Genomic DNA, 71,751 nt, shown 5'->3' with positions numbered 1-71,751 from the left:
TTTTTTTTTGCAAGAGGTTGCCAATTGGAGATAGCTTCTGGGTTAGGAATGGGGGTCTTATCCAGTTCCTCTCTCCATGCTGAGACCCCATCTGTCTTAGGCAGATGTCTCACCTGTGCAGTCTCTGTGCAGGCTGGCCCAGTCTCTGTGAGTTCATATGTGTGACCTTTTGCATCTGGAAGGTACTGTTTCCTTGGTGTCTGTCTTTTATTCCCACTGGCTCTTGCCTCCTCTTTTCCTGCAGAGTTCTCTGAGCCCTAGGAAGAGGAGTCTGATGAAGACATCCTATTTAGGACTGAATACTCAAAGGTCTCTCACTGTCTGCACATTGTCTAGCAGTGTGTATTAGTCCCATCTACTGCAGGAAGAAGTTTTTCTGGTGATGGCTGAGTGAGTCTAGATCTACAGGTGTCAGCATTCCTTCTAGGCTCCACCCAACAGTTACCTAGCAACAGCCAGGTAGGCCTGGCTTGCTATAAAAGGGACTGCATGGCCTCCCTTCTCTTTCTGACTCTCTGACTCTTTCTTCTCTCTGACTCTTTTTTCCCTCTCTCCCCTTCCCCCTCCTCCCTCTCCACATGTTCCTGTCCGGCCTTCTCTCCTTCTCTCTCTGTCTCTCTCTCTCTCTCTCTCTCTCTCTCTCTCTCTCTCTCTCTCTCTGTCCTTCTCTGTCCCCCTCTCTTTCTCTATCTCTACCCCCTTCTCAACTCCCCTTTCCATGCCCCCAAATAAGTGCTATTCTATACCATACCTCTCCTATGGCTGGTACCTCAGGGGAGGGATGCCTCAACACAGGCCCCCTGAGGTACCCCCTCCAAGGCACCATACCACACTCTATAAAACACATCCTTGGTTTTATAAAACACATCATTTGGTACTGTGACTCAGATTTACAAACTCACAAGTTGATATTCCAGGCTGCCACATGTACTTTCCAGCCATCAGATCACTAGACCTCTCCATCCAGACACAAATTTGTAAGCTTCCCACCACTGGTCAGTGTGAATGGCCCCCTGGTCCCAAGGAAGAGCTGTTCAGTTCACAGCCACCCTTGGTGACCTTGGGGATAGAGGTGTCCACTGTCTACATGACTGGCCCTTCTCCCTGACTCTTCTTAGGACTTCTACCCTTGGGTGAGCTCTCTTTTTTTTTTTTTTTTTAAATAATCTCTCTCTCTCTTTCAGTCTGTCTCTCTCTGTCTCTCTGTGTCTCTCTCTCTTTCTCTGTGTCTCTTTCTCTGTCTCTCTCTCTCCTTGAAACAATTTCTTTCTCCCTCCCTCTCCCTCTCCCCTCCTCCTCCTTTTCTCTCTGTCTCTGTCTCTGTCTCTGTCTCTGTCTCTGTCTCTGTCTCTGTCTCTGTCTGTCTGTCTCTCTCTCTCTCTCTGTCTCTCTGACAATCCTAGGCCTAGGTAAACCATTCTCCCTTGGGCACTCGCCCCGCAGCTCAGCCCCTAGGTCACCTCATGACGACTTGATAATCTAGCCCGGCTGCTCGTTTTGTTCTGAGTTATTAATTTACCCTTCAGTAATTGGCAAGAGGTAATATTAATAACTTCTACTCTCACTCAAAGGGAATGTCTTCACAGCCACTTCCAGGCTCCCTACTGGGACACCTCCTGGTCTTAAAGGCTTCCAAATTCACACACTAAATTTGGCCCCAACATCCACTAGACAATAACTCTAAATGTCTGTTTAACGGGGAAAAAAAAAACAAAACAAAAAACAAAAAAAAAACTTTACAATTCTTGCCAGAATTCCAGAAAAAAACGGAAGGTTCTCTACGTGCAGGCTTTCCCCCACCTTCACTCCCAACTGCTTTATTCCTTGATCCAACTACCTCGCCCTCTGCTGTCCGCCCTGCTCCTCTGAATCTTGACAGTGCCCTCCAGATACTGTTTCAGACTTAACTCACTCTGCGGCCGCTGTCGCTGACAGCTGTTTGCTCCAGCGGGCAGTCTTAAGTTTCTACTTCCTGGGAAATTTTTATTTCTGATTTCTTTCCATTCTGGTCTGTACCAGTTCTAAGCCAGCTGTAGCAGGAGAAGAAATCCCTGAGCTCTTCTCAGACCTGCTGCGCTGCTCCAACACACAGTGGCGGCAGAAGCTGCCTGCAGTGACAGGGAAGAATTTCCTCTCATAATGCCCTGTCCACCAGACAAAACGTGTCCATTTGTTTCTGCTGATACATAGCCACACTTCTATAGATAAATCCCTTTCCATTCTAAGTTATAACAAACGTGGCTTTCCACCACAGAGACAGAGACAGAGACAGAGACAGAGACAGAGACAGAGACAGAGACAGAGACAGAGACAGAGACAGGGACAGGGACAGGGACAGGGACAGGGACAGGGACAGGGACAGAGACAGAGAGAAAGCTTCAGTGCCATCTTAGCTAAGGGCAGTCACATGGCTGGCTGTAGCTTCAGTGCCATTTTGGTTAAAGGCAATCTCACGACTACCCACCATCTTTGTTATGGGCAGTGCCTGCATCACACCATCTTTAGGAGAATAGCTTGAGTTAAGGTCTCCAGAGACACTTTTCAATTAAGATAAAGTTTTCATATGGTTTCTATCCTGCCTCGAGAAATAATAATTTAATTTAATACTACTTTAAAGATTTACAACAGTGAAAAGGTTAAAGATCACTGCCTTAAAGATATATTCAGCCTTGGTCTTGCTACTGTCATTAAATTATAATGTAACCTCTTCACTTGCTATACACAATCTAGAGCAAATAATTAAAAACAGACACAGACTGTCTAACTCAGATATGCTTAATAGATACTAGCTCTCAATCCTGTCAGATATCTGTTAAATATAACATTAAATGTTTACGCTTATTATGACAGAGACTCCCAAATCCTAACAATGACCACCACCCCCACCAAGGTCTCCGAGAAGACATGGGCATAGTGACAAAGGACTCTACCTGGATTGTGGCATGATAACCACCAAGAAAGATTGCCCGCTGCCAGAGCTCAGCCTAAACTGTAGACAGAGAACACCCAGAGAATGAAACGTCTCATATTGCCTCACAAGCTGAGTCACTTCTCCCATGTTCCTCCTCCACAGGAAAAAGCCTCTCACCTGATGGCCAGACTACTTCTGCTCAAGTTGCGATGGAGACCCAGGGACCTGGGAACACTGTTTAAGTAGTGGACTAGAGACCAACCTCTGTCATTTTAATTAATACACAACATCTATATTATAATTTATTCTTCCCAGATTTACATCAATGTCTGATTACATTGACAGCTAAGCTAACTGCAACTTGACAGCTAAAAAATAGACAACTAGCTCCTTACCCCAAGGTAAGCCACCACCATATTAGCTCATTAGTCAATTTATTAACTAGCTAAGACTACCAGATCTTTTATCAAAAAGGCAGAGAAGCGTCACAATAAAGGATACACAAGTTCAGATGTAACCTTTCACAGATGTAACCTTCTACAACTTCCTTATCTAAACTCAATTTCCAGTGACTAAATACTTCATATTTCTTCCACTTGCTATACCACTATTACACTGAGACTTCAAAAGTTAAAAACCCTAACAGCTATCAATAGAGTTTATATAAATTAGCCTAACCCTAATAAAACATTCCACTATACAATCCACTTGTATAATCACAAGTTCACATTTTAAGTTTCCTTTGGGTGTCTTCTAACTATAAACTTAAAGTGTTTCTCATACTAAATCTACACTATCAGCTACCACAGTTACAAATTAAAGTTTCTGCCTCGGACAGACCCAGTCGGGGGTCCCACACCCAGGGAGAACCAGGGAACCAGTAACAGGAGGGCAGGGGACAAACAGACACAAACACAAGAGGGTGCTGGATCTGAGTGTAACTCATGTGTGCAAGCATCAGACTTCTAAACAGAAAAAAAAGGAAGTTAATCATTGTACAATAGCCAATACAACAGATCAGTCTGGCCACACATGGTCTGTTTAAACATCAGACAGGAGCTGGGCAGTGGTGGTGCACACCTTTAGTCCCAGCACTTGGGAGGCAGAGGCAGGCGAATTTCTGAGTTCAAGACCAGCCTGGTCTACAGAGTGAGTTCCAAGACATCCAGGGATGCACAGAGAGAGCCTGTCTTGAAAAAAACAAAAACAAACAAAAAAACATCAGACAGGAAATAACTTTTCATGAGACCCGTCAGGAGTCAGAGGATGGTTTTACACAGATGATATCAATATTGTCTGAGGTCAGTGTATTCTTAGACTTTGGTGTCTAACAACCCCCACAGGCCTTGAGAGGCACCATCCTAGTGCTCTGCAACCTACTGCCTAACAAACCAACATCCAGCCTTTGAATATTGTCCCTTAATGCTTTCTTATTATAGCCTTGAAAGAAGGTACCAGGGTGGTTATGTCCCAGCCACCCTCTCTAGCCAAATCAAAGTTTGATAGAGAACTCTGGCTCCAATAACCTCTACCCATCTACTGCCTTGTCCATTATACACGCTGTATATGACAATGAAACAGCTGTTGTCTTATACACCTGTAATGGATATTCCTAATGAACTCACCTGACCTCTGTCTGTCCTTTCTAATTGTTTTCCTTTTAGCTGCGTCGTTAAAAACCTTCTCCTTTTCTAAACTCCCCAACATTATTTCTTGTTACTATAATTCATTAAACACATCACCTAATATAAAATTCTTTCTCCAAAAAAATTCTCCATATAGCCCTAAATACTGGGGGCAACTTTCCTATATAATTAATCTAATTCTTTATTCCAAAGGTCAAATTAAAAACACCTCGCTGTGAAGTTACTAAAGCCTCTTATGTGGCCAAATCTGGAGTATCGAGTCTTGTAAACCCTTCATCATACCCTGTTCTCCAAACTCAATATTTCCAAAGAAATATTAGTAATACAAAAGACATGGCACAGAACCCTCCCCCAGTAGTAGCAAGAACAAATCTGGAACACATCCTTTTCAGGGGCTGCCAGGGCTCTCCAGGAGACAGGCTTCCTTGAAGCACCTGCCTCAGGAGTCAGCATCCAAGATTTTATTCTTGTCACACAGACTTCACTGGAGGTGCAGTGGCAAGTTTCCTTTGTCTTTTAACCATAGACTTAAGGTGTCTCTCATGCTAAACTGATCAACCACCAAATTCACAAAGTCATCAAAATATTTGAGTTTCCTTTGATTATTTTTTAAATGTAAACTTAACAATGCTTCTCATTTTACTAAACTAATATACAGTCAGTCTTCTAGACAGAAGGAAAAGCCCCTCTTACTCCTTCTGTTCCACAAAAGATTTTTGTCTTCCCTGAGCTCAACTCAAAGACTGTTCATACGGTTAACAAATTTATTTATTTTGGAAACTTATAAGCTCAAGGAAACACACTCAGATCTACCTCTCATGGACCAAATAGACTCCCTCCAGATAAATATACCTGCCAATTAATAATCTAAGTTCCTACCTGTCTTAGTCAGGGTTTCTATTCCTGCACAAACATCATAACCAAGAAGCAAGTTGTGGAGAAAGGATTTTTTTCAGCTTACACTTCCACATTGCTGTTCATCACCAAAGGAAGTCAGGATTGAAACTCAAGCAGGTCAGGAATCAGGAGTTAATGCAGAGGCCATGGAGGGATGCTTACTGGCTTGCTTCCCCTAGCTTGCTCAGCTTGCTTTTTTATAGAACCCAAGACTACCAGCTCAGGAATGGTACCACCCACAATGGGCCCGCCCACCCTTGATCACTAATTGAGAAAATGCCTTACAGCTGGATCTCTTGGAGGCACTCCCTTGAAGGAGGCTCCTTTCTCTATGATAACTCCAGCTTGTGTCAAGTTGACACACAAAACCAGCCAGTACACTACCTGTTACCTACTCCAGAGAGTGGGATTCCTCCCCTGTTCCCTGGTTTTGGGACTCCTCTCACCCCAACCACCAAGACCTAATGGTTTCAAATGTACACCTAACAAAAAGTTTTTCTCCCAAACCTACTTTATTCTCTACCTCTAATATATATGTGTGTTTCAGCATCTTGCCAAATCCAAGCATTTACTCAAAATCTACATCCAGGACAGCTCCAGGGAGGCAACCCACAGATGCTCCAGTCTCACAGACACAGATGCCTCTACTGGACCTGCTCCTTCCTATGCACAGACCCTGGTCAGCAAGGAAACAGCCAACTCTCCTAAGACTGGACCAACATCCCCATCCCTATTTCCTTAGGTTTCCTAGAGACATGTCACCTCAAAGTTAGCAGGAAGTAGCTAAAAACCACGATGACACTATCTATTCCTGCTTCACCATCACTTCTTTCTAGTGTCTCATTTTTTAATTAAACCAAAATGGAAGAATGCCAGCATTCCTTCTAGGCTCCACCCAACAGTTTTATAGCAACAGCCAGGTAGGCCTGGCTTGTTATAAAAGGGACTGTTGGGCCTCCCTTTGCTCTCTGACCCTTTCTTCTTCTGTCCTCTTCCCCCTCTCACTCCAAATGCTCCAGCCACAGCCTCTTCAGCCTCTCTTCTTCTTCTTCTTCTTCTTCTTCTTCTTCTTCTTCTTCTTCTTCTTCTTCTTCTTCTCTTCTATTTTTCTTCTCCTTCTCCTCTTCCTCCTCTTCTTCCTCCTCTTCTTCCTCCTCCTCCTCCTCTTCCTCCTCCTCCTTCTTCTTCTTCTCTGTCCCTTCTCTTTCTCTGCCTCTACTCTCTTCTCAACTCTCCTTCTATGACCCCCAAATAAACTCTATTCTATACTATACCAATCATATGGGAAGGAGGGGGGGATGCCTCAACATGGGCCTGCAGAGGTAGCCCCTCCTACCACACCATACCACACTGTATAAAATATATCCTTGATTTTATAATACACATCAACAGGTATAGCAAATTGCCATTAGGAGTCACTGTATCGCTGTGTTTCATTAATAGAACAAAAGGACTTGGTTTTCCCCTAGGTCCAGGTCTATCTAGTCTCAACTCTTACCAGAGACCCCAATATGTCCATAAAACAGGTTTTTGTATTTATCGTGGATGTATGACATTAGTCTCAGCATCCAAAGTCGATTCAGTCCACCCAAAATTTAGAGGTCTGCTGCTTCTCCGGGGAACATAGCATCACACATTTAAAACAAGTGGTTTACTATTGTGTATATAACTCCAATTCTAAAGGCAACACACTAAGCAATATTAACAATCTGTTTATGGTTTGGAAGAACCACAGAAGTCATATCTGCAATCCACACCATCTTCTTGTCTACCTAAACAGAATAGTAGTCAGCTATTGTGTAAAAGGAAAGTGATACATGGTTAGTTGGCCACTCATTCATTTAGAATGTATTTACTGAATGCCTACCGTGAGACAAGAATCACTTGAGTGATGTGAATACAGAACAATACAGACAACAGCAAACAATAAAACACTCTGACCTTATGCATCTTACGTGCTAGTGCAATACAGGGGGGATATCAATAACAGTGAATTATATAATATAAAGATGTAGTGGTATAAGGAAAAAATGTAATAAGGTGAGAAAGACGTGGAGAGCTATAATTTCTAATAGAGCAAGACTTGTTCATTCTTTCACAACCTTCTGCATGTAAACAATGCATCCATATCATATGCCCCATAACTCCGCCATCCACTCCTCCTGAGAATCTACACACCTCCTTTCTACTTCCCGCAGATCACCTGCCACTTCCTCTAGGAACCCGCAGACTCTCTCTCCCACACACCCCACGCCTTTCCAACATGGGCCTGTCCTGCTTCAGTGCTGCCTGCCAGGATGCTGACTGTTTTTTGTTGACTTGATCCTATGCTGGTAACCATAGTTACCATGAATTCAAGAGTACAATAGCCCCGTGTGCACCCCGTGTGCACCCCGTGTGCAGGGTTTCACGTGGCTCCTCCCCATCCTCCTTCTGCCCCTCCTCCCTGAGGTTCCATGAGCTTCGGAGGAGTGATTGACAGATGCCCCGTTTAAGCACTAAGCACTTAGCGTGAGGCACCTGGCAACCAAGCTGGGGAGACATGGGAAAGCTTGTGATGCAGCGTAATGTGACCTGACCTAACTCATGCAAGTTGTCTGTCAGAGGACACAGCACCGAAGTGACTGATGACGACTTAAACGGTAACAGAAGAGTCAAGAAAGCATCCAAATCCAGACGATGTGGATATTTGGAAAAGAGTCAGGTCCCATAGGACTGAAAATTTAAAACCAGGGATTAGGGAGATGGCTCAGTCAATAAAGTGTTTATTTCACAGCATGAGAACCTGAGTCTAGACCCCCAGACCGTCATAAAAGTCAAACACAAGTGCACCCACCTGTAATCCCAGCACTGGGGAGGCAGAGACAGGAGGAGCCCTAAACTTTACTGACCAGCTTACCTAGCCAAAGAGTTAAGTCCCAGATTCAGTGAGAGACCCTGTCTCAAAAATTAAAGTGAAAATCGGCTGACGATAGCACTCAGTGTCAACATCTGGCCTACAGAAAGCGGGCACACAGCACAAACACACATGAACATGCGTGCACATACACACACGCATACACACACAATCATTTACAACAGATAATGTTAGACCTATTAACATGTCAAAGAACTTTTTGTGTTAAAAAGTAACTCTAGAAGAAGTAACTTATTTCTCATAACAGTCTACAAAAATAACCTACCTAATAGGTCTACAACAGCATAGCCTGATATATATTTTAAAAGTTTAAGAAATATGTATAAATAAATGTAATTTAAGGGATTGCACTGTACTAAGTAGGAAGTACTACTTTGAATAATGGACCATTGCTGCCCTCTAGTGGCACAGGAAAACATGAGCTTAGAAACCAGCACGTCAGCCATTTGGCCTCAAAGAAATGCATTTTCAAATGTGGGTTTTCTTTTCTTTTGCTTTATCACAACTTTTTCTTAAGATGTATTATTTTTTGTTTTATGTGTTTATGAGTGTTTTACCTGCATGTATGTCTGTGTACCATATGCATGTCTGAGGCCCTCAGGAGTCAGAAGATGTCATTTGGATCCCCTGAAACTGGAGTTGCAGATTGTTGTAAGATACCATAAAGGTGCTGAGAACCAAACCCAGGTCTTCTGCAAGAACAGAAAGTGCTCTTAACAGCTGATCCATCTCTCTAGCACTCCAGCACAACTTTTGATGGCTGATATTATGAACAATTCTATAATACAGAAATCAGGCATTGCCCTAAAGTTATCTGTAAAACCCATTGATTAATGTATTACAATTACTATAGCTATGAAAGCGAGTAGTGAAGTCTGAATGTATGGTGTGTATGACTCAGTAGTGAAGCAAACGCTTCCCACATGCAAAACCCTGGGTTCAAGTCCCAGCAATATTTAAAAAAAAAAAAAAATGGAAGGAAGGAAGAAAGGAAGGAAGGGAGGGAGGGAGGGAGGGAGGGAGGAAGGAAGGAAGGAAGGAAGGAAGGAAGGAAGGAAGGAAGGAAGGGAGGGAGGCAAACAGATAGACAGACAGACAGACAGGAAATTATTACTAGCAGTGATGTCAACAGCATAAATCTTCCCTGTGTTCATACGCAGGCATACACACAGACTCACAGTTGCACACACTGTACTCATGTATTACCCCCCCCCCCTCCAGATCAGGATATAGCCTTCAGCTACTTCTCCAGCACTGTGTGGCCACCATGCTCCCTGCTGTAATAAAAGTGGATTAACCTCTGAAACTGTAAGCAAGCCCTCAATTAAATGTCTTCTTTGATATGAGCTGCCTTGGTCTCAGTGTCTCTTCACAGCAATAGAACAGTGACTAAGACAGAAGTGGGGGTAGACTTGTGATGGTTATTCTGGTTGTGAACTTAGCTACATATAGAATTAACTAAAACGCAAGTGGCTAGTCACACCTGTGAAGAATTTTTCTTAATTAAATCCTTTGAAGTGGGAAGATCCACTTCTAATCTGGATCTTTGAGGTATGAAGATGCCCCTTAAATACACTTCTTTAAAGGTGGGAAGGTTCATCTTTAATTTGGCCACACATTCTGACTGCCTATGTAAAGACAAGGAAGGAAGCTCTCTCTTTTTGTCTGCTTACTCTCTTCTTGCTATAAGTTCATTCTTTCGTTAGCAATACAGGCTACTTCTTCAGGATTTCAGCTGAAACGTCCAGCCACATGTACTGAACAACTACAGGATTCTTGGACCTTCTATTCATAGCAGCCATTGTTAGATTAGCTGAGCCACAGTATACACACACACACACACACACACACACACACACACATATATATATATATATATACATATATACATATATACATATATACATATATATACATACACACATATATACATATATATATATACACACATATATATGCACACATACACACATATATATGAGAGATTCATTCTATCAGTTCTATTACGCTGAGTCCTAATAGTCACTGAACTTTGTACACAAACTATAATTTATTTAACTAACTCAGAGTACGGATATGGTTACTTCCCTTTCCAAAATCTAAGACTAAATATCAGTATTTTCGATGAGCTGATGGTCTATTCCTTCAGTGGATTCCTTAATGTCTCCTGGAGAGCCAGAGGACCTGACATATTCAACAGCAGATGGCTTTCATTGTTACACTAGGAAAGATGATCTTTCCCACAGTTCCTGGTACAATACTCCCATCATGCTTTTCAGTCTATGCCCCTAGGCAGACTACACCCTCTTAGGCTTCCCAGCATCTGGCTTCCTGGTTTGGACCCATGTGTGCAGCCATTTCTTAGAGCATTCTTGAATCTACACTGAGATTCAGAAACCTCAACTCCAGACTTGGCCACAAACCAATACAAGATCAGCTTTTCCACACCACCTAGAGTCTGGCAACTTTTTTTTTCTTTTTATATTCTTCCAAATTATTTGAATATTCTACAAAAAAAAAAAAAAAGAGAGAGAAAACCAAGAATCTTTAGTCTAAACCATTCTGTGCTATATAGTTTTACGGCAACTTGACATGAGCTAGAGCTATCTGAGAGGCGGGAACCTCAATTGAGAATGGTTCCATAAGAATAAGGCATTTTCTTAATAAGTGATGGATGGGGGTTGGGAGGAAGCCCATTGTGGGCGGTGCCATCCCCTGGGCTGGTGGTCTTGGGTTCTATAAGAAAGCAGGCTGAACAAACCATGAGGAATAAGCCAGTAAGCAGCACTCCTCCATGGCTCTGCATCAGCTTCTGCCTCCAGATTCCTGACCTGCTTGAGCTCCCATCCTAGCATCTTTCAATGATAAATGGTGCTGCAGAAGTATACGCGAAATAAGCCCTTTGCTCCCCAAGTTGCTTTTGGTGATGTAGCCCTACCCATGACACCATCCTTCCCCTTTCTCCTGTAAAAGTTGTCTCTACATCCCAAAGGCACCATTCAGGAGCCCAAGCGATTTCTGAGAAATATAGGTGCATTTCCTTCTGTCAGCCAGCCGGAAAGAGAACGCCCTCCCTCCCTCTTAGGCAACCTTCGATCTTTACAGACTGTAAGCAAAGGAGCTCCTGAAGCCACTTATGTAAAGCCCTGTGGGCTTCCCCAAGAGCTGTGGTTGCCTACTCACCTGATGTGTATTCCCTGATGTACTTCATAGTGACTCAATTTACCCACCCATGCAGAAAGATGGAAGACCATGTCCAGATGGCAAGTCTTCTGACAGTCATATCCTGAGTCCACATTTAGGTATGGATCTCAATATTCTACAAACCCAAGCACACACATACACTGAAGATATAAACTGCACTCATCTGACAGCATTGTCTGGGGAGTGGCCATGACATTTTTAAAAAGTGCACAAAATCTGTCTACATGACTAAAAGTTGGGGGGATTAAAAATATGGGCAGCATCTCTCAATGAAGATATGAACAGATTAAAATTATACTATGAAGCTGTGAAGGGAATAGATACATTTGTTATTAAAAAATGTTTGGAAATCATGTATTATAACCAAAGAAACTGTTTGTTTCTAAGTAGAGAGGCCATCCACCAGAACCAGAGGGGAGGATACAGTAGAGGGAGTGAGAGACACCAAGTTTTTCATCTTTTTTTAATATTCTTCTAAATTATTTGAATGTTCTACAGGGGGGGAAATGCTATCACTTTTACTTCTTATGTGTTGAGACCCATGCTGAAGCCTCACTTTGGGTGGCCAAAAATGTTGAGGACCACTCTGCCCCACACTGGGGATCAGAATGTCCCGGACTGCTCTGCTGCTCCGGTCTGAGGGTCAGGGTCTAGCAAGAGAGAGAATGGGGGGAAGAAGGGGAAGAGATGCGAAGAATAGAGACAAACCAGAGGGTCTGTAGTCAAGTCTCATTTACTGTCTCCCACAGACTATATTCTCCTCCTATTGACCTCTCTTACAAGGAAATCCTGGGTATTTATAAGCACAAGCAGGAGAACACAGGTGAAGACATTCCACCACATGCACCATGCAGCTGGGGTCACTAAACAGCAAAACAAGCTATGTGGGATAAACAATATGTTTGTCAGAGTGTGCTCAGCTGTTGTAGGCTGTTGAAAAACAAGTCTCTATCAGGGTATATGGTTCGAGATGACTGCAAAGTTGATAGCTGCTTTCTGCTTAAAGTCGGCTCCCAACACTTATGGAATATATCTTATAATCATTAAACTATGTAAGGTCGCAAGTAATTCGGTTTTTAATACAGTCCAACAGTGTATAAACTAATTACAAGACCACTCTATGGAAAGAAGAAGAAGAAGAAGAAGAGGAGGAGGAGGAGGAGGAGGAGGAGGAGGAGGAGGAGAAGGAGAAGGAGAAGGAGAAGGAGAAGGAGAAGGAGAAGGAGAAGGAGAAGGAGAAGGAGAAGGAGAAGGAGAAGGAGAAGGAGAAGGAGAAGGAGAAGGAGAAGGAGAAGGAGAAGGAGAAGGAGAAGGAGGAGAAGAAGAAGAAGAAGAAGAAGAAGAAGAAGAAGGAGAAGAAGAAGAAGAAGAAGAAGAAGAAGAAGAAGAAGAAGAAGAAGAAGAAGAAGAAGAAGAAGAAGAAGAAGAAGAAGAAGAAGAAGAAGAAGAAGTTGTTTTGTGATTTGGTTTGGTTTGGTTTGGTTTGGTTTTTGTTTTTTGTAGACATGAGGGAGAGAATAGCCAGAGGCATCTGGAACCGTGCAGAGCAGAGAAAGACAGTAGTAAACAGAATATGGCCAGCAGACTAGCCCTGTCCATGAGAGAAGCAGGAGCAGAACAGAAAGAGGGGCGGAGGGGAGAGCATAAGATGAAGACAAAGAGAATGTGGGCAACAGAGGGAGCATAGCCCAAAATAGCAGGGTTATCAAGAAATAAGGAGCTAGCTGGGAGAAGAGAAGCTCACAGCTAGAGAAATTTAGGATAGGCGAGGTGAAAAAAGCTAAGAAGAATCAGGATGTTAGGATGGATTCTGAAGTGTGCCGTTGACACTTGTAATACTGAGGCCTGGAGGTCAGCATGTGCTTTGTTTTTTTGTTTTGTTTTGTTTTATTTTGTTTTGTTTTGTTTTTTAACCACCTATATAAAGTTTAATGATAGAAAACACACATTAGTTAACCATACACCTATTCAGAGTCCATGTTTCTTAGAAACACCAAGAAATTTTTTTTCTTAGCTTTGAAACAATAAACTTGTACAAATACACATAACCATCAGGACTAGGATACATTACTATTTCAAGTTTTAACATTTTTAAACATGTAAAATATGAACAGCTATATCTTCTATGCAAAAATATATGACTTGATGATGTGTTTTGGGGGCAGTGGCCACGAGACAATGCAATTCCATCACATCTGTTACACAGCCATAAACACATAAAAATATCAGCAGGCAATAACATTCTTTCAAAAGAATATACGGTACAAATCATGCCCAGCCCAGCGACTGGCAGGTTTAAAGTGGTCCTAACTTCAAAATATCTATTAAAAAAAAAAAAAAAAAAACAATTTTGGTACAGAAGTAGTAGCAGCCTGTGTTTTTGTGTGCTGATAGGAACCACAGAAGTCACTTATCCCTTCTGCCAGTGATAAGGGAAATGGATCCTTTTGGTAGAAGGGAAACAGCTTTACAATTTCCTGAGGGATGCTGGCTCTAGCCTAACTGTCAGAATTTAGGGAAACAAAGTTTTCTTTGGAGCTGACGAAAAGAAGGTAATTTAATATATAAATAATTTGTTAAATAGTCATACTTTTCAATATTATATAGAACAAGAGAGAAACTAAAGATGGAGCTAGTGAGATAGAAAAAGTGAATATCATCAAACCTAAAATTATGACCAGATATTAGAGGGCTAAGGTAAGTAAAGTGGTCAAGCCTGGTGTAACAGCATATACCTAGTGTCCCAGCACTCAGGAGACAGAGGCAAGAGGATTCCAAGTTCCAGGTCAGCCTGCATTTGGTAAAGAGATGCTGCCGCCATTAAAAAAATATATATATACAAGTTTTTTTTTTTTTTTAATGGTTTTTCGAGACAGGGTTTCTCTGTGTAGCTCTGGCTGTCCTGGAACTCACTCTGTAGACCAGGCTGGCCTCGAACTCAGAAATCCACCTGCCTCTGCCTCCCAGGTGCTGGGATTAAAGGCATGCGCCACCACTGCCCGGCACAAGTTAAATTTTTACTTTGGTAAAAAATGGATTTTTTTGGTAAAAAAAAAAAAAAAAAAATGCCCTGGGAGGAACCTGTCACTATCTGAGAACAGGAAGGGCCCATGAGAAGCAGCTGGTTTTTACGCTGACATTCTTACAAGTTGGACAGGACCTATCATGCAAGGAAACTCAAACATCAGGGAGGAAAGGCAGGGGTTGCGGGGGAGAGACCCTCCAGAAGACATCATAGAACAGTCACAGTCCCAAAGATTTACTGCTCCCAGATCTAAGGGAGAACAGAGGCTGCTGTAGACATAAAATCCAATATTTTATGAAGTAGTATAAATACTGAGAAGCAGCACTGTGAAATACTGTGAGGTCCAGCAAGGCATTCCACAAGTCCATACTCTGTAAACTGATCACATGACTGCTCCATGGTATGGTCAAGGGGAAGGTTTTATTGTAGATGAGAGAGAGAGAGAGAGAGAGAGAGAGAGAGAGAGAGAGAGAGAGAGAGAGAGAGAGAGAGCTTAACCAGAGGCATCTGGAAGAATCCAGAGTAGAAAGAGAAACAGACTAAACATGAACAATAGATTGGACCTGGGTAAGGCTATCTGTGAGAGAGGGGAGAGCAGCAAGGGACAGAGCAATGGCCTTGACCCCTTTAGGGGTCAGCCGACCCTTTCACATGGGTCACATATCAGGTATTTATGTTACATTTATAAAGTGGCAAAAAAAAAAATAGTTTTATGGTTGGGGGTGTCACCACAACATGAGGAACTGTGTTAAAGGGTCACAGCGTTAGGAAAATTGAGAGCCTCTGGGATAGAGACTAGAGAAAACATAGAGAAGCTGGAGAAGAGTTGGGGGTTAAAAATACCATGGTTATAAGAAGAAGGAGTCGTGGGGGCTGCAGAGATGGCTCAAGCGGTTAACAGCACTGGCTGCTCTTCCAGAGGTCCTGAGTTCAATTCCTAGCAACCACGTGGTGGCTCACAACCATCTGTAATGAGATCGATGCTTTCTTCTGGTGTGGCTAAAGACAGCTACAGTGTACTCATATACATTAAATAAATAAATAAATAAATAAATAAATAAATAAATAAATAAATAAATCTTTAAGGAGAAGTAGTCTTGTGAGGAGGGCAGCCCCCGAGCTGGAGGGAGTTTGGAGAGGAGAGGGGGGTGAGAGAGGCGAAATGGACAATGAAAAGTGTAAGGGGCCCGGAGGTCTGCAGGTGCTCTGATATGCTAATAGGCACCACAGGGGGCGCTAGAGGTGAGAGAATGACTCAACTCCTTTTGGTGGATGGGCTCCGTTTTCACAAGTTTCACAGAATGCTGGCTTCTATGTAACCACCAGAAATCCTCCTATAGGCCAGGCTGAGTTCATGTCTGGATATTTGGACTGCCTTTTAGAGTTTGGGGAATTGGAGTTTCCTTTGGACCTAACACACATAACCATGATTTTTGAGCAAGGAACCTTCTTAGTGGGGAAAAAAAAAAATTCAAACCCAGAGTAAATGTCTATTCCAATGACAAGAAAACTCTGCCCTTCCTAGGACAAAAAGGATCCGAATGCAACCAGGAGCCACCGGACGAGTGCCTGGTTCCTCCAAGGAAGAGAACCAGACGGACCAATGTTTTCTGCTATTGAGAGCTAAGCCCTCAGCAGATAGTGTGGCCTGACCAGCTTTGGAACATTGTAGTCTCCGCTACAGTATCTGTGTAAAACATTCATTTCTACCATTCTTCCAGGGTAACTGAGCAAGGGCGAGACCAGCTGGGGGAAAGAAAGATTAACAATACCTGTTGAGATTCAAACCTGGGACAAACAGCTGGGGTACATGTTTAATGTATCAAAATGGATCTGGCCTACAGAATCTTCCAGTTTCCCTCTGTCCCTACCTGGCATAGCCCACCCTCTACTTTGAACCTTCCAGCCCAGGAGCTGGGTGGGCTTCCCCTCCTCACTCCCCCAACCCCAGGCCTTTTCCTTTATAATCCAGACATTTTGGTCTCTTCTTCCTTCTCTTTTCTCCCTCTTCCCATTCTCCTGCTCCTCCTGCTCCTCCTGCTCCTCCTGCTCTACCTGCTCCTCCTGCTCCTCCTGCTCCTCCTGCTCCTCCTGCTCCTCCTGCTGCTCCTGCTGCTCCTGCTCCTCCTGCTGCTCCTGCTCCTCCTCCTGCTCCTTCCCCTTTCCCTCCTCTCCCCTTTCTCCCCCTCCTCTTCATTTTCTCTCTGTGCTGTACTTTCTCTCTTTCTCTTCCCTCTCCCTGCTGTCTTCCTCCCCATGGTGACCTCCCTGGCCTCCATCCTTAGGATTGTAAGGCTCGGGAAGCCCCCAAAGGGGACCCCACTCGAGTCACAGGATGGCGCGCACCCAAAGGACACACGGAAGACCAACTTGATGCAAGAACACGAGGTAGTTTAATGGCGGAACGTTCCGGGCCGACACGTGTCTCAATGTGGGAGACAGGAGCATCGACCTCGTGGCTCCAGGGTTTAGGGTTTATATAAGCTCGGGGTGGGGAAAGGGAGAAACTTTCGCGCGGGTGCATACGATTGGTTGTTTTCCAATTTCTGAACATCTGGCCAAACCGGTCCATGGGGGCGGGGAGCAGTTCCTTATCAGGATCTTCATTCCTGGGATGCATTCCTGGGATGCCTCGGTAGCCCATTGTCCTGTAACTCTGCATTCTTTGTTTACGGATTAACTGGCCTCTGGTTGGCAAACCAGAGGGGCAACTTTAGCTACTCAGGCTAGGGAAAAAGAATCTATAATTCATGGGACCCATAAAATTTTCTTTTAGGATCAGTGAACTCACCTGAGAGTGGCTTGCCAGTAAACCCGCCTTTATATACATTAATCTGGATTGAATTGGTTCATTTCACCAGCAGAGAAATAGCTTATTAACAGCCACACAGCATGCCACCTTACAAAAGCTCCAACTAAATGTCACTCTTTAGTAAGTGAGCGCTGATAGGAAAGAGAAAACAAATCCCAGCTTTGATGGGTTTACAGACACTCATCCACCTTCCTTTCCTTGGTAGCTACATTTTAAGTTTTAATTTTAATTACTGTGCCTAAGAGATCCATAAAATAAAAATGCCTCTAACCTGCAAGTCTCTCCCTAAAGGACAGATACTTCCTGAGATGCAGGAGATTGCTGTTCATATACGATCACAAGCCACGTTTCCACTTCTCTAACAAGCTTGGTTGATTCGACTGCACCGTACACGTGTGTGAACACACATCAGCAGGAGTTTCCTCGGCAGGAAGTAGATCAGGATGTATGCTTTGTTAGCATTTTGTCTAAGCTCTGCCCCACAGTTACCTGGCAACAGCCAGGTGTGCCTGACTCACTATAAAGGAGCTGCTTGCCCCCTCCTCTCTTTTATTTTTTTTTTAAAGAGATTTATTTATTTATATGACTACACTGTAGCTGACAGACACCATTGGATCCCATTATAGAGGGTTGTGAGCCACCATGTGGTTGCTGGGAATTGAACTCAGGACCTCTCTGGAAGAACAGTCAGTGTTCTTAACCACTGAGCCATCTCTCCAGCCTTTCTCTCTCTCTCTCTCTCTCTCTCTCTCTCTCTCTCTCTCTCTCTCTCTCTCTCACTCTTGTCTTCTTGCTCCCTCTCTATCCTCTCACCCCTTCCCCCCAAACTCCCCATCACCCCTCTCTCTCCACTTTCTCATGACTGGCCTCTAGTTTCCTCCTCCTCCTCCTCCTTTCTTCTTCTTCTTCTTCTTCTTCTTCTTCTTCTTCTTCTTCTTCTCTCTCTCTCTCTCTCTTTCTCTCTGCCTCTAATACCCTCTTAACTCCCCCTGCCCCGTGCCCTGAATAAACTCTATTGTATACTATACTGTCATGTGTCTGGTCCCTCATGGGGAAGGGATGCCTCAGCATGGGCCCTCAGAGGCACCCCTTTCCCCCATTTCTGACTACACCTCCACCAAACATATTCCCTCTTCTCTTTATCTTTTTATAAGCACATCATGCTTGCCCCAGATTAGATGATTTGATGAAGGTGGGAAGTATGTATCCATTTGAGAGTTTGCTTTTATAAGCACCTGGTCAACATAGCTCATAGCCATTTTCTGGGAACCTCTAAATGGACCTAGTGAGAATCCATCATCCTCGCCAGGATATAATTAAACCTTGCAAATTTGGCTCAAAATTGTGGTAATGGTCTTATTCTCACCCAGTGGAGTTAACACAAACATTTCTACTAACCTTAGCCTCTGTGGGGCACCCACCACTAGCTTTTAAAACTGCCAACCACATTCTTATAAGCATAACTTATTGGGAAAATCCAGTCTTGGGTTATTCAATCTTGTAAATCAGTTCTAACACTCCTACTGTTGGGTCCAAACTGAATTCTCAACTCCCTCCCTGCCAAAGGCAGTGAGTGATGTCTCAAGATGACAAGGATCAGCTCAGGCTGGACTATAGAAGGATTGCTGGTGGATAGATAAAAGATCACAGCAACCTGTGAAAAGGGTTACCAGCCATCAAGAAGTCACTTCCCTTGTCTCTTCTCCAGTAGGGCAAATGGGGCACCTGGTCACATCTCAAAGCCCCGTAGTAACCTCCAGGTGAACCTCTGGTCCACATTAATCTGTGCCTATTATGCTTACCAAAGCCCTCACCTAGCCTTCTCCCTGACTACGCTGGCCCCCAGGCTGTTCCAATTTACAGCTCACTGCCCTGCATAGGTATCCCTCTTCTCTCCGCCCCTCCCCCAACTCTTTTATAACAGCAAGGTCATTGTCACATCCACCCCACTGCCCCACCTCATCTCAGTTCTCTCTGCTCCCAAGAGAAAGCTCTGGCAGTCTCCAATCTGTTCCTCTGTCCCCGAGGGGGAAGCCAGCTCTGGACTCTCCCAGTGCCTCTGGCTACTCCCTTTTCCTTTTCTACAATGAACCCATTCCTTCACACACACACAGTCGTTTGATGGTTTCACTGTGCACTGGCTTACACCTACCATCCCGGGCCTTTGACTCATTTAGTCCATACTTCACCAAAGAAAAAGCTGGCATCTGCCTCTCATTTACTCTAGGAATCATCAGGTGCAGCTTTAAGAAAGCATTCTAGTATTATATACCTCACGTTGTGAACAGACCGCTGATTCGCAGTCCACAGGGGGGTATGTGAAAAGCTCCTCCCCAGCTCTCTCTCACCCAGCAACTTCCAAATGAACTAACTGCTCACACATACTTGCTAGGTGCTATAATTCCTTTGATGTGTGATTTATTTGCTCCTAGGGAAAGGAATGTTTCCTTGTTAAAGGTTGTGATCCTGAATCTACTTGGCTGGAGGCAGAGGTGTAGCAGGATGCAGTCTTTGAGAAGGAGCCGCTATCTAGCATGGTATCAACTTCCGGTGAGGTTACTGTGTGCCCTTTAGAAAACTGCAAGCTGATCCCCTTCAAGCAAGAGGTGGGGCAGAGGGGTGCCTGCTATGGCAACAAGAAAGATGTGAGAAAATGTTGCAGTCCCAAACGCCCTAATTCAGGTAAACACCCCGTCTCGAAGGCCATCCTAACCTCCCTTTACTTCTGGGGGAGTTATAACATAGGACGAGAGCAAATCTGCCGACAGGATGAGTTCAAACAGCTGGTGTTATGCTTTATAATATAATGCGGCAGCGGTAGTGGGGCGGGGTGGAGGAATGGGACAACTTGGAAGGCTGGTTAAAGTGTTGACATAACAGTCAGGTAGGCATGACCAGCTAGAAAAGGGACTGTTTGGCCTCTCCCTTCCTCTTCCGCTTTTCTCTGACTCTTCTCTGACCCCCTTCTCCTGCTCTCCTTCCCCCTCCCCCTCTCCTCTTCCCCCTTTCTCTGCCTCTACTCCCTTCTCAACTCCCCTTCCCATACCCCCAAATAAACTCTATGGCTGGTACTTCAGTGGGGAGGGATGCCTTAGCATGGGCTCGCTGAGGTACCCACGTCCACTGCACCATACTAGGCTCTACAAAACATTGGCTTTTCAAAACATTACACAAGGTGTCCCCCTGAGAAATCACACCATATGACAGGCCTAGTATAAAGGTTTATTTTGGGGAAAGGAGGCGGGGGTGGGGAGTGGAGGGTGAGGCTGGAAAGGGTTAGAGGCAGAGAAAATGGCAGGACGATAGAACCAGAGGAGAGTCTTCGAAGAGGCCAGCCAGGAACACATGGTGACAGAGGAAAAACAGAGACTGAAGAAGGGGAAGAGAGAGCTGGGGTAGCTCCTCTTATATGTCTTGCTCATGCTCTGTGGCAAGTGATGATGTAAGCTGTTGCTAGGTCACTGTTGGGCAGAACCTAATGGAATTGTCTGGAAGCCAACAGCTGGAAAGGGAGAAATGTGACGCAATGCTAGGCCAAGTGTTACAGCATGGAGTGTTGCTTCCTAGAGAGAGAAAGAGACAAGGACACATAAGTGCACTAGTGAGGAGTCATAGGCGTGTGTGTGTGTGTGTGTGTGTGTGTGTGTGTGTGTAGACATGTACTATGTAGTCATTCCTGACAAGAGGAACATTTGGTTCTCACTGGTCACTGGTCATTCACAGAGATGATTCACTGCACAGGATCTCCCACTGACACAGCTACAGCACTTTTTGAACTTTTGAGTTATACCATCTAGGCTCCCTACAGGGAATTGACAGAGCAGAACAATGCAGAGGTTCTTCTGTTGCAAGACCACATCGGTTTTAACTAGAATTTGAACGTCTTGATGGAGAATCCTATAGAAAATTACCAAACTCTATTCTAGCAATCCAAGATCAAAATGCCCCAGCTAACTTAGCATCTGTTAAACTGCCTGCATGTTCAAAACTCCCCATAAACATGCTTATCTTGGTTTCTGTTAAGCTGCTAGCTTGCACAAAACCTACCCCTGCCACTGCAGAGTAAGATACCAGGATGTTTTGGTTTCTCTGGTTTGTTTTATTTTTAAAGCCCCTTGGTCTAAATGCTCAGGGCTATACCTGGGTCCCCAAATACCTGAGTGTAGTCCCAGTTGGCTAGAATAAAGACTTTCAGTTGGCCACTATGTCTGAGTGGTCATCTCTGGCAGGCTACCCATAACAAGACAATATGAGAAGATGGAATTTATATAGTAGATTCAGAAGATCTAGCACCCAAGGAAGCAAAGCTTCACTAAGGCACACTGTCAAACAAAAACCTGGTATTGTCCTCTGGCCAATCTGAGCTTTTCATGCTACTGAACAAATTGCTCAAAAGGGTATTTGTGGCACTGGCCAGAGTAACTCAATCCTAACTACCCTGGGAAAAATGTAGCTGCTTCTACTCAGAAGAAAGGAGACTGCATCTTCTTAAATAATCTATCAGGTCTATGGTATAACCAACCTATTATTTGCTCTCTTCTACTACAGGGGATTCTGGTAATTTTCCTGAACCTGGCCATATCTTTTGTTGTTGTTTTGTTTGTTTTTGTTTTTAACTGGATGGTGGTGGCACACATTTAAACCCAGCACTCAGAGGCAGAGAGAGGTGGATCCCTGAGTTCAAGGCCAGCCTGGTCTACAGAGAGAGATCTAGGACAGGGAGAAACCCTGCCTTGGAGGTAAAAAAAAATTTATTCAGCTTTGACTGTGCCATCTATGTCTTGCTGCAAGCCTACTTGATATTTCAGATACCAGAGACATAGCCTTGAACAAAATAGAAACAAAAAATCCTCCTCTCATAAGAAAATTGAATGAGAAGTACCAAAATTAATCAAACTAGGAAAAAAGGAAAACTAGGAAGACATAGGAACTATCTGGAAAGGTGAGAGATAACAATGGTAAGAGACCTTACTAAATGTAACACTGATACTATATCCTGTGTCAGATAGTGTTTTAGGGTTTTATTGCTGTGAACAGTCACCATATCCAAGGTAACTCTTATAAGAACAGCATTTAACTGGGGCTGCTTACATGCGACACGCTACCTCGCCGATAAGGAGCACGTCACATTCAAGATTCTTCTGACAGCGTCTTTTATTGTTACAGCTCTTTTAGTTAGAAGGATGCAAGATGGAGAACAAAGGAAGGACCCCAAGCCCCAGAATGTACTGACTTATATACTATCAAAGAGACATGATCTGTCCTCATTGGCTTACAGACCGGGGTCTCATTTACATACCCACTGATAGTACTATCAGAGGGAAAATTCGCGCCTACGCGTGCGCACAGCTGCAGACACCAAGGCCAAGAAGAACCAGGAACAGGAAGCCATCGCCATCTTCTAATGGCGAGCGTATAGCTACTTCAGCAAACGCAGCATGGCTCCTAACACTTACAGGTTCAGAGGTTTAGTCCATTATCATTAAGGTGAGAATATAGCAGCATCCAGGCAGGCATGGTGCAGGAGGAGCTGAGAGTTCTACATCTTCATCTGAAGGCTGCTAGAAGACTGGCTTCTAGAAAGCTAGGATGAGGGTCTTAAAGCCCACACCCACAAGGCCACACCTTCTAAGTGTCACTCCCTTGGCCAAGCATATACAAACCATCAAAGATAGCTACAGAACCTTCTCTTACTGTGGACCCATGAAAACTAGCAGCTTTGGGGTTAATAAACACACTAAGGTAGCAATTTGTATAAATAACAAGTTGTCTCCAAAGTCCTGCACAGTGTTGTACTTTTCTTTTTAGAATGGGTAGCATGCAAAACAGCCCTGTCCTAACTGCCCAGGAAGCAACTGGTCAGCACTGTAACATATTGTAAAGCATTGTGTCACGTCTCCCCACCCAGCTGTTTTCTCTCATCTGGTCTGGCAACCTTCCTTTCTGTCTTAGTGTTAGAACTTTAATCTCTAGAGGTGAAGGGAGGTTAGGATGGCCTTAGAGAATGGGATTGTTCATATCCTCTGCAGTGGAGGGATAGTTCAGCATACTCTGTACCACTGAATCCCTAGAAATCCCACTAAATAGACGGCCCCAGAATTTTTGTCTGATCTCTTTCTCACCCTCCAGCATTGTTTACCTGGAGCAATCAGTTTGATATCATCGATGCCATGGACTGGTGGGAAGTCTTAAGAGAAAGGTGTTCACAGATTGCTACTAACTGCATGATGACAAGGGGCTGGAGAATGAATATCCTCCTGAGGTAATGAAAGTAAAGGTGTAATTGATAACCTTGTTAGCTGCAAGCTGCCTCTGGGGGCATCTATACTAAGAGACAAAGAGGGAAAGCATTTCCCAGTGTGACATCTGCACATTTGATGCATTAATTAATGTACTGAAGCAATAAAACCACATCTGCAATTGGAGTCACCACTGAACAGCTTATGACTAATATTTTCAAACATCTGCTTTCTGTACAGGCCAAATGGTGAACTAAGTGAGGATGGGGCAGGACCCTAACCCTGCATCTTTCAAACCTTTAATGGTGTGGTGATTTGAATTGGTATGGCCCACATAGACTCATGCATTTCAATGCTTGGCTCATAGGGAGTGACACAATCAGGAGGTGTAGCATTGTTGGAGTAAGTGTGGCCTTGTTAGAGGAAGTATGCCACTGTGGAGGCTGGCTTTGAAGTTATGCCCAGGGTGGTACAGTCTCCTTCTGCTACCTGAGGATTGAGATGTAGAACTCTCAGCTCCTTCTCCAGTGCCATGTCTACCTGGACGCTGCCATGTGTCCCACCATAATGATAACCTCTAAACCTCTGAATCTGAAGCCAGCCCCAATTAAATGTTTTTCTTTATAAGAATTGCCTTGGCCGTGGTCTCTCCACAGTAATGGAACCCCTAAAACAGATTATATTGCTCATCTCCATAATCCCTCCAGAAATGGGGTGCTGCTTTCTCTTTACTTGTCTTCAGCATATACGGTCTTATATTTGGGAAGGCTGTAAATCTGAAATAAGAACGTAAGTATGCCGATGCTCCTTTTGAAGATGCTTGGAAAAGATCTGTCCCAGGCCTGTCTCCAAGCTCCTGGTAGCTTGCTAACCTGTGTCATACCTTGGTTTGTGACAACATAATTCCAATCTTCACATGATGTTCTGAGTATATATTTATGTCTCTTTCTCCTATGTTGTGACAGGAGTTGTAATGGTTGATTGCCAATTTGACTAGAAGGAAAACTATCTGAATTAGTAAAGCATGCTTTGGTGGTGAATATATACATGCTAACACCATAAGTGTAATGGGTGTCCTGTGACACTACAATAGTTAGAGCCATCACTAGGCCACAGGAAATTTTCATCTCCATTGTAACCTGATAGGAGCAGAGTGAAGTGTGTTCTCTAGACTCTCCCAAGGTGGGTGGCTTATATAATAAGTCCATTCTAAAATGCTTGTCTCCTGAGTATGCCCTAAGCTCACCACCCAACTCACTAAGTTCCCACTGGTGGGTCACTACCACACCATCCCCGTGCTTCAAAACCCCAAAGGCCTTTGTGGGGCACATCAGGCAAACCCACACTTTGCTGCTGTACCTTTCTTTCTTGAACTCAGGTTAAGTCACCGCAAGAAGAAAAATACCACACAAACTTAGCTTAGAAACAATGGTAACTCAATCACTGAGCACAACAACTAAAACCTAATCTTGTAAAGCCTTACTAAATCTGATTCCTCCTCTGGCATCCTCCTTGTGGATCTGCCATGAAACCAGGAAATTCTAGAAGTTACATCTTGCCTATGTGCTATCCCTGTTCCAAAAGCCCCTCTGTCCTCCTTCTCCTTTTCCTCCTTCCAACCTGGAAGTCCTGCCTCCTACTCGCCCAGTGATTGGCTCCTTTATTCATTAGGGGATGGTTCACAAGAAGTCCTGAGTACAAGAGTCATTCCGGGTCCACAGCCCTTCCCAGGAGAGTGGTATTAGCGTTAGAATACAAACAGTACCAGACCCATCCACAACAGTTCACTCCCCCCAACCCCATCCCACCCCCGCCCTTTGTTTTTTTAAAGCAGAGGGCCTCACCCACTCTGAAGTTTTTTGGTTTTTTTGTTGTTTTAGATATTTTGTATGTGTAGGGGGGGCCAAGAATGAATGAATGAATGAACAAAGGAACATTGGGTATGTTGGTACCCTCAGAGGTCAGATCTCCTGGAGCAGGAGTCAGAAGCAGGTGTGAGCTGCCCAACTGGGAACCAAACTCTTATCGACTGAACTATCACTCCAGCCCCCTAAGTTTTTGTTTTGTTTGTTAGAGACAGGGTCTCTCACTGTATAACCTTGGCTGGCTTCCAACTCAGAGGGATCCTCCTGCCTCTTAAAGGTAAGCACTGCTACTCTTAGCCTGTTTTGTCTTGGTTTTGCAATTTAAAATATTTTATTATGTGTCTGTGTGTGTCAGTATCTGCACCATGTGAGTGCAGGCTCCCCAGGAGACCAGAGACCACCATGCCTCCTGGAACCAAAGTATAGGCCAGTGTGAGCTGCCAGACATGGGTGCTAGGAACCAAACCCAGGCCACCTAGAGGAGCAGTACAAGCTCTTAACCAGTGCACCATCCATCACTGGAACCCCAGAAGTGGGTGGCTGTGTGAGATGAAGAAACCACACATGAAACACGCCTCGGCCAATACAAAGAACAAGAATACCTCCTGTTTTTTAAGTTATTGTCATATTAATGTAAGGCTGAAACAAAACATCACAACATCATCTGACAATTTAAAACTCCACAGAGAACTCCATGCTTTTGCTACTGAAAGACAAGCATCTGGATGTTACCACCTGAAACTGAAGTCTGTGGTCTCAAGCCTTCTGTCATTTACTTTCTACCCCTTCCTGAGAAAGGTCAGATCACTCCCCAAATGCGACCACCACAGGCGGAGGGCTCCAAGCTCTAAAGATCAAGCAACTGGAACCCACAAATCAGCATAATTAGTACTCAGTGCTGGGCTTAAATGTTTGCAGAACAGCAAACACCAAATGTTTTAATATCTAATAGAGGATTGTTGTTTCTACGAGGGAATGGTTCGCCATCCAAAATCACCTAGGCTCAAGCAGTCTGTGCTCAGGAGCAGTCTCAGGAGGAGGGTGCTCCATTCTTAATGCTCCCTCTGGTATGAAAGGCTTTAGAAACAAGCATGACAATTTCAGCATTTCACAGTAGCCATCACTTTGAACTGCATGTTACATTAACCTACAAAATATAAGAATTTTGTCACATATCAATGGGACACGAAAAGCTATACAAGGACCAAACACCACACAACTTTTGGATATTCCCATTATCCAGGTGTTAAGAGATGGTGATGACAAATCAGAAACTTTGCATCCAGTGTTTGCCGCCAACTTTATATTTTACCGTCTTCTGGTGCCACCAAATCCTAAAGTAAGAAAAACAAAGTTTGCATTAGCTTTTCAAAATATATGAAAATTGTTGTAAAATTTTATAAGTTTATTTTTATGTGTTTCTTTTGTCTGCAAACAAGAAAGAAAGCTATGAGGGAAGGCTACAATGGACCACGATGTGGGACAAGACGGTGTGGGACCCAACAAGGCAGATCCTCTCAGTCATCAAGTCCATAACCTCACACACAATTGCTGTCAGGAAACCAAAGAAGTGCCCCAGTGTAAGCTAACTAACAAGCAAGCCATAGCCCACCATGCAAATAATAACCATGAATATGCAAAGTCTAAGCCAAAATCTGCAGAAAGGACAGTGAGCATACACCATGTCCTGCTGACTCACAACTCAAAGTCACTGGTAAACGGAAGAAATGGGTAGTGTGGACCTTTAATGGTTTAACGTGTTACTTGAATACCACCCAGCCATCACTCTACATACTCCATAGCAAACAGGCTGTCAACAGTTATAGCATCGCTGAGCTTACCTGTCAGTGCAGAGGGTATGTGCCTAGTCCACATCCATAGACTCAGCCAACTAAAGTCTGAATATATTTGTTAAAAATGCACCTGTAGTGTACACATACCTGTCTTCTTTGTCATCTCCTAAACATTGGTGTAACTACTACAGAGATAATGTGTGCACTGTCTGAGGACCAGAGGTTGTTCAAAGGTGATATAGAACACATGGGAGAGTACACTGTACTAGTGATATGCAAATACTATGCCATCTTTATGTAGAGACTTGAGCATCCATAAGTTTTGGCACATGTGGGAATGCTGGAAGCAATACCATCCCGCTCAGAGGGATGCCTGCATCTGGCAGTGTAGCTGACAGGCCCTAGGGGTGCTTAGGTTCAAGTTTAGTAGGTAAAAGTGATTATTTCATGTTTATGAAAACCAGCACTAAGAACTCTACTTTTATACTTTTAAGCAGTTTCTATATATTTCCATGAATTTCATGAATCATTCATTGCTTCATGTCTTCCTTCTGAAGACAGACAAACAATCTGGGAAGATATGCAAATGCCTTGTTTCCCACCACCTCTAACAGTGGATTTTTTTTGTTTTGTTTTTTATATTTTATCTTTGCTTTCTATAAAACACCCTCTCCACTCGTAAGAGTACGTATTATAATCATACTACTGACATTTTTAAAGTGGAACTCAATCTATTTTTGTAATTCTCTTGAAGGCCCTCATTTAGAGCTGACTGGACTCGAGAGTTAACTATTTGTAGACACCAGCATCCAGGAAGGCATGATTTCAAAGCAGTTTTGGGGAAATATTTAAGAAGTGAAGAATAATAACTGAATTCAGTCTCTGTCTCAGTTAACTGTGCTACTGACATGTTCATGAGCACACCGGATAAAATCATGACTCCTTACACACAGGTGCCCTTGGTTCTGATGCTTGGGTGCCTCTTCCTACACAGCAGGAGCAGCTGTATTTACCTGACGCTGTTCTGGTTCTCGTGTCTGTATTGGAGGATGCAGAATAGCTCCCTGCGCCTCCACCCAGTGGGGAGTAGACCCGACTGTTCCAGGTGCCAGAGTAGGAAGGAGGGTAGGCTGCGTGGTACCACGAGTCTGAGAAAGGGGTCGCCGCCCTAAAAGACACAGTCAGCCATCATCTTTTTCCTCACCACAATTTTTAACTACATCCCCGGTTTCTAAGTCATCAGAAAACAGCATCTTTATCAAGTATTTTTCCTGAATGTTCTGACATGTGAGGGTTACCGTGACACAGATTTAGTGTCTACTTCTGCCAGTTACAGCAGCTGCTGTAAGAACAGAAAGTAAGTAGTCCTTCTGAATATCCCAACCAACCAAAGCCTGGGCTCAGAACACCATAAAGGCCAAGACATTCCAACCCCAGCCCAGGCTCTTCTCCAGGCCTCCTTCTGTCACTCTTCCCAGCAGACTGCCAATGGCTGCTTCCCCAACTGCTGTGGCCTCCTCTGCCTTCTTACTTGCTCTATCACTTAGGACAGCATAGGAAAGAAGAGGGAAAAGAACAGGCATAATACTGACCAAAGCAAACTAAAGCCCTGTTCCTTCCCCTCTATGCAAAAAAAAAAAAAAAGAAAAAAAGAAAAAAAAAAAGAAAAAAGAAAAAGGAAGAAAGAAAGAAAGAAAAAAAGAAAGAGAGAGAGAGAAAGAAAGAGAGAGAGAAAGAAAGAAATCATATTTAATAGGGTGAGATCACCATCACTTGTCTCCCTTGCAAAGCCAGATTCAAACTAAGCAAAGCAAAGGCATCCTGGTGAAGCTCAGGGCAAATGAGACGAGTGCAAAACTTACCTGTTGCTGCCAAACAAATATCCAAGCAATCCTCCAGCGCCCAGGCCAGACCAGAACCCCGGCCCTGAACTGTTATAGCCTTGGCCACCAAAAGCACTCCCGAAGCCAGAGCTTGCACCATGGCCAGGATTCTGTGGTCCTTAAAACAGAATGCACATTATTAGATGAAGGGCTTTTATACACATGACATTTCACTATTTCATCTATTTCACTATTTCGTTTACAGTACTATTTACTAATAATGTTCAGCACTAAACTTGTGAACAAGCTGAATTCAAAAGGGGTGTTTATAAAATATTGGCTTATGTCCCAGGAACACAATTCCCACAGGCAGAGGGGGAGAGAGAGATTTTTTTTTTTTTTAAGGACTTGGAAGGACAATCTTCCTATGGGATTATCTCTTTTACTCAAGATCAGCTTCTAGAAGATGTAACACCCCTTTCAGAGTCTTCCTTCCTATGCTGTGAAGCTCTGTAAGAACTCCAGGTGAGAACTGTACCTGAGTCTCTAATGGAAAAGGGCAGCTTCACGTTTACCAATTACAGTGTCAGACTACAAACACCATCTTCCACTTAGGACACAGCAAACACCTAGGAAAGTGTGCTAATCTTACAAACACCCACGAAACAACAGGCTTGTTCTATGTTCCCTCCATGTGACTACCACCCACTTTAGCCCCTTAGACAGCTTGTGACAACGCCTCATAGATACCTGCCGTGCTATCTGAGATAAACAGTACTCAGACTTCCTGTACTTTAATTCTATCCATTCAGCCATTCGTGCTCAGCACCCACAGAAGTCACAAGAGGGCACTGGATACTCCCAAGACTAGATCATTTTCATCATGAGCTGCCATGTGGGTGTAGGAAATCGAACCTAGGTCCTCTGTGAGAGAAGGAACTGCTCTTAACCACTGAGCCAACTCTTCAAGCCCCTGGATATCCTCTTACTATAAAATGGCTCTTTGAATCCTCTGCCCAATTTTAGATTACTACTCTTATCTACCTGGGGAGTACACAGTAGCACAGCATGTAAGTACAGAGGTCAGATGACAAGTTCTCTCCTTCCACCACCTGTTCTGAAGATCAAATTCAGGTCCCAAACCTTGGAGGCAAGCACCTCACTCACTGAGCTATATAGCCGACCCTCTCTGCAGTTTTAAAGTATAAAATAGAAGTCAAAATAACACCTATTAACAAATCTTTACAGCTAAGATGACGAGCTGCAGTTTACCAGGCATCCTTAGTAACAATGACCATACACACTGTTAGAAACAGAGCTGGACAGTGGCCTGTGTGACTGCACTCAGCAGAGTGCAGTCCTCACATAAAACCCAGATAAAGATGGAAGGACTGTCCACGGTTATCCTCCGACCTCCACATCAGTACCATGCGCATCCACATACACACCCCGTACACACACATAATGCACATACATAATTATATATACTTTTACATTTTTCTTTAAAAAAGGAATGGCTGAGCCATGTTTGATTTCTGGACCTACATGAGACAGCTAAATAAAACTACCTATAACTAGTTCCAGGGGATCCAACACCGACTTCTGCACTCCATGGGCACCCACACATGGATGAAGACACATTTTTTTTTAATCTTTTTTTAAAGAAAAAAGAACAGATTTTTTAAATCCAGTAGGTCACTAATGTTGTGTTTCCAATGCAGTTAGTCTCCTCTTCCAAACCAGGCACAAGACTCGCCAGCTCACAGGCACCTATGTACGTCCCCCCCACCCCTAGCAGGGAAACATACCTGTGAACTCAGACTTAAAGCCTGGGGGAGGCGCTCCTGCAGCGCTGGTAAAGCTCGGAGAGTGTGTCGGGTGTTCAGAATATGGTGGAGGCGAACCCTGGCCATCGCTGAGGAACAGCTTGTAAACCACAAAGGCAAGAACAAATAGTACTGCAATGGTAATCAAGCCACAGGAATCCGAGGAGTACACCTTGTGATAATAATCAGAGAAGCCCTGGTGTTTTGAAGACTCCTTCAGTTTCTTCAGGCCCAGTTCTGTGTAATCTAAGTTGTACTCCAAGCCACAAGAGCCCCTGAGTATATACTGGTCTTCAGAGGACTCGTAGCCCTCACAGCTCACCACAGTTTTGCCAAATTTGTATGCAATATCCAAGTCGGTCTTACACTCCCACTGTGAAAGAAAGAGAAACAGCCTCTAGAACTAAAAGATTCTTTTCCTTCAACATATACCACATGGATTATACAACTGTCACAAAAGTGCAAAACGAAGCAACAGAATGAACTACAAAGTTTGAGACAATGAATGTGTGTAGAGGAGACAGTGGTTCTACTAGAGTGCTTCTTATGCTGACGGTGGGTACGAGAGCACTCACTTTGTTGTCTTCCTTATTCCCCAGATGTACATTACACACTCTTCTGTACATGTTGGGGGGGGGTTGTTTTTGTTGTTTTTTTGAGACAGGGTTTCAGACTGGACTTGAACTCACAGAGATTAAAGGTCTGGGACCCCATAGCCAGCATATGTAGTGATCTGAATAGGTATGGCCCCTATAAACTCATGTATTTGAATGCCTGGCCCATATGGAGTGGCACTAGTAGGAGGTGTGACCTGTTGGAGGAAGTGTGTCACTATGGGGGTGGGCTTTGAGGTCTCCTATACTCAAGCTATGCCCAGTGTGGCACAGTCTCTGCTGCCTGTGAATAAAGATGTAGAATTCTCGGCTCCTCTGGCACCAAGTCTGCCTGTACCCTGCCATGCTTCCCACCATGATATTGACTAAACCACTGAACTGTAAGCCAGTCTCAAATTAAATGTTTTCCTTTATAAGAGTTGCCATGGTTATAGTGTCTCTTCACAGTAACTAAGATAATACATGTTAGTTATTCCACAATTTATAAACCAAAGGCAAATCTTCAAACTATCACCTGCTTGCCACTGTTGTCAAAGGTGCATCCTGTACAGCTGAATTGTTTAGATGTTAAACATTAAAGAATCAGTAACCCCCTAATTGGTTATCTAATACCATGTAATCAGCTCTAAAAATATACATGCTTGCAAAACTAAGTGGACTCAGCCCATTGTATTTACATATTAATTATATAAATTCTATATTATTGTATATATACAGTAATAATAATTAAAGGAGGAAAGGCCATGAGTTCAAGGGGAGTGTGTGAGAGGGCTTAGAGAGAGGAAAGGGGGAATGACTGAATACAGTGAAATGGCTTTTAAACCAGCATCAGATATATAAGAAGAGCTAACCACTTCTGCAAAACAAAAGTTTCCATACACATTTTCTAAAAACCATCGACTGACTTTACAGGGGCTAATCCTACATAATCTTCTTTAGCTCCTTTAAAACGATATTTAGAAAATTCCAAAAAGTCCATGAAGCTTAAATGTTACGAGAGATAGAGACAAAGAGACCCAGAGAAAGCAGGGTTTTCAGCCAGACACGACGGCCCAAGTTTATAATGCCAACACTGGAGGGCTACAGTCGAAGGCTGAAATCCACAGCCAGGCAAGGCTGCAAACCATGTTTCAGGCCAGCCAGGGAACAGAGAAATATCTCTTCTCAAAATAAACAAAACTAAGACTGGAGTGTAACACAGGGGCTGAGCAGTATAACATCTAGGGTTTGAAACACAGCACCATCAAAAACTAAGTAAACAAACAAGGCAAGTTTAAGTTCTTTCATTTTGCTGACTAGATGTGTCCCACAATGCTCAGAGGTACAAGCTAGGCAAGTGTAACCGGTTCTGCTGCCTTTTTGTTAGGTTTTGTTCAAATTACGTTTCTCTTTCAAGCTCAGGTGCACTGTCTACTGTTTATAATAAGTAGACAGTAAGTAAGCTGGGTATGACTCACATACAATTCACTTAGTTGTCCAACCATTACTATAACCAACTCTAAAACCTAACCGTCAAGCCCATGCACAGCTGCCCACTTCCCCTTCCCAGCTCGCAGCGAACCGTCTGCCTTACCTCCCTCACTTAGACATCTCCTGTGAGGAGACTCAGAGCGGCCGGGCTCTGTACCTGTTCTTTCTCTCAGTACAGCATTTTCAAGGCTCATCCACGTTACAGTATCAAGCAGCACTTTGTCCTTCTTAGTGACTTTAACAATGCTCTACCTCATGAAAGGACTACATCGTATTACTCATTAGCAAAGGACATTTGGGCTGTTTCTATGTTTTAGCTATTTGAATATTCCAGCAACTATCGTTATAGATTTGGGGAAGAAATGTCTCTCTGGTTCTCTTGTATATATTCCTAGGAGTGTCAGGATTAGGACATCTTTTTTTTTCTCTCTCTCTCTTTCTCTCTCTTTCTTTCTCTCTCTCTCTCTCTCTCTCTCTCTCTCTCTCTCTCTCTCTCTCTCTCTGGTTCTCGTGTATATATTCCTAGAAGTATGTCATGATTAGGACACCTTTCTTTTTGTTTTCTTTCTCTCTCTTTTTTTGGGGGGTGGGGGGTGTTTAAGACAGGGTCTCATTATGTAGCCCTGGCTGTCCTGGAACTCACTATGTAGACCAGGTTGGTCTCCAACTCAGAAATATGCCTGCCTCTGCCTCCTGAGCACTGGGATTAAAGGTGCATAACACCAAGCCCAGTTTTGGGGCATCTTTCTTGATGATTTCTTTCAAGCCCTAATTTATTTATTTATTTATTTATTTTTTGCTGCTGTTATTAATTTTATTTGGAAAAAGATTTCTGAATTTGCTGGCTTAAGTAAACAGAACAAGCTGAATTTCTAACAGTACAAACTAGAGTGGTTTCTGAGTACTGCGTTCAATTTAAATTGCTACTACTAAGCGTGAGCCGACACAGAGAGGCTCTCCACTTCCTGACTCCTCTGACACAGACTGTGTGCTCTGAGTCTTTGTCAAGGCCACAGCCACAGATTAACACCACTATTTATTTCTCTCCTCTACTGGATGGCTTTCTTGCTATCCTGTTCATGCAGTTATGACACATTAATATGAGCTGAAGGGACTCTACACGTTAGCACCGCCATACCTCACCAGGGCTGTAAAATAACGTGGAATAGATGTGAGACACCCGCATTAGCTAGGAGAATCTAATGAAGTGATAATGGGAGGAGGGGCCTGAGAAACCATCATCACCAGCCAACATGCACTCAGGCCAGGCATGGTGGCACACGCCTTTAATCCCAAGCCTTAGGAAGAAGCAGCAAGGAAATCACTGAGTTTGAGGTTAGCCTGGTCCACACAGCCAGTTCCAGGCCACCAGGCCTATGTAGTGAGACCCTGTCTAACCTCCATCTTGGAGGGAAGCTCATTAAGACACAGGCTTAGATTCTAACTACAGGTGATACATTCCATCCTGCAGAAAAGCTCATTCAGCTCTGACACTAAACAAGCAGGCCTGGCCTTGTGACATATATCCAAACGGTACGCTGAGCTGCCTGGAAGAACATGCCGCCTGTCCAGCTGCCTGTGGGCTCCCGGTTTCTAGCTACCATGAGCTGTGCCCCATGCTGGGATGAGCTCTGATGATGCAGCTGTCACTGCATCATTTCAGCTCCTGTTAAGTAACCCCTCCCCCAAACTCCTGCAGGCAACCCTAATGAAACTCACTGAGTCACCAGCTTGGGTGTCAGTGGCATTCTTACTTTGGTCTGTCATCGGGACAAGTCAATGTTTGTTCACATCCCCCCAGGAACAGTGTCACACAACCTAACTCCATCTGAACTGCTGCTGAGGTTGTTCACGTCCCCCCAGGAACAGTGTCACACAACCTAACTCCATCTGAACTGTTGCCGAGGTGGTGGCTATTACCTGTACATCGTAACCATCCCAGCCTTTGTTCTGGCACTGGATCACTCTGGGGGTATAGGCATCACAGCCGGCTGTGCCTCCAACACACTTCAACTGTGGAATAGGGTCCAGCCTCCGGGAGGTGGTGTAGCGGTCGGAGTAGAGTGTGAGAGCTTTCACATCCCGCAACAGGATTCTGTCTGCAAGAAGAACACACGTCAAAGTGAGACCCTGCGAGCCAAGTGTGAACACTCCAAAGACAGGGGAAAACCGGCCCATTACCTCAACTACAACAGAAAGACATCCTAATGAGCAGGTTAAAAGTCAAGTGTCTCTCCTAGCTTTTGAGAGAGAGGACTCAGAGCCACCCCAGCAGCAACCAGGCCCTTCACACAAAATCCAATGACCACACTGAAAACCATTCATCACTGTAAGCTAGATATTTCTTCATCACAAGTTCTACATAAATTTTGCTAAAACAAAAGAAAAATGTAAAACTAGTAGTATTCAGTTAATTAAAAATGGCAAAAATACACAAAAGTGTCCCTACATTCAATGACTTAAATGTCTATCCACTAGAAAAAAGACAGATTCTAACCTAGTTTTTTCTGTTATAATCAGAACACAATCTCTGTATTCTTTTATTTTTTACATTCATTTATTGTGTGAGCAGTAGTTGTACACGTGCACAGGGCAACAAATGTGTACATGCCTGGGCATGGGAGCATGTCAGAGGACAACTCTAGGGAGTCCATGCTCTCCCTCCACTACGTGGGTCCTGGTATCTAACTCAAATCCATCAGGCTTGGCAGCAAGAGCCATTTTGCCAGCATCAGCATCCTCATCTGTTGCAGTAAATCTCCAACCTAAGAAGGCCCGACCAATAAAAACACAACTCAAATATTATAAATACAAAGTGCATGCCGGGCAGTGGTGGCGCACGCCTTTAATCCCAGCGCTTGGGAGGCAGAGGCAGGCGGATTTCTGGGTTCGAGGCCAGCCTGGTCTACAGAGTGAGTCCAGGACAGCCAGGGCTACACAGAGAAACCCTGTCTCAAAAAAACAAAAAAACAAAACAACAAAAAAAAAAGTGCACACCTAGACTGAGCAGATTCACCACCACACTATTCTATTTCCCATGAGATCCCTTATAACTTGTGGTTTTCCAGGCCACGTGCTTCTCCCCCATTGTCCTCCCACCTTCTTTCCCCTCGTCTTCCTCTCTCCCCCAAAACTCTTTACTCCACCTCCCCTTCTACTGCCCAATCACCAGCTCTAGCCTTTATTTTACAAATTATGGTGGGCAGAAGGTTCACAAGTCACCTGTATACAAATTTACTCCTCATCTGCTATATCTACAAGGGCTATTCCTAACACTCACCCTCTGCAGCAGCAGCAGCATTCAGGAATTATACTGTGTATCTATAATGTCTAGACCCACGGATGAGTGAAAATCTATGCAATGGCTCTTGATTATCTCCAGTTATATCAACTTTACTGCAAATGGCATAACTTTATTGTGCAAAAGAATTGCATTGTGTACATAAACATTTTTCTTCCACTCATCTGCTGCTAGACACCAGGTTGGTCTCATAGCTCAGTACTGTGAACTGTGGTAACAGTGATGTGCAGGCATCTGTGTGGTATGTCACCTTGGAGACTTATTTTCTTAAAACTATTGTTGGGCTTTTGTTTTGTTTGAAGGCACCTCCACACTGACTCCCTATTCTTGTAGTGTAGCCTGTACTAGGTAGGGTAAAGAAACTAGAACTCATGTATCAAACTAAACAAATGGCAAAAACATTTTACACAAAATGAAAATTACAGAGTCTTCTGCTTTATACAAACCTTGAAAAAGGTAAGCTAGGAGTACATACTAATGTTTACACACATTAACATTGACAGATATACTTAAGAGTGAGAAAACATGCAGAGAGGTAATCAAATACAAGTATCAGATAGTATCTGAGGAGGAAGGGAAGTCACTGGAAGAATCTGTATGCTCCCCTGTCTGTATCAGTGTGCAGAGATCATCAAAGGGTCACTGAGAAGCAGGGACACTAGGCCCCACTCCAGCAGGTGGTGGCTGGTGCCTGCTTACTTCAAAACTCACATGTGGGAAGGTGCAGGCACTTGGTCAGAAAGGGGTCCATCTGAAGGCATAGAATATTCACCAGATAATAGGATGGGGGTTTGGGAAGGGGGCCTGTGTTAGAAGACCACAGTCACTGCCTCTTTAAAGTACCAAATCATAGGAAATCATGGCAAGAATTTTTCACCATCAGGGTCTTTAAACCAACCATCTTAGCCAAATCAGACAGCAGCCATTTTGACGATTCTACGCAGAAGCAGATATATATATGCTTTGCTTTCACAATTTCTTTAATACATTACAGATTGAGGGTCATGTTGCCTACAGTTCCATCCTAATGTCACCTTTCCCTTTTAAAAGCCAATCTTACTTTCTTCAGCTCCCCGTTTCTGTGATAACACAATAGCCTGAAAAATATCCAGTCAGAGCACAATGTTTAGTCCTCGTTAGATTACCTCATTAAACTTAAACACACAGCAAGTATTGTTCTTTAACCTTTTTCCTTAGTAGTGTATGTAAGGGTTTGCAGGTGCCCATGCCATCTTCCACGTGTGTGGGTCAGAGGGCCACTTCTGGAAGCTGGTTCTCTGTTCATCTCAGACTCATCAGGCTTGTGTGGCAAGTACCTTTACCCACTGGGCTATCTCACTAGACCTATTCATTTCTTAATCATAAGCATGGTCAGTCATTTCTGTTAGCAGATACAGATCTCCATTTACACTTTACCGATCAAACAGACATCAAAACAAATTTAAAACTGGCCTTACAAACTAAAATGCCTCAACAGCAGGTTCAATATTTATAGCCATGAGAGGTCGCCTGGCTAAAAGCTCCAGGGGATCTGATGGCCTCCTCTGGTATCCACCAGCACGTGCATGCATACCCAAGCACACACACAGATCTGGTCTGTGAATATAAAAAATTAAATACATACTACAAAGTGTTCCATAATTGGCACACAATTAGAAAAGCTGACCAATAAAGTGACTCCAATACTTGGAACTGTGGGTTGACTATGAGGCACTCCAATTCAATGGTGGGAGTGGGGCAGATTAATGACAAACGGTGCTGGGTGATGGATTATGTATAGGCAGGGCAGATCCTGCCACACAGCACACGCAGCACACGCAGCACACAGTTCCTCCCTTGCACTTGGAAGACTGAGCAGAGAAAATCATGAGTTGGAGCTCAAGCTGGGCTAAATATCCAGAACTTCTCTCAAAACCAACAAAACTGATAACCAAAAGCAAAAGACTGACCAGCAGATAAATGTGGAGTACTGGCTGTCATAGAGATCCCATCACAGATTTCTTCCGGGGACCAGCTGGGTCCAGGCTTGGTTTTCAAAATTCAGCTTCAATGAGATGAAAAAAGGGAGGAAGAGGCAGGCTCCAGAATGTTATCTGACTCCAGACATAAAGATGAACTTTGCTTTTTAAAAACGACAGTGCAGCCGGGCGGTGGTGGCGCACACCTTTAGTCCCAGCACTTGGGTGGCAGAGGCAGGCGGATTTCTGAGTTCGAGGCCAGCCTGGTCTACAGAGTGAGTTCCAGGGCAGCCAGGACTACACAGAGAAACCCTGTCTCGAAAAAAAAAAAAAACAAAAAAACAAAAAAACTGCATCTTCATTACATAGTGTTAACAAGGCAGCTGCAGACAAACACAATACTTAACCTATCGACAAAAAGAAGGGAAATAAGTATGTCTCTAATAAGTGGAGGTAAGGTAACTGATGGTGCAGCCAGAAGGAAATCCACCTGCAGCCAAGTACAAACTTAATTCCCTATGAGATAAAGATCTGGAATGTAAACACTTTGGGAACCCAGGCAGAAGCTAGCCTTGTCAAGGCTTATAACATGTGAAACAGTGTATCAAAAAAAAAAAAAAAAAAGTCTATCAGGTAGGAGAGATGGCTGAGCAGTTAAGAGCACATACTGCTCTTCCTGAGGACCTGAGTTCAATTCCCAGCACCCATAGCAAGTGGCTTACACCTGCCTGTAACCCCAGCTCTGGAGATATCTCACGACTCTGACCTCTGTGGGCACTTGCATTCATGCACACATATCCCACACATACATATAATTAAAACAATAAAAATAAATCCTTTTTAAAAAGTCTAAAATTTCCAAGAACTATATTAAAGTTTGCTGTACTAAATCCAAATTACTACCTCATACATAAAAAACTAAAACAATGAAAATGATCTATGACTTTAAAAGTTACACTATTAATACGATAACTAAGAGGAATATCGAATTGAATGTACCACAGGAGGATTTAATAATGCAAAAAACACTGAACTAAATTGACATTACCAACTTAACATGACAATAAAGCAATAAAGGCAATAAATTTATTCATAAGTTTCATCACCTATAAAATTAAGATTGTGGTCTTTGAATTTATTGTAAACCTTAAATATAACTTATTAAAATTGACTGGCAGAAAATTTTAAGAACTCTATACACAGGAGTATAATTACCATAACCCCAAAGCACAACTCTCTGGAGAGCCTTCAAATTTAAGAACAAAATACCGGTCCCCGCTTGTTACATCAGGCAAAGCAAACAAAGAATCCCCTGAACTCCAGACTCATAATTCAGAATCTTTTCTCAGGTGTCAGGCTTAAGATAATGAAAGGCCCCTAACCCAATTCTCCCTACACTTTGCAGCATCTCAGGAAACTAACACTTCAGACACTCAAGCTCAGCCAGAAGGCTTGCACCATCTTTATCTGACCCTTTAAAAAACAAAAAACAAACAAACAAACAAACAAAATGCACAGGGTTTCTCTGTCTTGGGACTTGCTCTCTAGGCCAGGGTGGCTTTGAACTCAGAAATCCCAGGACCTCTACATCCCCAGTACTGGGGTTAAAGGTGTGCCCCTCATTGCCACCTCCAATCCTTATTTGCCCCTTCACACCCCAGTCAGAACACCTAACTCCAAAACCCCCAAACCCGGGAGAAAATCCAACTCCACTGGCTCTCCCCTGACCTCAGGGGGTCACCGCTCTGGGAACCTACCACTGAAACCCACTCATCTAGTTCCCTCCCACCCACATTTCAGCCTGTGTTCCAAAGGACAGCGTACATGAACTTTCACATTTCTAAATCCTATCATTTACACCTCCTACCCTTTAGGCTTCTGAAAAATCATCACTTTAATGGTGTCTTCTTTCCTAATCAATGTATATTTTTAAAGTCCCCTTCTGCCTGCAAACCACATTGTCCATAACTGATTTCACTACATGACAAGCTACACTCTCAGCATCCAAGGTACAGAGAGCTTGGGGAGGCAGCGGCTCTGAACCTTCCTAACGTTGCGACCCTTTAATGCAGTTCGTCATGCTATGGTGACCCCAAACATAAAGTTATTTTCATTGCTACTTCATAACTGCAATTTTGCTACTTTTATGAGTAGTAATGTAAATGTCTGCTTTCCAATGGTGACTCCTTGTGAAAGGGTCACTTGACCTCCCCAAGGGATTGCAACCCAAAGGTTGAGAACCACTGGCTTAAAGAAATATTTAAGAAAAAAAAAGAAAATGTTTAAGTAATCTTTGAATGGTACTTTTTTCTCTCCCAGACATATTACTAAGTGTTTACACAAAATAAAAATAAATTAAGGAGTTGCTTAACTACACCTTAATAATCTGATATTCTAATCAGGTACCTTCATAAAACAGTTCCTAAAAAGTCTTAAAATGAGGTAAAAACCAATTGAGTTAACGATGCAAAATATTTTGGTGCTTTCCGTTCCAGAACAATAATTTTACAGCATAAGTAGACTAAGAAACATCAGGAAGTGGTTCACCATTCATTTAAATGTGGTTGTTTTTCTTCTTCTAATTCCCCTGAGTCTACTTCTCCAAAGTTCCCCAGGTTTTAAATGAATTCTAATCAGGTCTCTCGTTTTTCACACAACCTTCTAGGATCACTTAAGCAAAGTGTACAGGCAATTTATTCCAAACAGCATGGCAAGGCTTTCTTATCAAATTAAAGCTCAGTCAGTGCGAAGTGGAGATCAACCGCCCTGACCCTCTTAGGCACTACCAAACTAAGTATCTTACAAAAATAAACCTGTTGCTTAAATTCAAAACCCAGGCCTACACTGCCATTGCTGTATTTTCCATGCCTGCCTTCCACTGCAAACCAAAAATGTCCATTTAATTGTCGGCTAGTTTATTTCTACATTTTAATAACACACACACACACACACACACACACACAGAGAGAGAGAGAGAGAGAGAGAGAGAGAGAGAGAGAGAGAGAGAGAGAGAGAGAGAGAGAAAGAAAGACCCATCTAACCAATCCTCATGTATTATCATCACCTAAAAGTTAAGAAAATGTATTTTAAATTCCTCACGTACGGTGAAAAGTATGAAGAAAGCTAGTGTAAACAACGTAGTTTGCTGCACTAATTAGAATAAACAGCAGGAATCCAGGTTTGAGGTCCTGGCCCCTACTCCGGACTCAGACTGCAGGTGGCATGGTAACTAGGAGCCAGAGCAACAGGCAGCCATGACAACAGTGGGCGATGATGACATCAAACAGCCATGATAACAAGATGCGCAGGTGAGAGTCAAACTTGTCATCAGGACTCAAGGATGCGGCCTATTGTACAAGAAAAGTGGACAATCTGGGAGTCCAGGGACCGGGAGAACTTTTCAGAACGGATTCGTGCGCCCCGCCCACTCCTAGAGGGCCTTACCAGAAAAGCAAAGAAGCCAGGAGAGGACAGACAGGAGGAAAGTGGTCAAAAGGGGGTGGTGATGAAGGGGAAGGGCACCCGCAGGGCCGCACTCACCAGGGTCGTTCCAGCACAGCGCAGGGCCGGCTACCAGCAGGAATGACAGCAGGAGCAACAGCGGGCAGCGCACGGCTCTCGGGCGGCCGACAGCGGCCACAGCCATGGCGCTGGATGAAGACGGCGCTCGGCGGCCCTAGACCCGCTAGGGAAGTGTGCCCGCCGCTGCGCAGCGACCCGGGAAACCCACCACAAAAAGACTGCCTGACAGCAGCACGACGCGACTCTTCGTCCTGCGCCAGTCTGACGTCACTGCCGCTGCGGCACGTAGACGTCCGTGATTGGTCTATTTCGGACCCGCTCCTACTGCCACACCTCCTTGTAGGCGGGACCAGACAGGGCGCTGTCGCGTGGGCGGGGTCTAGTCGCAGACTCCCTTCAGGCCTGTGGTGCCCTAGGTGCCCTAGCGAGTTCCCTAATGAATGTTCCGGAAGGTTCGTTCGGTGCAAAGTTGCCAAAGTTTTAGAGGTTAAAAACTTTCTGAAAGGGAAATCGAGGAATTAATCTAGTAATACTCCAAATTCAAAATCTCAGTAACCTTTCTGAAGGGCGTTATTTTGCAGGTTGGGGACCTAACACTGTCTCCCTGCTTAGGACTGGTGTTCAGTTACCGTGTACTAAAAAGAAATCAGGCGAAAGGCACCAAGGGAATGACTTTGTGATTTCCAAGCATGGAACCTTCGCACAGTTCCTGAGACATAAAGACCTTAAGAATGAACAAGAAACCAAGAGTCTATAGATAACCACCCAGCCAAAACGTTTCTTTGTGCTTTGAAGTCTGCTTCGAGTCTGAGTTTCTTGGATGTGGTCATTCAACAAGTACATGTTGAATACCTAATATAAAATAAGACAGCCACTGTTTTAGCCATGGAAAATAACAAGGTCCTTGTATTCGGGAAACTTAAGGGGACATATCACAGGACAAAAAATAATAAGTCTGTTATCAAAAATAAAACAAGATAATACACACTGAGGCAAATTCTGGAATGGCCTGACTGGGGGAATGACTTTGAAGCTTGAAATGTGAATAAGAAAAGAACTCATTAAAAAAAAGTAGAGGTCTAAGCTTTGTGTCCTGGGGCTTGGTGGTTAACAACCCACCCCATCCCTACTTCCCCCTCACCTCATTCCATCCCCCCTCACCCCTACCCCCACCCCATACCCTGCTCTGGCTATATTTTGAGAAGCAGTCAGTCATCCACACAGCCTTTTTAGGTTGAGATTCTAACACACTCGTCAGAACCTACCCAGCCGGTACTGTACTGAGTAGCGTCAATACAATGGAGAATTTTAAAGTTGGAGGCATGAGCTAGGCAAACAAGACCAGTGAAACTAAGTTTCTAAGAAGCTAAGAACAGGAGAGAAAACATGGGAGCTTGAATGGAACCCAGCAATCTTAAAAATACCCAACAGATAACAGAGATTCTGTCCTTCCTGGATGGATTTGGAGGCAAGTGTTAAGTATCCAAGCAAGCAGACCAAGTAGACAAGAGATAGCCACCTCAAAGTTCGAAGCTAATGCAAAGCCTGGCCGTTTTTATTGATGCCATAGGAAGAGGCAGGTAGGCATAAAATTTAGACGAGGCAAAGAGGAGCGAAGGGCCAAGCTATGGCATTATACTGCTGTTTCTATCCTGAGTAGAAGATCCTAGAAATATTCTGAAAAGAGATCTCTGGTAAAGAAAGAAAGCAAGAAGAGCAGCAAGGTGGCTCTACAGATAAAGACCCTTTTGCCACAAAGTCTTAGTTTGATCCTTGACACTCATATGGACTGGTTGGTTGTGGTGGTTTGCGGGGGTGGGGGTGTTTGTTTGTTTGTTTGTTTGTCAACTTGACATAAAAGCCAAAGTCATCTGGGAAGAGGGGTCTCACCAGACCCGTTGGTAGACAAGTCTGTAAGAACGTCTTCTTGATTAATAATTGATTGAAGGGCCCAGCTCCCTCCGGGTCATGTCAGAACTGAGGCAGATGGTTCTGGGCTGTATAAGGAAGCAGGCTGAGCAAGTCATGGAGAACAAGCTGGTAAGCATTGTTCCTCCAATGGCCTCTGCTTCAGTTCCTGCCTTCAGGTTTCTGCCTTTGAGTTTCTGCCCTGACTTTCCTCAAAGAAAGAAATGATGACTGAGCTATAAGATGAAATAAACTCCTCCCCAGGTTGCTTTTGATCATAAACTTATAATCACAGTAGTAAAATAAAAAATTAGGACACCATATTAAGGTTAAAGGAGAAAACTCCATAAAGCTCTCTTCTAACCACTACATGGTATACCTTTTCCCATCCCCTACACACACAGAGAGAGAGAGAGAGAGAGACAGAGAGAGAGAGAGACAGAGAGAGAGAGAGAGAGAGAAACAGAGAGAGAGAGAGAGAGAAACAGAGAGAGAGAGAAACAGAGAGAGAGAGAGATAGACACAGAGAGACAGACACAGAGACAGAGAGAAAGGGAATAAAAAGGGTAAAAGAAGGAAACAGAAAAGGGAAGTAGCAGTATGACATTGGGAGAGAAAATGATCAGAATTGGCCACTGTTGCTGGAAAATTGATTGGAACAGGAATAAAAGTGGCTTTCAGATTTTGCAATGTAGAACCACCTAATTACCTTTATAAGAAAACTTCCATTATCTGAGCCCCCACCATATCATTTATAGTTCTAGACTGTGATTTTAAAACATGAAAGGGTGTCCTCATTTATATTCTAAGGGGAACTGAGCCAAATAATGAGTGCCCTGACAGAAAGCAGGTGATGTTGTGTGTACTGCCATAATGAATAGAATGGTGGGTATAGAATGGTGGGTAAGATCCTTGCAGAAGCCAGGTGGAGCCGGGACCTAAATCACAGGATCCTATGGGAGGAGGAAGTCTTTCCTCCTCTCTGTTGGCACAATGCAGAATATTTCTGTGACCTAATGTGTTATGGAAGAATTTGTCTACTCAGCAAACAGTTCTCAACTGGATACCATTCTGCTCTCAGTAACATCATTTTAGTGCTGGTATGTTATGTCTTCTTGGAGTGTCAGATATCATAAGTTCAGGGCTAAGTATATATATACAGCTACCCCACACTTGGGTGCCAGTCTCAAATCCGATGTAATGATACAAGATTCACCGGCTCACCAGCTCACACACAATGCAAACATATCTGGAATGTGCTTCAGAATAAAATGAAGAAAAAACATGGAGAAGGGGACATGGGTAGGGAGAATAAATAAAGCACCTAACCAGTTGTTGAGAGCTGAGAGTACCCCATGCTATATAGGAGTCCACTATAATGTTGTTGGTACTTTTCATATACTGCATTTAAGTTTTTCCATAATTTAAGCTTTTCAAACAAAAACTAAAACCTCTGTGCTTTGTAAGTTGGTCTGTAAGGATTAGAATCCCCAGCTAGTAATAACATAATATTTCATCATATCTGATGAAAAAAATAATCTGATGAAAAAGGTAATCAGATACAACTCTTTTAAGGAATTATTTCTGCATTCTCGAGAGTGTTTGCATGCATGCATATACACCCCCATGTGTGCCTGGTGCCCTCAGAGTCTGGAAGATGGCACTGGACCTCCTGCAACTAGAGTTACAAGTGGTTGTAAGCCACAGTGTGGGTGCCAGGGCCTGGATCAGATCCTTTGAAGGGGCATCGAGGGCTCTTAACCACTGAGCCATCTGTCCATCCCCAAACATACACTAAAGCACTAGAGACAGAGCAGCTGCCCACTTAACAAGAAATCGCTTACCCCATCTCTGTGGCTTAATTTTAGAGGCTAAGAAGTCATGAAAGGTAAAGAGAAGTCACTAGTATATGGGACACTTAAAGAACACTTAAGCAATATTAGCAAGCATAAAGGATCTGCTTGAAAAACTGAAGAAAGCTCCAAACCATCTTCCCTTGGTGGGGGGCAGGAGGGCAATGATTTTCAAGCTATAGCTTGCACAGCAACAGTTCAAGATGCATCTTAACCTTTTATGTTTCTGGGCTTTGCCCACAAACAATGATTTCTTCTTTATTTCTAATTCAGATCATGTTAAGTAGAACCCGGGAGTTTAAAAGACATCCCAAAGAGTTCTGTTATAGGGGTTCTTTGAACACAATATTTGAAAACAACATTTTTGAGGTTTCAGGTTTCCGGTCCCTAGGTAGTATCAGGAAACCAAATTAGTCATGTGAGTGATGAGTGAGTGGCAGTGCTGGGGTTTGTTGTTGTTGTTGTTGTTGTTTTGTTTGTTTTTTGTTCCTTGGACATTATTGGGAGACAAAAAGTGGCTATTTCAATGTTATGTTTTGTTTGAATTTTTTGCTACAAAGACTGGGAAAGTTAAACGTCGGCCATGTGCTATCATTCTGTTACTATGGGAGCAAAAGTGTGTAGAACCCTCTGGCCAGATAAGCACTCTTGAGTTTGCCTTTAATGTCATCAAAGACATCTAATGCTCAGTACATTTGTATTCAAATAAATTAGGGGATATAATTTAAGCGCAGGAACTCCTGGGAGCTACTTCACAGATTACTTTTTAAAATGTACTTCCTTGGAGCCAAGCTACAAGCCTCGAGATGTGAAGTTATTACTTTCCAACCGTACTCAGCAATATACACGCCACCATCCCCGATCTCAAAGACTCAACACCACAGAACAAAGGAGGACAGGCATTGTGGTGACATCTGAGACAGAATCATTGATGTCGCCACAATGTTATGTCTGGAGTGTACAACGCCAGACACTGATGAGTGCTTTGAGGTCTTTCCACAATGTGGAGATGTCATAATTTATTGAATAATAATAAAATCACAAAGCTTAGTGATTTCCTTTTTTAAAATGATTTCTTCTTTATTATTTTTTGTACATTGGTGTTTTGCCTACATGTATGTATGAGTGAGGGTGTCAGACCCCCTGGAACTGGAGCTCCAGATAGTTGTAAATTGCCATGTAGATGCTGTGAATTGAAGCTGGGTCCTCTGGAAGATCACCCAGCCCTCTTAACCACTCACCCATCTCTCCAGCCCAAGTTTAGTGATTTCAATGGCAGTAATTTACCATAAAATCTGCCTACCTTGGTATCTTGGATTAGATAAAGTCAAGTTCTTTATTCCAATCTTACTAATATTGGGTTACTAATAGTAACCCAAATACCACACAACATACTGTAATACACTTATGTGTCTCTATGCATATACATGGGTTACAGAATGAATACATGTTAAAGAGACTGAAGTGAAATTCAAGAGGTTTCAGGAGTGGACCAACTTTGTATTGCTAAAACAATGAGCCAGACCAGTGTGACTTTGGGCCTGGTTTCCCCGTTATGATCTTAATATGCCCATGTGCTCCTGGCTCCCAGTTTCAGTTCTCGCCCAACAGACTTAAACGATGACTCCCTTTCAGTTTGTGTAGGTACAAATTCCCAAACGTCTTGGATAGGGCCTACAACCCTGACCAACCCACTGGCTTCTCCTCTCTCCAACGTTCTAAGCTCTCTGTTCCATTTGTTGGCAAGAAGCATGCTCCAACCGTCCCCCAACACATACACACAACCAACCAAACTATGTCGTTCCATTGAAAGAATTGTCAGATCAAACCAAAGGACTATTTCCTACATCTTCTATTTTCTAAATATTTCTAGAATAAAGGTTGTCTCTGACTTCTCAGCTTCAACAGCAGAGACTATTAGCCGCTGTGTGGCCAATTTAAAGGGAAGAGTGTATTTCACAGGCTTAGCAAGGTTCCAAAGGCTAGGTCTGGGAGCCTAGAAGGCGTTTTAACAAGAGGCAATACGTTGTGGGAAAGCAACTAAATGGAAGAAATTTTGGCTCTCAGGGGGAACTAAGGGAGATAAAGGCTATTTCTGTAACATTTCTACAAACCCCAATTGCTGCTGTTTACAGAGACATGCGTCTCTTCCTCCGAAATGAAAATATTTACAAATGGGAAATTTTGTGTTGCAAATATCTTTTCATATAACTCGGGGAAAGGAAGTTCTGGCTACCTTTACAAGCAGAAACTTACACGGTCTGCTTTTGACCGGAAAAAGAGCGCCAATTCCCCTTCTAAGCCTCTCTCTTTTTTAAATTGACTTCAACAAAAGTCTACTTTCCGCCCCAGTGGTGGATTCTGGAGTGCAGATCCCTCTTGCTAGCCATTATCTCCGTTGCACTTTTGCTCTCTTTTTTCGTATTCTGTCTTTCTAGTCTGCAAACAACTGGAGGGCAGAAACTACACCTGGTTTTGCTCATCCCAATGGCTATCAGGCTCCCCAGCATATGCTATGTGGGAAGCTTACATAAATATATCGGATCTTTGCGGGGCGCCCCCCACCCCCGCCCTCCAGCCCTTTTGTCACCAAGAAGACAGAAAAGCTCTCAGACTCCCAAGAGGATGCATCTTTAGGTTCCCACCCATGACTTGGCCCGCTGAAGCCTTGGGAGAAGAGGAGGGCTCTCATGGGATGTGGATCTGTGTAGGAACCCAAGGAGAGAAGCAGAGAGCACCCATTTCCCGTGTCACAGACTGGGTGGTGGGAGGAGAAATGAACTCGCTGTGTAGAACGTGAAGCGACCCCGCAGAGATCACGAGCTCCTCTTCCGGAGACCCCGGGGACTTCAGACCCGTGCTGCCTCCGGGACCTGACGGGAACCACGGACCAGCCCCGCACGTCCCGGCTTGCCCCGCAGCGGCGAAGGAAGGAGGCCGGCCCCAGACCGGCCTCGCGCGCCCCCACGCCCCCGCGCGAGCCGCCGGCGGAAGTGCAGCGGCGTGCACTTCCGGGTGTTGTCTGGCCGCCGCCGCGCGTCTCGGGTCTCCCGGCCACCGCCCGGGTCGTGGAGCCAGGAGCGACGTCACCGCCATGGCGGGCATCAAAGGTGGGCCTGGGCTGCGGGCCGCGGGGCCGGGGCCGTGGAGATGGGGCGGGGCGGCGTGGGGATGACCCAGCTCGGCTTGTCCGGCAGTGGCGCTCCGCCCCTGGACCAGAACCGAGCAACCCGGCCACGGACGCGGTCTGCGCGAGTTTGCACCCAGAGACATTGAGGGCTGCGATCGGGAGGGATGCCCGGCACGGCAAACCAGTGTGGTTTCCCACCCGAGGCTCGAACGCGGTCCTCTCCGAAACCTGGGCTCTGCACCTACTCCCGGGACCCCGGTGCACCAGCTTTCCCTGCCTCTGAATCGAATGCATCTTTGGTGTTTGTAGGGTGCAGCAGAGCCCGGATGCTAACCCAGAGTGCTCCTGGCTTTCTTTTCCCCACAAGTGCACGTTGACACTTTTTTTAGTTGTGATTTAAAAAAAAAGAAAAAGAAAATGTAACGAACACCTTGATAAAAGGTTTCTGGTCTATTCGTGTGTTTTCTTTAGAGAGACGGGATGTTGCATTCTTTGAAGAGAGGGAACTTGCTCAGTAGTCTTGCCCCTGGGGTTAGAAGCAAAGTTTTGTATTTACTTATCAGCGGATCACTTTGATTTCTTGACCTGCTTTGTAGAAGAGATAACCTAGTTGGAAATAAAAACAGTTGGATAGTGGTGCTTCTACCTCGCTGGTAAGGGCGACTTTGGTTGAGCTTTTTCCCAGGGTCACATTTTTCTGGTGTCTCGTTTATTTTCGGTGCCTAAAAAACGTTTTGTTTCTCATATAGAAGCGTGTCATCTGACCAACTAGGACACTTTCAGATCTCCTTTTGAACTACAATAGACCCTTTCAAATCCTAATGTGGATGGACGTTATTTGTAAAGTGCTGTCATTTTTAGGATGTTGCCTGTGTTCCTCTTCCCCCTACGGTGTCCTTAATGAGAGACTCTTTTACAAAAGAAAACAGCTGTATGGTTCTCCAAATCTGGGTAATGTTAATCTGGTGACAGTGACTGGGGGTTGGGAGGGGGGCGGATTTTATTTTTTAAAGATTTCAGTGACATTTAAAGTTACTAATTGCTTATCAAAATATTTCTTCCTGTTGGCCTTTATATTGCTCTTATATTAAGGAGTATTGCTGTAGAGACCTTTACATATTTCTTGAGCCAGTTACTTTGTGATAAATTATATTTTCTGCTAACTCCCAGGCTGGGGAACTTGACCCCTTCACCTCTGTCTTTGTACTCCCAGAACGTCATCTTTAGAGATTTTTTGCTAGGTAATTGGGCTGTTCCATCCCTGGCTCAGAGGCTTTGGGAATAGAAACCACACTCCTCTCCATTTCATTTTCCGAATGTTGCATCAGTCAAATACTGTATGGATTCTTAACCTTACTGGTGTGTCACTTAAGACACCATTTACATAAAACAAGCTGCCTAGCTGCCAGTGTCATAGGACTGAAGAGACATTACTGGTTTGGGGAGCACCATGGAGCAGTTTTTTTTTTTTTTTTTTTTTTTTTTTTTAATGTGTGTCAGCTTTTATCTGTGATGACTTAAGAGATGAGATGTCACATGCAGATGACTTTGAACATCTTTTAAATACTGAGTGTCAAATGCATGAAAATATGACCCTAGGGTGTCTCCATTCCACAGACACGTCTACAGGGCTTGCTTTTTCGTATGTCAGTATGTGAAAGGAATTGGATCTTGTATAAATAAACGCATCGGTAATTTTATGGGCTGGAGAGATGGCTCAGCAGTTAACAGAAGAGACAGCTCAGATCCACAATCTGAGAACCCCAACCCAGCAGCTCACAAAAGGCTGTAACTCCAGCTCAGTAGGCACTCCTCAGCACATGCAGACACACACATCCATAGTAAAGTAAACATTTAGCCAGGCAGTGGTGGCGCACACCTTTAGTCCCAGCACTTGGGAGGCAGAGGCAGGTGGATTTCTGAGTTCGAGGCCAGCCTGATCTACAGAGTGAGTTCCAGGACAGCCAGGGCTACACAGAGAAACCCTGTCTCGAAAAACCTAAAAAAAAAAAAAAAAAAAGTAAAGTAAACATTTTAAATTAATAACTCTCTTGTAATATTGATATAGTGGCTATAATAAAAGCTCAAGTTTTAAATGTGTTTCAGTGCCAGAACCTTATCTTTTGGTTTCTTGTTTTGTTTTTTATTTAAAAAGTCTTTTAAGTTAACTTGTATTATTAACTTGTGTATTTGCTTTTTTGAGCATTGTGCAGTCCAGGCTAACCTGGAACCCACACTCAACTTGCCTCAGCCTGTAGACCAGGCTGATCCCAAACTCTCTTGCCTCTGCCTCCTGAGTGTGCACCACCACCTGGCAGTCTTTCTCATTTGTAAAAGGAAGAATTTAGTTAAGTAAGTTTCGGAGGTAATTAGTTGGTAGGCAGTAGGGGACACAATGCTGTTGCCACCCCATCCCCAGGCTATAGTCATTCTTTGTTACCAAGAGTTTAAGCTGGGGCATGGGTGTCAGAAGATGACCAGGAACATTTGGGAAGGAAAGACATTTCAGAACCAGTTTAGCATTGCAGCTCTGGTGACGGAGCAAGGAGCTGCATGCAGTTGGAGGCCAGCACACACCTGCACCTCTTCCTGCATTCCTTGACTTTTCTCTCAGTTGTTGCCTCATCAGAGACGCTCGGTCGGGAACCTGCATCCTTACCCTACCTGCCTGTGGTCATCACTGGACATTTGTCCTTTAAATCTTTAACTTCCATCAGAATTCATGTTTACTGAACAAACAGAATGCTCCATCTCACTTTCTCAGTAATTCCTTTGTTAAGTGTTTATGGAGCACCTGGTGTATGCCTGGCCCTACACACAATCCCCAGAATACGAAATCCATTCTTAAAGGGTTTCTGTTTTAACGGGAGACCATAAATAAGGTCCATGGACAGAAATCCTGTTCTGGGAACAAAAGGCAGTTAGGAAAGTGAAACTTCTCAGTGAGCAGGCTGAAGGAGGGCTTCAAGAGACCCTCAGCAGCCTTGTTGTTTACATGCTGGTTTGTGTGCTTGTTTTTGAGACAGGGTCTCAAGTAGCCCAGGCTGGCCTTAAACTCTAGTTCAGTATATAGCCAGAGCTGGCCTTAAACTCCTGATCCTCCCTGCTTCCTCCTCCCAACTGCTAGAATTCCCAGAGTGCACCACCACACCCACCCCGTCCTTGTTTATTATTTTATGGGCTGGCAAGATGGCTCATGAGCTTATGCTCACAGACAGCATATAGTAAATAAAATGTGATAGCTTGAAAGAGCTGTTTTATTCTCCCACTAGAACGTGAGCACCATAAAAGTGAAAGCTTTGATTTTCTTTCCTCTCTGTCACTCTGTCTTCGGTAGCAGGAACCATGTGGCACACATTCAGTGATCAGTGTATTTGTTGTATGAATAAAGACAAGTGGGGGTTGAATCCAGAGCCTCAGGTACACGGGGCAAGCACTGTTCCCTGAGCCGATCTCTAGCCCTCGTAACAGTAATAACTACAGTGGCAGAGTTGGTGTGGCTGTGAGGAGCAGATGCTTGAGTTGACATCTGAAGAGAAAGAGTCCTGGTTGGAAGAGAGGCAGAGCAGGGTAGGAACATTGGTGCTTGAGGAAGCCAGTGAGATGCTTGCTGGGTCCCCAGTAGGAGACACACAGAATCCCTGTCGGTGAAGCAGCTGCTGATTTCCAGAGTAGGAAAGAGGGCAGTGTAAGACACTACAACTATTGCCTGTGTAGTGGAGTGACGGGCTGTAGACAGGACCTCGAGGGACAGGAGGGAAGCTCTGTGTTCTCCTTAGTTACTGCATTCCCTGTAAGCCTCAAGTGCTCTGTTTGCTGTTTAAAACGAAATCAACATTCCCTTGACTTTCCCCCACTGTTCCTGGAAATATAAACGATAATGACGCTAAGAACTAAGCATACTGTGTTGGTGGTGGCCTGGCCCTTGTTGTATTCAGCACCCCAGCTGACACCCAGCCTGCCAAGACAGTGTCGGCAGCCGTCTTGTCGGTAGTAGTAGGCCATGTCTGACTCCTCGTGCGCCATGAATTTTGGGTTGTGTGCTGTAGGTTTTTTTTTTTTTTTTAAACCTGGTAAATTTTAGATCTTCACATACCTTTGGATTTTAACTTTTCTGTTAAGGTTAGACCATAGCAGCAAGTAAGGGAGAGTGCTTACCGCTAACTAAGCCTGCTGACCCAAGCCCAGCCCCCAGAACCCACATGGAGGAAGAGAACAACTCCAGCAAGTCATGGCGCTCAGACCTCTACATGCACACACCCGAAGTAAATAAACCTAAACAAGAAATGTAACAAATCTTACCAACAAGTCATTTTCTCGGCCATGGAGGAGGCAGACATGCAGGCTGTGATCAAGTCAAATTGATCACGTTTCTTTTGATTGATACCTCAATCATTGATTATATACATAATAAAGTTGTTTCTCACCTTGATGCACAGCAGCCACATCCCGAGGTGACTCTTACGGGTAGGAGGTCTCTTCCTTCTGTGCTGTGGTAAGACACAGGTCCACAACAGGCTGCACGGTGACCCTACAGCTCTCCTAGAATTTAGGGAATCGGGAACAAAGCCAGTGTGTTTCTGTGAACTGTTTGAAGACTAACAACAACTACAGGCAGGTCACTACTGTGAAGTCTACAATAAATCTCTTTTCATTTCCTTAAAAAAATAATAAGACAGGCATGATGGCATATACCTTTAATCCTAACACATGAGAGGCAGGTTGGATATCTGTGAGTTTGAGGCCAACCCGGTCTACATAGCAAAGTCCAGGCTAGCCAGGGCTACACAGTAAGACCCTGTCTAAAAATAATTATAATTTAAAAAAAAAATCATAAATAAACTGCATATCCTCTCAGGCAGCTTTTCTCTCAGTTTTGTGTATTTGTGTTTCTGTTTTGATGAGGCTGCTCTGCCCCTTCCCCCTTCCCCCTTCCCCTGCTTCGTGGGAATATTGAGTGTTATTGCATGATGGGCATGGAGGTCTGAAGACAATTTACAGTGATTTTCTTCTGTCACTTCTTTGTTTTGTTTCGTTTGGTTTGGTTTTTTTTTTGTTTTTGTTTTTGTTTTTGATTTTTCAAGACAGGGTCTCTATATAGCCCTGGCTATCCTGGGACTCACTTTGTAGACCAGGCTGGCCTTGAACTCAGAAATCCTCCTGCCTCTGCCTCCCAAGTGCTAGGATTAAAGGTTTGTGCCACCACTGCCCGGCTCTTCTCCTGTCACTTCTATATGGATTCCAAAAATTGAACTGGCCTTGGGTCATCAGCTTTACTTATGCATAGACTAAATACAGTGTTGGGGTGGGGGTCATTAACTCTGTGTACCTTAATAGTTCTGAGAAATAGAACCAGTAACTGGTGTGTGTGGTGTGTGTTAGCAGTAGGTCAGAACTGATGTGCAGGTTAAGTGGAGTGATTGGGAGTGATCAGAACCAAATGGGATCAGCTCGTGGATGGCCTAGGATTTAGGAATATTTGAATGTGCATGATAGACATTTGGGATGCAGCACACGTGTTTCAGACAGGGTTTCACTATGTACCCCTGGCTACCCTGGAACTCACTACGTAGACCAGAGCACTGCCTGCCCCTGCCTCTCCCTAGAGATGGCATTAAAGGAGCATGTCACCGGGCCTGGCTGGAATCCCAGATTTCAGAGACTTTCCAGAGATTAAGGAGGGTGTTCAACCTCTAACACATAGTTCTGTTTTGGGGATGCTGTAGGAACTGATTCTGAAAGTGTGTAATTGGCAGTTTTGAAGTCAGTTCACATTTTGTTTTGCTTTTTGAGATTTGGGTCTTACCCTGTAGCTCAAACAGATCTTTAGTTTGTATTAATCCTCCTGCCTCAGTCTCTTGAGTGTTGAGATTAACAGGCGTGAGCTGCTACTCCCAGTGCGGGATGATTCACTCTTAACAACTTGAATTTTGAGGGGAGGTGGAGTTTCTCACTTCTGGGATTCCAGGTCCTGCTCAGACTGGTGTGTGCATGTGAACAGTGATGACACTATGGTGGCCTAACAGACCTCTGGGGCTTTTGTTTGTTTTGCAGCTTTAATTAGTTTGTCCTTCGGAGGAGCGGTCGGGCTGATGTTCTTGATGCTGGGATGTGCCCTTCCCATATACAAGTACGTCACTTTGTTTTCTACCATACAAGAAATGCAGAGAAGGGCTGGTGAGATGGCTCAGCAGTTAAGAGCACTGAGGTCATGAGTTCAAATCCCAGCAACCCCATGGTGGCTCACAACCATCCGTAATGAGATCTGATGCCCTCTTCTGGGTGTCTGAAGACAGCTACAGTGTACTTACATATCATAAATAAACAAAAACCTTTAGACAGGAGTGAGAAGGAGAAGGGAAGGGGAAGAAATAAAAGGAATGCAAAGAAATGTTCATTTACCAATATAACCCTTTCCTGAAGATCATCACTTAAAGTTTATTTATAAAGATACTAGAATGCCAAGGCAGAGAGATTTTTGGCTGTGATCTGCTTTTGTAATGACCTGGTGACAGAAACTCAGACCTGCTGCCTGTTGATAATCCACCAACAAAATCTAAAAACCCTTTACAGAAGATAACATAACAGCTTCTGGACACAGCTGTGGGTGGTTGCTTCCCCTAGAATGGGGAGAACTTTTTGTTGTTGTTGTTGTTTTGGTTTTTTTGTTTTTCGAGCCAGACAGGGTTTCTGTGTAGTAGCCCTGGCTGTCCCAGAACTCACTCTGTAGACCAGGCTGGCCTCGAACTCAGAAATCCGCCTGCCTCTGCCTCCCAAGTGCTGGGATTAAAGGTGTGCACCACCACTGCCCGGCTTGGGGAGAGCTTTCTATTGAGACATTGTCTCACTGCGTAGCCCAGGCTGGCCTCACTGCATAGCCCAGGCTGGCTTCACACACAGTCAGCTTGCTCCAGTGTCTCAAGTTCTAGAATTCCAGGTATTCATCACTGTGCCCAGTATAGAAAACTTTTTAAGTTAATATTTAAGGAACTTAGTTTTCAAAAGATAAATGAATACAAGTGGACCACAAATCCCAGAGAGAATTGTGTTGCTAATAAGAACGTGAAAGCATACTGAATCTCACTCAACACGACCTGAAGTCTACAGTTGAAGATAAAGGAAGTGGGCGGGGACTAAGTCGGACAGAGGTTAGAAGGGCACGAGTTGCCATTTCTTGGAACTAGTTTGCCTGTATCCTGTAGTTCCTCGAACTGGCCCTCCTGGCCCTCCCCTTCTTAGAAATCGTCATACAAACATACGTACAGATGCTTGCAGTGATACATGTACTTAGGTAAGAATATTGCTGTTTGCAGTTGCTGAGTGAATAGCAAAATGGAAATAATGGCAAAATATATAATATTCTATATATTATAGCAAAGTTAGAAAACTGATGATATCATAAATGCCCATCCAAAGCTATGGGGCGAGAGATGGTATAGTGGATAGAGAGAGCACTTACAATAGAGACATGAGGACCTGAGTTCAAATCCCAAGACCCAGTGTCTTGATAAATGAAAGCAAAAAGGAAAAAAATCTTTTTTTTTTTTTTTTTTAAAAAGAAGCCCTAACAGATAGCTCTAGCAAGTCTCCACTGTGTATGTGATTAAGCTTGTCAACTCTAAAGACCATTTGTTTCTTGTAAGTTTTTAATAGACAAAGAAATGTGACAAAGAGGTGGACGGAGGTTCCCTGTCCCCTTCACACAGCTTTCTCTGCCAGAAAGTGACGTTGGCACAGCACGGTTAACGACAGACTAAAAACTGTGGTTTTTCAATGCTGTCTCCTGTTGCCGCCTATACTTAGATTTCAATGACAGGAATCATGGACGCTCTAACACTGCAAGAAGGCAGGATGTAAAGATTTTTGTGTAAATGTTTTTATTTTCAGTATGCCTTCTTATAAAACGAACTGGGGTGGGGTGGGCTCCATTTATAAAGCATTTTGTCAGTAGACGTTTTTACTGTTGTGCCATAATCGAACACAGGGTGAGCTGACTCCGCTTCTCACACGAGCTCTCGGCTTTGGTTTCAAGTGTGGCTTGTTTGCTATCTTGTCCTCTGGTCTACAACAGGAGCAGTTAGTGTGTTGGGAGATAACTCTGCTGACCACACCGCCACTGACTCCTCTGTCTTTTCCAGCCAATACTGGCCCCTCTTCGTTCTCTTCTTTTACATCCTCTCGCCCATCCCGTACTGCATAGCCAGAAGGTTAGTGGACGACACGGACGCCATGAGCAACGCTTGTAAGGAGCTCGCCATATTCCTCACCACGGGCATCGTGGTCTCGGCTTTCGGACTCCCTGTTGTATTTGCCAGAGCACATCTGGTGAGTCACCACATTCTGAATGCTTTCATGCCAGACGGTTCCTTCTTTTCTTAAAGGTTTTGTTATACAGTTCCTCATGTTGTGCTGACCCCAACCATAAAAATATTCTGTTGCTACTTCATAACTGTGATTTTACTTATAAATCATAATGTAAACACCTGATACGCAGGGTATCTGATATGCCACCTGGTTGAGAACCCCTGACCTAAAGCATAGATGTGTGAGACGTTTATCCTCTGAGGCTGGGAAAGTGTGAACGAGAAGAAAGGGCAGAGGCTAGCCACACTTCAAGTATGGTACAGGCACTTGCTCCCTCTGCCCCTGTCAGAGAAAGCACAAGTATGTTTCCCTCACTGGTAATTAGAGTTCAACTTTTACTCCAAACAAGATTTTAGACTCACTAAGTTACTTCATTGGTAAGCAGTAATTATAGAATCCCAATGTGGTGCTAGGGATCCAGGGGCAGGGTGCATCCTAGATGCACAGGACCGGCAGGACTGCAGACGGAGCCAAAGGAAGCTACAGTGGTCATTCTCGAAACTGAGTGATTATCACCTCCTAACTCTCTACTTTTCGATCAATCAATGGCAAATAAAACCACATAAAGGGTGTGGAGTGTTGTACTGTGAAGGTTATCCGTAGCCTCATTACTTAAGATCATGATTGACTAACAGCACAGAGCATTGATTTGTTCCTCCGTGCCTGCGTTTTGCGCGCCTGCTGACTGTGTCTTTCTTCCTGCCGTAGATTGAGTGGGGAGCATGCGCACTTGTTCTCACAGGAAACACAGTCATCTTCGCAACAATTCTCGGCTTCTTCCTGGTCTTCGGGAGCAACGACGACTTCAGCTGGCAGCAGTGGTGAAGGAGCCGCTGGACTGTAGTCACATGGACTTGTGTCGTCTGCTGGCCGTCCGCGCACAGGAGAGGGGGCCGTGATGCTGAGTCGTTGGCGAGCCTCTGGGGTGTCCTAGGTGCTCCCTTCTTCTCACTGTTGTACGCCTACTGTTTCCACAGGGACTTGCTGAGGATTAAAAGGATTTTCTCTTTTGGAAAAGCTTGACTGGTTTCCCACTTCTCTAGACTATGCTTTCCACAGTGTCCTGCTAAATCTAAAATACTTACGTGTTTTCTCTGTTCAGTTGTTTTAAAATCAGTATGCAATGTTGCACATTTTTAAGATGTAATAACCATTTGCATTGGTTTAGGAATTCAGAACTTCTGGCTGTATTATGGGCTAAAGTACATATTTTTCTCTAAAAGTCAGTTACTCTCCATTATAAAGAAAAATATACGTAAGTTTTCATTCAGTCAGGATGACCTCACTCCTGGTGAATGCAAACATTCAGAGGTTGACATACCCTACCTACTATTTACTCAGTGCAAAGATAGCTGCATTTATACCTCAGGGGGGCGACTAATCCTGCCCATGCCCTCCATAAGGGTTGCTGGTTTTACTAGTGGACAGGTCTTTTGTGAATTGAAAATTATTTTGTGGAATTGCTATAGAAGAGTGCTTTTCTCCTCAACTGTTAGAAGAATTTATGTTAAACTTTAAGGTACACATGTAAAAACAAATTTGTGGATACAGTTTATATTCATGTTTATTATGGTCAAAGCAAGCGAGTTGCGTGGCAAGAACCGGCATTGGCGTGCCACTGCGTGCTGTTTCCATCTGTAGTGACAGGCCTGAGTGAGCTCTGTCACCTCTCATGGTTTGGAGGGCGAAAGGGACATGCATGGGACAGTTGTGTGTTTGCAGTGTAGATACTCAAAACCTTCCCTCTGCTTCTTCCTTTTAACTTATTTTGTACATTGTATATATTAAGCAAAAGAACTTTTCAAATATAGTTTAATAACATTTAGAAATGTTTGACTGCTAGGAAACCAACTGCTATGCCATACATGCAGAGTGCCCCTCCCCCACAAGGCCTTGCCGTGATTCACAAGTGACTTGTCAATCCTGCAGGTAATCCAGAAAAGAACAGTTGTAAGACTCGGACCATGGTAAGAGTAGTCTCCCAACCTTATAGCAAAAACACCTCAGGCAGGTTTGTTGTAAACCTCTGAGTTGTCTGGGGTTTGGCTTCATCACGATGGGTCTGCTGTTGTAAGTAAGGAATTGATTGTATGACATAATACAGAGGAGGCAAATCCAGCTGTGTCACAGCTTCAAACACAGATCTGACCAAAAAACTTGTCGGTGACCAGGCATGATCAAATCCTAGTGGTCATTCAATTCTCAGTACTTTACCCAGGAGCTGGTTATGAAAGTGTTCACACTGGTCCAGCAGTATTTTGTGAGGACATTTGTATGTTTCTCCAGCGTACTTATATAAAAAGAAGTGTTCTGCCTTTAGCCAAAAATGAGTAACCATGACAACTGTCTTTTGTTGTTTTTTTTTCTACAGTTTATTTCTCAAAAAAACAAAAAAAACAACAACAACAAAAAAAATGGGAACATGCACCAAGTTTGTTCAGCTTTTTACTAAAGATGCCTAAAGCTGCAGTTTTTATTTTGTTTTTGTTAGCCCTGACCCATGTTTTATTACCTTTGGCTGAGGTGGGAAGCAGTATGAAATGCCCAGATGCGGCCATGCCGTTAGTGGGTTAGACCAGAAGTGGCTTGTAGAGTAACAATGATGGAGACTTGCCTGCGGCGGGCGTGCACATGGTCAGAACCCTGCCTGGGATCAGGATGGAGAAGGAGGTTCCATCTCTGGTCCTCCCTGCTCTCTGCTCATTCACAAAAGAAGTGCTGAGCGCTTGGCCATAGGCTCCTTTTCTAACAGCTGCATATTCTTTCTGGGTACTAATCTTAGCAGCGGCATTGCGTGTCTGACTATGACACCGGCTTGCCAGTCCCATCTCTGGTTTCTAGGCTAGCTACTTCCAAGAGGTTTTTTTTTTTTTTTTTTTTTTTTTTCACGAGTATGCGCCAACAAACACAACATTGTTGTCCTACCATGGAGCGAGAGAAAACTTTTGATGACGAAACAATAAAGATTTTAAATATCCATTTCAGCTTGTGGGTGTTTTCATAATGAAAGTTCAGTCGCTGAAGTGCACTAACTGTTTAAGAATGGGACCCTGAGCTAGACATGGTGACAAACGCCCATCGCCTCTGGATGTGAGAACTGAGGCAAGAGGATCAAGGGTCCAAGACTACATGGCACTACATGGGACCCTGTCTAAAGAATCAAAAATAGGAATGTGCTAGAAAGCCAGCACGCTAGCAAATCAAACCTGCAGGAGGAAAGTGAAACCATGGTAACAATACAGGCCTGAGGCTTTTTGGTCCCGGTGGTGATAACATGGGCCTGAACCCAGCCAGCCGTATTTACAGTGAGTTCCAAGAGACTCAGAAATTTCAGCTGACCAGTTACCAAGGTTACTGTTGGTTTGCCTATCCTTTTCAGACCCCAGGGTATTTTCTGGAGACTACTGTTGGTGAGATGTTTGAATTCCTAGTTCTATCGTACAAGCTTGTGTTGTCCCTCGGTGAAGATTAGGATCGCATTTGAACAACTGTGTATATGACTCTGTATAGAACACTTCCTCATGTAACCCAACCCAGGTAAACTAAGTAAATCCCAGTGAAAAAGGCGGCTAGCTCTGGCTTCATTTTAACCATTTGACAGAATTATCAAGGAGCACATGTACTTGTGCTTTTTTTTAACAGTTCGCTTTTTTGTTGGTAATTAAGGAAGGACTAGGGGAGGGGCACTAACAACCTGACTTTAACCTCAGGGACTTCCCTGGGATTAAACCAACTCCTCCAAGTTGTCCTCTGAGCGCCACACCCCCGCTGCGGTGCACGTCATTCACCCACAGATATGTTCACGCACACAAAATTTAATTTTTAGAAATGACAGCCCATCAAAATGGCTCTTGTAGTAAAGACTGACAACCTGAGTTCAATCCCCAAACCCAACGTGGCGGGAATGAACCGGGAGCTCAGAGGTTAAGAGCACTTAATGCTCCTACAGAGGACTTGGGTTCACTTCCCAGCATCCTTTTGATGGCTCATGACCATTCATACCATCTATAAAAACAGCTCCCCACACCCTCTCTTGCTCCTTTGGGACCCATACCAAATGCACACATACCAAAGCAGCACCCAAACATAAATGTACCCATAAATCTTAGACAAATAAATAAATAAAAATAAAATAAGGGAGATAACCAGTTCTCAAACTGTCTTCTCATTTCCAGATGTTTGCTATTATAACCCCACATACACCAATAGTAAAATTCAAAAAGAATTCTTTTCCCGTTTTTAAATAGCCACAGCCTGTATTTGGGGGAAGAGATTATGTTTCTGGTGCCTTAAAATTGACCCTAGCACTCCTCAATTGAATTGGTTCATAATTTGCTAGTGTATACTATGAAGGAAGGGCAAAACACTGTCAGGGGAAACCGGTTTAATCAAATGCTCTGTCTCAATTACATAACACCTGTAGGCATCCCAAGGCCACCCGTGGATTTGCGTCTCTCACCTCCTGGGCAAGCGAATTGCCTTGTGAAGAATGTTCTTCCTGCTGAAAGGGCTTTTTTGCAAATGTAGTCCTTAACTGTCCAGATAATCTAAGATGGCGAGCAATAAGCTTCGGGACACCAGCGGAAGCCTGCAATTAAGCTTCCTACGCTTTAAGGTAGGAGCTAGATCTGTGCTTGGCCCTCACAGACCTTCATTTCTCGCTCATTAAGAATCTACTCACCAACCAGGCAGTGGTGGCGCACGTCTTTAATCCCAGCATTTGGGAGGCAGAGGCAGGCAGATTTCTGAGTTCGAGGCCAGCCTGGTCTACAGAGTGAGTTCCAGGACAACCAGGGCTACACAGAGAAACCCTGTCTCGAAAAACAAAAACAAAACAAACAAAAAAAGAGTGCTGGAGTTAACAGCCTGCACCAGCATGGCAGTCTGACAGGAAGTACTCTTAACCCCAGAGCCATCTCTCCAGCTCACCCTGTGACCGTTAAGAACATTGCTCTTTAATAACTGAGTTACAACATACTTAGTGTTTAATATGGAAGTATGTTTCTTGTGGTATATGACTACTGTATAATGTCATGTAAATGTAGCTGCAGCATAAAATAATCATAGATTTCTGAACTGCCCCTCCTCCCAATAGAACAGATGTTTTTCTGAAAGCTAGCTTTACTTCAAATATTTGAGGTCATTTTAAAAACTGTCCTCAGTTAAAACACCTTCCTGGGATTACGATAAGTAGAGGGGCTTTTGTCATGGTCTGAATCATCTCCAGGAGTCTCAGTCAGTGGAGAGTTTGCTGTATATTCATGGACTTGAATAAAAAGCCAGGTAGCCTGTAAGTGCCTGTTGTCCCTGTACTTAGAGGCAGATCCTGGCACTGGCTAGCCAGCCTAGTCAAAACTGAGTTCCAGGTTCAAGAAACTCGTCTCAAAAAATAAGGTAGAGAGTGACTGAGGAAGAAAACTGACATAGACCTGTGGCCTCTATGTGCCTGAGCACCTGTGAACAAACATGCATCACGAACATGGACATATAACAGGCACACATACAAAGCATCTTTGAGAGCTAGTTACCAGTATAGCAGTGAGAACCGAGGACACTGGAGATGGATGTGTTACTGCTATCTAATAGGATGTATATATTCCATACATCCTATTAGAACTGGCATTTGTCACTAATATAAATGGAAGAGTAATTCCTTTCAAGTCTGTCGCTCAGAATAGTAATTTCAAGGTAGTCTTCAAAAAATTTTAAGCATAGGGCTGTTAATGTCTATAATCACAGGGCTAGGAAGACTTCAGCAGGAAGATTCCAAATCTGAGGAGAGCCTGAGTTACTCAAGAAAACCAATTCAGCAAATAAATGCATAAATTGAAGCACATAGTGTAGTAAGGATTTTTGGCTTCTTTAAAAAAACATAGAAATACTATGGAAACATGGCTTTGTTTTAATCCCAGGTGTGGGATTGTTCAGATTGTTCACAGCAGCTGACTATGATTTGCCTCGTGCTCTGGCAGGGACGTGATTTTGGCAGCTGCCGATAGGTGATAGGTTTTGCGAGTGTGTGATGTCTGGGATCCTAGGGATGCTTAAGAGGGTATATAAATGCAAGAGCCCCAGAGGGGTGCAATCACTGCTGCTGCTGCTGGTTGCTGCTAGCTGCTTGCTTCTTTACTGCTTGCTAGTTGTAAACAACTGTGGTCAGTTGTCCTGACCACAAAGATCAACACTGCCCCAAAGAGCTCTAAGCACCTAATCAGCAGGAAGTAATGTAACAACATTAATACTCTCTTTCCCCTCTAGCCTTCTTTCTCTCCTTCCTAGTGTTGGGAGGTTGGAAGGGATTGGGATGGAGAAGGGTGATAGAAATTAGCCAAAGTCTGGTTACAATATAGTTTCCCGTGGTAAATGACAATCTAATGAGATATGAGATAAGACATCCCAAAGTGGATCAAAGAATGCCAGCTCCTGTTTGTGTAAAGAGAGAAACATGGAGACTCACAAGAGGGAGGGTTTAAGTAACAGAGGTGATGGCAGGGCAGTGTCCAGTTCCAAGCTGCTACCAGCACAGAGGACTTGGAGCTGCAGGTGTCCTGGAGGAGAGTTCTGCTGTTGGCTCTTCAGCTTCCTGGAGCTCAGCGGGCAGCTGAGGTAGCAGCACAGGAAGAGCAACTTCTTGCCTGGCTCCTGGCCTCTGCATCCCGAATATTGTAGAGACATGAGGCAGGGCTAGGTGTAGCCTGTGTCTAAGGGGTAACTGGACATGCTGATAAGTTGTGTAAAAGATGAATCAAGAATGACGGTCACCTGTCCCATTGTCTAGTTAAGGCAAGTAGTTATCACCTACAGATGCTATAGTCTGCCTTGCTGCAGACCTTCACCAGGCAGAACAATGCTCTTGACTGATGCTTTAACCTTTATTTATTATCGTGTGTGTGTGTGTGTGTGTGTGTGTGTGTGTGTGTGTGTGAATGATGAGGGTGGTCCGTGTGTACCACAGCACTTATGTGTAGGCCAAAGTGTAGGAAGCCGCTGTTAGCAGTGGCTATACATTTGCATTTCCAAGATGGCGCTGGCCACGTGTCTTCTCCAGATGTAAACAATTATCTGCGCAGTTGCTAGGCTGATAGGCGTGCCAAAGTCACTGCCAATCCCGAGGCATAATATTGGGTGGTGAGCGAACAGCCAATCAGAAGTGAATACGTCACTCTAGACTGTACTTAAGCCGGACCCCTTCCTTAGCTCTTCCCTTCCGCGCCTCTCCGCGTTTCCCCACGTGTGTGAGAAAGATTAAAAAGCCTCGTTTTGCAGTAACTACCTGATCTCTGCGTCTCGTGCTTTCTTCCCCACGGATGCAAGGCTCTTCCTCTTCCTCCTCCTCCTCCTCCTCTTCTTCCTCATCCTCTCCTCTCTTCTTCCCCTCCTCCTTCTCCTCCACCACCACCTCCCTTCTTCCTCTCCTCTTCTTCCTCCTCCTCTCCTCTTCCTCCTCCTCTCCTCTTCCTCCTCCTCTTCTCTCTTCTTCCCCTCCTCCTCCTTCTCTTCCTCCTCTCTTCTTCCTCCTGTTCCTCCTCCCTCTTTTCCTCTTCTTTCCAATATTTGTTTGTTTGTGTCCTGGGGTAGTGAAAATCTTACATTCAGTTTCGCTTTCTGGAACTTGCATTTTTCTGCCCAGGTCTAAGGGCAAAGAAAAAGTCTACATATTTCATAAAATGGCCTTTATAATTTTTCACTCTACACATACATATATGCACATACACACATATATACATACATATACACATATACACACACACACACATAATTTTTTTTGGTTTACAAGACAGAGTTTCTCTGTGTAGCCCTGGCTCTCCTGGAACTCCCTCTGTAGACCAGGCTGGCCTTAATTGAGATCCACCTGCCTCTGCCTCCAAGTACTGGGATTAAAGGTGTGTGCTACCATCCCTGACAATTTGGTTTGTTGTTGTTGTTTGTTGTTTTTTCCTTAAAAAAAAAAAAAAAAAGAGTCATTATATATAGTCCGACCGCCCACAGATCTGGCATTCCTTCCAGGCCTAGATGGAGGTTCTGACACTGCATAAAATGTAAGGAACGGTGTGTTAGGGAAAGGAAGGACAGCTGCCTTACAGTTCCACAGAGACAGTATTGCCTCTTGCATCTGTCTCTTCCTTTGTTATACCCTAACCATAACCCTAATTCTGTAAGTAAGTAGTTACCAAGTGTTAAGTGGTGTCTTAGGATTTCTGTCGCTGTGATAAAAACATCCCTCCACCCCCCCAAAAAATAAAAACACCTGGGGAGGAAAGGGTTTATTTCACCTTACTTTAAGTCTGTGACTGAGGGAAGCCAAGATTGGAACTCAAGACAAGAATGGAGAGGCAGGAGCTGAGGCAGAGGTGGTAGAGGAATGCTACTTTGCAGGCTGTTTCCCGCGACTTGTTCAGCCGGCTTTCTTACACAGCTCAGGGCCATCTACCCTCCCACACCAATCTTTCCTCAAGAAAAGGAGCCACAGACATGTCCACACTCCATCCAGTCTGATGGGGATAACTCCTTAACTGAGATTCCCTTCTCTCCAGGTGACTACTTTATGTCAAGTTGAGAAAAACCAATCAATGCAGGTTTGGTTACTCACTTGCTCTTCTCTGGAAATGTTAGCCTATCTATATTTCTTTAATCCAAGTTTCCAACTCCAGACCTGCATGGATTAAATATGGTAGTGATTGACTTCATGGAACTGATAACACATTGGTATTGCATTAGGAAAAGAAATAAATGCACTTTCTCTTGGAGTCACTTAACCAAGCCTGAGCCGGATTTGGATACTCTGTTGCATGCTCAGTACCTTCTGTCCTTTGTCTGTGCAATCAGTCAGTATCTGTGCCTGTCCCTGTGTGTCTGCCTATTTTGTTTGTGTCTGTCCTATGTCTGTATGTCCATCCCTAACAAAGGGCTTTGCATATGCGGAAGGAATGTGATAATTTGCAGAAATCTTTAGCAGAGATTACAAGGAATTAAGTCGCTGGCTCCAACTTCTTTACAACCATTTCATTTTCCGACTCCATTTAATCCTAGGGAGAAACTAAACTCAAGGTCCCAGGTCCTAGTACTGGGAGACTTCCCAGTAACTGAGCAGCTTTGGTTGTAAAGATACAGTTGTCTGAATCCAGACATCTCAGGGACAACTTGTAAGTTCACAGTTGTCTGAGTCCAGACATCTCAAGGACAACTTTTCCATCTTGCAGGCAGGGTCAAAGTTCTTGTTCCCAGCCCCAGGAACCTTCTCCTATCCCAATTGATGGACGCTCCCTCATTCAACTTATGTCAAAATATGATTGGTCAATACCAGAGCCCACACCACTCCACATTTCATCCTTTAAATACGCTGTACAAATTCCCTTCAGGGTCATAATTAGCTCCTTAGTCTGTTCTTCAGCCCTGATAGATCAGTAGCAGCTTGAATACAATAAACTTTTGACATCTGCATTGACCTGATGTTTGAGTTATATTGGCCGAAAGTTGAATTTAAGCGGACTCCACAACAAAACTGATCTCAACTGAGCCAGGCAATAAGCATCATTGTTTATCAACCAATAAATGGATTATTTCAACCTTTATAGTACATTTTAGGAAATTGTTTTTAATTTCTGTATTTACTGCTGTGGTGGTTTGAATAAAAATCTTGCCCATAGGCCCATAGGAGTGAAACTATTAGGAGGTGTGGCCTTGTTGGAGTGGGTGTGACCTTGTTGGAGGAAGTGTGTCACTAGGGGTAGGTTTTGAGATTTCAGAAACTCAAGCCAGGCCCAGTGTCATCTTGCTTTCTGCTGCCTACGGGATCCAGATCTAGAACTCTCAACTCCTTCTCCAGCACCATGTCTGCCTGCATGCCGCCATGCTTCCTGCCATGATGATAATGGACTAAACCTCTGAACCTGTAAGCAAGCCCTAATTAAATGCTTGCCTTTATAAGAGTTGCCATGGTTACTCATGGTGTCTCTTCCTGGCAATAGAGACCCTAACAAGACAGCTGCTTTCAGCAAATGATACACATACATTATCTGGGCCAAGGGCGTGTAAGAGTACATAACCTAAGATGACAACTTTTTATTAGCTTAGCTTGTAAAAGATGTTTACATAGGAAGTCCACGGCAACTAAGGTTGGTTCTCTGAAAGGCAGGTTAAACAAACAGCACACGTACAGAGCAGGATAGCCGACTTCAGTCTTCAGTGACCTCAAGGTGTAGTATTGGCTCAGCTGTGAGGTCCAGCAGAAGTTCCAGTCTCGTAGGGTGTTAAGAGACGTTTTCAGAATTTGGATGGCTACATAGACTAAAATTTTCAAGCTTATGACTAGGGCTGAGTATCTAGTTCATGATAACATAGTTGAGTGTTGTCAGTTTTGCTTCCTGTCTGACATACTTTTTCTTTTCTGGCTTGAGTCTCTATTTGAGGCAGGCTCACACCATGCAGTACCCACCAGCCTCAGATTGGGATTTTCTTGCCTAGGTTTCCTGAGTCCTGGGATTTCAGTTTTGTGTCATCTTGCCTGACTTATTAGGGTTGAATGTTTCCTAGAGATATGTGTGTTGGAAGCCTGGTCCCCAGGGTGGCAGTGTTGACAAACAGTAAAACCTTTAAGAGACAGCCCCCAATGGAGTCTTGTCACCCAAAGAGTTAAAGGTAGCTTTCATGAGACGCCCTAGTATTTTTCTCAAGAGGAGTGTTAAAGAAAGTAGTACTGGTCCAGGCAGCTCTCTGGTTTACTCCGAAATTTGAGCCGTTGTCCCTGTTTGTACTTCTGCTGTGATATGACAGCATCCACCATAAAGGGCCTCAACAGAAGCCAAACCAACAGACTTTGAGCCTCTAAACCTGAGACTTAAATAAACTTCCTTTTCCTCATAAGTTGGCCTGCCTCTAACATTTCATTGTGGCAATAAGAAGTCATTCACGTCAGATTGCTAGACTTCACATTCCAGAATCAACTGGGTCCACTGGGCACTAAGCACTTGAGTCTCTGTGTATATAACAGCTTCATGTGGTTCACAGTAGTTTGATGCTGCTGCTGCTGCTTCTTGTTCTTCTCCCTCTCCCTCTCCCTCTCCCCTCTCCCTCTCCCTCTCCCTCTCCGTCTCCCTCTCCCTCTCCCTCTCCCTCTCCCTCTCCCTCTCCCTCTCCCTCTCCCTCTCCCTCTCCCTCTCCCTCTCCCTCTCCCTCTCCCTCTCCCTCTCCCTCTCCCTCTCCCTCTCCCTCTCCCTCTCCCTCTCCCTCTCCCTCCCCCTCCCCCTCCCCCTCCCCCTCCCCCTCCCCCTCCCCCTCCCCCTCCCCCTCCCCCTCCCCCTCCCCCTCCCCCTCTTCTTCTTCTTTGGAATCTGGTAGTAAGGATCAAACCCAGGCACTCACTGAATCATGCCCTCTATTCACAGCTGACATTTTTATATACAGCTTTATTTCAACCACACTTCTACAACTAAAAGAAGTCCCTATGCTCAGTAATGACAGAATAGCTTATCAATGTACACGTCTTAATCACTGTTCTCCTGCTGTAATGAGGCACCACAGCCACAGAAACTCTTATAAAGGAAATCATTTAATTGGGGCTGACTTAAGATTCCAGAAGTTTAGTCCATTCTCAACACGGCAGGAAGCACGGCAGCATGCAGGCTGACATGATGCTGGAGGAGGAGCTTAGAGTTTTACATCCAGATCTGCAGGCCACAGGGAAAGACACTAAACCTCGCTTTTGAAACTTCAAAGAGCACCCCCTAGTGACACACTTCCTCTGACAAAGCCACACCTCCTAGTCCTTTCAAACAGTGCCACCCTCTAAGAATTTAAATATATAAACGTATGGGAGCCATTAATATTCAAACCACAACAGAAGAGAAGCACATCTTTGTGGCCAGCCGGCAGGTTTAATCCATCTAATACTTAAAAACTTTCACTATGAACACATTTAAATACATTATTCATCAAGGCATCCTTTGGCATTTTCTAAGCAGTGTTTAATGGCTGGATGAGATGACGGGCAGGGGAAGATTTCAGTTACGTTTGTCTTTTCTCTTCACTAACAGAAAAAGCAAAAGACAGTACACTACAGGGAAGATACTGTTGTAAGAACAGCACAGTCGGCAGAGAGAGGAAAAGCTCCGACCCTCCACCGCCAGCATTACGTAGGCAATGATGAGTTGGGTATGGGCCCAAGTGAGGGCTCTATAAAGCAGCCGCAGGGGCCAGGATCTGATACATACGTTGGCAAAATTGTGAATCAGATAATCGGCTTTCACCATTACAGACCAGCACAGGAAGCCAAAAACCTGTCCTGGGTGAAGCCCGTGCCACCAGGCAGAGAAGGCAAAGGTCTGCAGCAGGGGCCAGCGCTGGCTCTTCTGGAAGACAAGCCGCCTGAGCCACCGAGCTGTGCTTCGGTTCCACTGCCTCGCAAACAGGGAGATCCTGTGGGTAGTTTCCAGTGTCCAAATGTCCACATCGGGGACGTATTCCTCCTCTCCAGGCCTCTGGCCAGCCTCAGATCCAAAGCCCGCTGCGTGGAGGAGAGAGTCGTCCAGGATCCAGTGGGAGTAGTAGGTGAGTTTAAACAGCCCGGCTGTGGACCACATGACGTGGATACACTCCAGCTGCTGGCAATCATCCAGTCCAGCTCCTGCACTAGCCACCCTCCTCAGCACAGCCCTGAGGCACTCCAGCCCAAGAATCTGCAGACCCCTCCAGGTCAGAGCCCAAAAAGAGACACTCGGATACAAAGAGCTTGATCTTTGAACGCAAGCCTGAAATCTCTGAAAGGAACACAGGGAGCCTCCCAGGAGGGCAGGGAAAAAGAGCAAGTAGCTGAAATAGGGTAGAGCATCCCACAGGCGCTCAGACCAAGAACTCCTGCTCCTGGTGCCCCTCCACGCTGCCTCCACCTTCCCTTCACAAATGTCCAGGGAGAGGGACGTGATTCTCTGCGTCAGGAGCATGAGGGAAGAAAGAGTGACGTAGAACCTGAAAGACATTTAAATAAATAGGTGTGTGAAGGCACGCGCTATTTATTCTCTCACTCCTGTTCTCTCTCCTCCGACCTGAACGCAGATCTCATAGCGAATCACACTCCACAAACACTCTTAGAATCTTTCGGAGCCGTGCGTTATTATTCCAGGGCAAAACCACTAATCATACGAGGCAGTGCTAACACACTCCTTTAACCCCAGCACTCGGAGACAGAGGCAGATGGATCTTGAGTTTGAGGGTAGCATGGTTTTCAGAGCTAGTTCCAGGACAGTCAGAACTACACAGAGAAAACCCTGTCCCCAACCCCATGCATCTGATGCATATATATGCTGTCATGTGGGTGCTGGGTCTTGAACCTGGGTCTTTTGGAAGAACATCCAGTTGCCTTAACCAATCCACCTCCTGGTTATAATGTTTTAGAATGGCTTATAAGTGGCTGGAGAGATAGCTCAGTGGGCACTTGAGGCTGACAACCCCAGTTCAATTCCCAGGACCTATGTGGTAAAATAAAGAAAAAGAGAGAAAGAAAGAAAGAAAAAAAAACTAGCTCCCAAAAGTTGCTCTCTAACTCTATAGAAGTACTGTGCTGTGTACAACGAATCAATTACAAATTAATTAATTAAAATGTTCCTTTAAAAAGAGAACAGCTTACAAATATTAGGATCAGACAGTGTGGTGATGCATACCACACTCAAGAGGCTGAGTCAGGAGGATAGTGAGTTAGAGGTTTGTCTATACTGTAGGGTAAGTTCTAGACCATTCCATACATAAAAAAATAAAAATCAATAAAAAGAAATTTAAGGTCCAGACAGTGGTGGCGCACGCCTTTAATCCCAGCAATTGGGAGGCAGAGGCAGGTGGATTTCTGAGTTCGAGGCCAGCCTGGTCTACAGAGTGAATTCCAGGACAGCCAGGGCTACACAGAGAAACCCTGTCTTGAAAAACAAAAACAAACAAAAAAAACAAAAACAAACAAACAACAACAACAACCAAAACGAAAAGAAAGAGAGAAAGAAAGAAAGAAAGAAAGAAAGAAAGAAAGAAAGAAAGAAAGAGAAAAGAAATTTTCTGTAATATTCTGGCAACTGGAGGTGCACACTGAAAGTGCATCAGGGTAAGCAGGTGACGTTTGTTTTCCACCAGTCTTCTGAACTCTCTCCGTGACGCCCTCGGAGATTCTGTTGATGAGATTGCTGACGACAACCAGAGAAAATGGCAATCACACTTTGTATAACCAAGAAGCCAGCACTGTCCCTGGCCATGGCTGTGACCGGTTCTGACTTAAGGTCATCAGATCCTCTGGCCTGACTTATCCTGAGAGCAGGGTCACCTCCAAATGCCAACTTCCCTTCGGCTGCAGGCTGTGTCCCCACCCCCCACCCCCAAAATTCACATCCTGAGGTTCCAAGCCCTAGTGTCTCAGAGTGTGAGCATATTTGGAGACAGGGTCTTTAAAGAAGCAATTAAAGGGGCTGGAGAGATGGCTCAATGGTTAAGAACACTGACTACTCTTCCAGAGGTTCTGAGTTCAATTCCCAGCAACTACATAGTGGTTCCAACCATCTGCAATGAGATCCAATGCCCTCTTCTGGTGTGTCTGGAGACAGGTACAGAGTACTCATATACATAAAATAATTCTTTTTAAAAAGAAGCAATTTAAGAGTTGGCATAATGAGCAGACACTACCAACATGACTAAAGAGAT

At 44.1% G+C, this 71,751-nt stretch overlaps 3 protein-coding genes across 3 annotated transcripts in view; 1 reads left to right on the top strand and 2 right to left on the bottom strand.

Annotated features, from left to right (window-relative positions):
* Positions 1–26,122: 26,122 nt before the first annotated feature.
* On the bottom strand, positions 26,123–42,108 carry Saraf (store-operated calcium entry associated regulatory factor). Its single transcript, XM_034520637.1, has 6 exons — positions 41,842–42,108; positions 34,963–35,141; positions 30,941–31,331; positions 29,172–29,310; positions 28,323–28,477; positions 26,123–26,850 (listed from the first exon to the last, which is right to left on the bottom strand). The coding sequence occupies exons 1-6, from the start codon at positions 41,945–41,947 to the stop codon at positions 26,825–26,827; spliced, it is 996 nt and encodes a 331-aa protein (XP_034376528.1). The 5' UTR covers positions 41,948–42,108; the 3' UTR covers positions 26,123–26,824.
* Positions 42,109–48,553: 6,445 nt separating this feature from the next.
* Positions 48,554–58,095, top strand: Leprotl1 (leptin receptor overlapping transcript like 1). The gene is made up of 4 exons (XM_034520946.2): positions 48,554–48,694; positions 54,769–54,844; positions 56,853–57,039; positions 57,787–58,095. The coding sequence occupies exons 1-4, from the start codon at positions 48,679–48,681 to the stop codon at positions 57,901–57,903; spliced, it is 396 nt and encodes a 131-aa protein (XP_034376837.1). The 5' UTR covers positions 48,554–48,678; the 3' UTR covers positions 57,904–58,095.
* A 10,520-nt stretch (positions 58,096–68,615) lies between these two features.
* Mboat4 (membrane bound ghrelin O-acyltransferase MBOAT4) overlaps positions 68,616–71,751 on the bottom strand; it is a 4,997-nt gene continuing 1,861 nt past the window's right edge. Inside the window, exon 2 of the mRNA XM_034520678.2 lies at positions 68,616–70,041. Coding sequence (XP_034376569.2) covers positions 69,078–70,041 — 964 coding nt within the window. The 3' untranslated portion in view covers positions 68,616–69,077. The remainder of the gene's footprint in view (positions 70,042–71,751) is intronic.

Source organism: Arvicanthis niloticus, chromosome 16 (assembly GCF_011762505.2).
Source record: "Arvicanthis niloticus isolate mArvNil1 chromosome 16, mArvNil1.pat.X, whole genome shotgun sequence".
In the NCBI taxonomy this organism is placed as follows: domain Eukaryota; kingdom Metazoa; phylum Chordata; class Mammalia; order Rodentia; family Muridae; genus Arvicanthis; species Arvicanthis niloticus.
Note: the sequence above shows the minus strand (reverse complement) of the source record. Positions and strands in the feature narration are given on the sequence as shown.

Bases quoted from the DNA above. Each gene is read 5' to 3' on its own strand.
- Saraf (XM_034520637.1), bottom strand. From the start codon at position 41,947: ATGGCTGTGGCCGCTGTCGGCCGCCCGAGAGCCGTGCGCTGCCCGCTG. The intron at 28,478-29,171 runs GTAAGTTTTGCA...TGTGTCTTTTAG, and splicing joins TATTTGTTTGGCAGCAACAG to GGCGGCGACCCCTTTCTCAG. The intron at 26,851-28,322 runs GTAAATACAGCT...TTCTTACTTTAG, and splicing joins GAGAACCAGAACAGCGTCAG to GATTTGGTGGCACCAGAAGA.
- Leprotl1 (XM_034520946.2), top strand. The intron at 54,845-56,852 runs GTACGTCACTTT...TGTCTTTTCCAG, and splicing joins TGTGCCCTTCCCATATACAA to CCAATACTGGCCCCTCTTCG. The intron at 57,040-57,786 runs GTGAGTCACCAC...TTCCTGCCGTAG, and splicing joins TATTTGCCAGAGCACATCTG to ATTGAGTGGGGAGCATGCGC.